Raw genomic sequence first — 72,089 nt, forward strand, 5'->3', positions numbered from 1 at the left:
AAAACTTTCTAAAACCTTTTTTTTTGGTTTTTTGTCTGTTTTTTTGTTTTTTTTGTTCTTTGTTTTTTTGTTTTTATATCATACACCACATTACAGCAGGTAACTTTTGAATTCAGTCGTTATCGATAGAAAAACAAAACATGTGGAGAATATGCTCTTTCAGCTTCTCTTGCACATGCCCCAAGAGTGTTGCTTCTAGTTGTCTCCTTTTTTTAAAGGGAATTGGGAAATCAAATCATGCTTTAAATCTTGTTTCTTACGTTTGTTATTATATATTAATTGAATTATAAACCAAGAAAAAACATTATGATAAACGAGGTTATATGGTACTTGCATTTTGTGTAATAATTGTATACTAGTCTCTGAGCACGCGTTCAAAGGCTTTTCTATTTTTTAAGTAAAGATTAATAATTTACATTTATTATAATTTGAGATTTCTATTTTTTCGAATCACAAAAAAAAAAAAAAAAAAAAATGCAGGGTGAGTTTTATAGATTTGAGGAGTTTTAAAACTAACAAAAGAGTGATTTTATTTTATAGGGAGTTAGAGGAGTAAAAGTAGGAATTTAAATTAACTTAAAAGTAGGAGTTTATTAAAAGTAGGAAAACATTTCAACGTAGAAGTAGGAATTTGTTATTTTTGTCAATTTACTATTTTAATCTCATTTTTAAGTTTTAGATAGGGGTATTTTTTACAATAAAAAAAGCAATAACTAACTTTCTTTTGTCAATTTACTGTTTTAAGGTGAGTTTTTGTGAGTTTTTAGGCAAAAATCAAAAGTGGGTTTAGTTGCCAAATAAGGGTGGGAATGTTTTGGGGATTTTTAAGTTATGAGAAATAAGTGATAGGGTGATGAGTGATGAGTTAACTATCACTCAGCAACCAAACAAGGACTAAGTGGTCTCCTCCAGATGAGGGTCTTTATAAAATTAACTTTGACGAGGCTATCTTGAGGACCAAGCTTGTGTTGGGTTGGGCGTGGTAATTAGGGATTTAGCGAGATTGATTATTGGTGCTTTCAATCAAAAGATCAGACTCCCTAGTTTAGTGGTGATGGTGGAGGCCCTAACTGCTAGCTAGCCATTTCCTTTGTTAGAGAGATTAGCATCCTTTGGGTTATGGTGGAAAGCAACTCCCTGCAAGTTATTAAGGCCATCAATAATACTAAACCTTCTAAGACTTCTTATGGGCATATCATCGATGGGATTAAACTGTTGTCTTCTTCTTTGCCTTGTTGTAGTTTTGTTCATGTTAGGCGCGAGAGTAATAAGTTAGCACATGCCCTAGCGCGTAGAGCAATTTTATCTGCTGATACTGATGTGTGGTTGGAAGATTTACCACGTGATTTGGATGATGTTTTTCAGTTTGAATTACTTTAATAAAATTTCCTTACTGGTTTCTCAAAAAACAATTGTGAGAGTGCTTTTTTTTTTAGCACACAGGCCCAAGGATCCTGGGCCAAATAGTTGTAGTTTGGTGGACTGGGCTTGGTTCACCGCAACTAAATGGGGGCTGATTACGAACCAAGTTGTGCGCAAGTCACATAAATCTCCTCAAGGTAAAAATGCGATTCCTCCTAAGCAATAAAATACCATTATAAGTGTTTTAGTATCATAAAATGACCCTTTACTCTTACAAAATAAGTAAAATAGATGTTCATAATATTCACAATGAGAAAGAGATTGAAATAGAATATTAAAGGCTTATTTTTTATCGTATAAACATTTTAAAGAATTCTTTCACTTGGTACCCCGAGCGTACTGTTGTGGGATCCCGGGACGTACTGTCATGGGATCCCGGGGCGTATTAGGCCTGTAAGAACCTAGAATCTCTGGTTCTCTGCACTATACAATCTTTCTCCATGCTTGTTATGCAATGGAGTTTTGTCCTTTCATTTTACCTCTATAGGTCTTACACAAGAAAAACTATACAGTGCACATATCTTCAAATAATTGTTAGTTTCTTAGATTAAGATATATATATTAATACATATATATAAATGAATTTCATGAGAATGATTCAGCCATGAGGATCCTGGCCCCAATTCTCACAGACTTAGTGCTTTTGCACAAGACTTGTGGGATTTGAAACTCAAGTCTGAGTGGCTTTGCTTGGGCAAAGGACTCAGCTTTTGGCTGAGTAAAAGGAAAAATTAACAAGCAAGAATATATGTATTGAGCAGCAAGAAGCAGTAAAGGAAGATAATATAATAAAGAAATATGCAAAGTATTTGTTAGAAATCCTCAAATCGATATGCGATATTTCATTATTTTTCTTAATTGTGGATTACAAATGTGCTCACTAAGACGTGATACAAGGTTCAAATAAGCTCAAAAATTACAAACTCCGATGGCTATCCAAGCCTCTAAGACTTGCAAAGTTTGAATTCTTTTGAATCCAAGTATGTGCTATAGTGGCTGTTTCTGGGATACCGGGAGACGTTCCTCTGTTTTTCTTAAATTTTACAGAGTTCTAATGACTCTGTTATGATATTCTTCCTACTGAAAAATCCCCCTCTTCAACATGGGTTTTCTCTTCCTTTTATAGTGTGTTTTCTAGCGCTCCAAGGTACTAGTGATTTTTCTCTTTTGCCCCTCAGAGCTCGTGCTGTGACAGTTGCTTAGGGGCTGGTCTCTTCCCTTTTTTCTCATGGTTTTCATCTTTTAATACTGTTTCTCTAAAAGTCACTTGCTGACTTTCCATTCCAGGGCGTCCTTGGGCAACTAGCCTTCAATCTCTCTTCTTTCAAGGTTTCTCACTTTTTAGACTCAGCTGTCGGTTGTATTTCCTTGCTGTCATTATTCCCAAATAGTTGGAATCTTTTACTGCTGAGTTGAAAGTTCCCTTCCAATTGCTTCTACTTATGATTTTCTCATTCTTGGTTCCTTATGGTACAGCTCCTTTATTCATGAATATTTGCTTTATACTTTCTGATTCTTTGCTGCACCACTGGGTACTTGAAAAGGACATCTTTGTTCTTCATTTCTTGTATTTCGTGGTACCTCTCTTGAATTGTCTCAATCCCACAGTAGTTGTGCTGCATTACCTAAGGATCCCGGGCCTCTGGCAGCCTCTGGGTATCCCGGCCCAGTTTTTTCACTGGATTTTGCTGGATTTTTTAATGACCTTTTTGCTGGAAATCTGAACATAAATAGGGCCTTAATGTTGATTCTTTTTGCTGCTTGAATTGGGCATTCTTTACTTTTCATGGAATGGGCTTTCTTGTGAAATTTTGGCCTTCAACAACAATTATTAAAAAATTTATAAAAATAAAAGTATATAATAATTTTTTCAAATGGGATTTGCTTATGTAAAAGAAATGTTGCATGCGATTACATAAATTAACAAATCTCATATTAGATGTTTTATAAATTGTTGATACCAATTTTGCGACACATTTTCTACAAACTCGATTCGATCAAGCTCGACTTTCTTGTGGGCTTAATTCATGTATTATATTATATTTTATTATTTTAAGCATGACCCAAGCCCATGCGACTTATTCGGGGAAATTGAGGAAGTGTGGTTTGGAAGGTATAGGTCAGTTTTTTTTGAACCTTTTGCATGAGCCCAAACCAAGCGTGCTACCAAGGGGGTAAGGGACACTTGTAGCACCTCAGGCTCATGAAAAAGGTCCTGTACCCGACATTTCCACCTCAAAAGAGCTTTTATACTTTGGCTGACTGTGGCCTTAAGTTTCTACCCTAACCCACTTTTACCTTTAAACACATAGTTGGCTCTTATTGGGCAACTCCAGCAGCTAGCCCTCACTTAGGTGAGTATTCCAATAAGCTGAAATGTCTGACCAAAGGTAGCCAATTAGAGCAAACCCCCTTTATTTCCCAAATCATGTTAAAGGCATGCCAAACTCTTCCCTAAACAAAAGCAACCCAAGCTAAGACACCAAATTAAAGTCATGGGGGATAAAAGCCCCTTCTACTACCAAAAAACCAATCATTAGCAACACCCCAAACTCAATATAAGACTCTTTCTTTAGCTCAAAATGATCCAACCACGTTTTCCCCACAGAGTTGAAACTTGAGAGCAAAAGCCCACTGAGACAGGAAACATTCTCACAATTCTGAACCTTAAAGGTGGAAATATGGGTATAAGGGAACCTTCCCTCTCTTCCTCACAACCTCTCTCAATTTCCTCATCTCACTGACTGTGGATCGAACTTTCAGATCTATTATGTTTTTATGATTTTTTTGCACTTTTGTTAAGCCCATTCAGCTAGCTAACATTCTCACAATTTTGAAGCATAGGGGAGGAAATATGGGTACAGGGGAACCTTCCCTCTCTTCCTCACAACCTCTCTCAATTTCCTCTTCTCACTGACTGTGGGTCGAATTTTCAAACTTGTTATGTTTTTATACTTTTTCTGCACTTTTGTTATTAGCATTTTGATTTTCTCTTGTCAAACCACCATTAGCCTTTTGTTCATAATACTTTTGGAATTTTAGGCTTGATTCTCCACAATAAACACTTCTAAAGAACCCAAGGAGAGATTTGGAGCATTCTCGCATTTTCAACCCTTGTCGCAAAAACATCCCCAAAATAAATCAAATGGGATTTGCTTATGTACAAGAAATGTTCCATACGATTATATAAATTAACAAATTTCATATTAGAGGTTTTATAAATAAATTAAAAAAAAAAATTGAAAAACATAAGGCATATTAATGACAAGTAGCTAGTATTATGGGTGCATTTCAGATATAAGGATTTAAAATCAAAAAATTTTTAAAGAACAAATGCTAGTTTAAATTGTTTCATATAAATTTAATAACAAATGATGATTTTCATGCATTTCCAGATTTTGTTATGACAAAGACTCTTGAAATATTATACATTTATTAACCTCTAAGCACGCGCGTACTCAAAGCCTCTTATATATATTTTTGGGTAAAGGTTAATAATTTGCATCTATTATAATTTAGAAATTTTTTTTTTCAAACAAATAAAAATGATAAATTTAGAGATAAATAATAACTGTAATTTCTTTTTTGAACATGAAAGAATTTTTTTTTTTAAAAAATTTTAGGAGTTCTCCTTTTGAATTCAAAATGAAATTTGTTATTTAACATTTATGACACTATTTCTAAATGAAGTTACCCTTCATTAATAAAGATATTTTTGAACCACATAATCAAAAGTCTAATTGAAAGAGGAGAATTCTCTTATATATAATATAGAATAGATAAATGAAAAAGTTCAAATCTATCATATCAATTTAATAACAAATGATGATTATCATGCATTTTCAGATTCTGTTATGATAAAGACTCTTGAGATATTATACATTTATAAATGAAAAAGTTCAAATCCATACCTTATTCGAATCTATTTAACCAAAAAAAAAAAAAAATTGAAATCTAAATCCCTACAAAATACTTTGTCTTCTAAAAAAAATGAAGCATGTTGTTTTCATTATAGCCACCACCACCCAAACACCCTCTTGTTGTCATTGATTATGAATGAATAAAATTTAAATAAAGTTCCTTAAGTGCTATGCTTGAAGTTATCCAATTGAATTCAACGATGTGATTACATTAACCAATGAACCGTTTAAAAATAAATTAGTCAATGTACAAATTCTTTTGTCAATAAAACAAGTTTAATCTAAATAATAAATAACAAGAACAAGAATTTAAAATAGGTTTAAGAATAATATCACATAACTACAAAAGTTGATTAGTGCCACTTGGAGCGAAGCTCAGTGTAAGATGATTCAAAGGCCAAACAAAACCTCAAAATTAGACTATAGCGCTTATCAAAGACAGGGGTAATTAGAGACCAAGGAGGTCCATACCTCCTCCTTCCCCACCCCCCCCCCCCCCGGCGGCCGACAGGAATTTATTTGTTTTTTTTTGGTTTAGTGTTATAATATTTAAATGTGATATATAAATAACTGTTTGTATTTTTTTTTTTAAGAAAGAGATGAGGTAACATAGAATAATGTTTAAAATTGAGATAAAGATAATGTCCTACATTTTACGCTGAATGGAGAAAATAAAGAAAAAAGACTAAAACTTAGGAATAGTAAATAACCCTTTTAACCAATTTGTGTTTTTTAATTTAAAAAAGATAGGGGTATTTTAGAGAGTTTAAGAATGTGTGTGAGGGTATTTTAGTATGCAAAATGTTGAAACCTAAACAGGAAATCATGTTATTAATAGTATAGATAATTATATATATTTGAAAGTTTAGATCACAAAATCTACTCCCCCTCCCAAAATTAAAAGCTAGTCATTTCGAATTGAAAACTAATCCAAAGAATTTAGAAAATAAAATGGTCACGGGGTCTATATGTGTTTAGCATTACAATTTGTTTGTTTGATGTTTGAGACCTAAAGTTAGAAGTTTGAGACTTTATGTTTAAAGTGGTGTCGCTTCTTGGTACAACCTAAAGGCACGATTGGTACACTGAATGAGGATTATAATAGGGATTGTAATATTTATTACTTAAAATAAATGTATTGTAATGAAATAACTAAATCTACTCATAAGTTTGGTTGTGAGTTGTAATATTAGAAGAAAATTTTAGATTTATTTTAGAAAATATCTTACTCATACAATTATATTTCCTTAAAAATAATATTTTTTAAAAAAAATTTGAGAGAGAGAGGGAAGTTATTTTTTATAATTTTTTATTTTTATAATTGTTACATATATGAAAATTTTATTTATTTAGAAATATATTAATTTTAGAAATTATTGCACCTAGTAAGGAATAGTTATTACGATCCTTTTAGAGATGAATAGTTATTCCTCATTTTGAAAAATAGCTATTTATAAGGAATGACCATTCCTTGTAATAAAAACATAACCAAACTAAAGAATAATTAAATCATATGAGTAACTATAATATTGCAGTGCCTATTGTAGTCTACCAAACATACCCTTAGTTTATTAAACTAGGACCAATAGGGACACTGGTCAAGCTAGGGTTGAATCTTCTACTAGTTGATCCCCACTTACTAACAAGACGCAATAGCTATCACTGACCTATAAGAGCTGGAGGCTAGTAACATTCTTCTTCTTCCCCAAGTTTCAGTTACAGTTGAAGGAAGTCATAACCAAACCATCCAAGCTTCAGCAAACCAGGTGTCAAAGTGCTAAAAATGTCTAATAATTGATTCATGAACCAAGCCCATGAATCCCAAAAGGAGAAATTTTGGGAAAAGTAGTTTGGAGTGTATGATGAACTGACTAGCAAAGTCTCTTGTTGTAGGTTCAAATGTTGACATCTGGCTTGGAGTGACATCTCCTACATAATGAAGCTCTAAACTTAGCTGCGATAACCAAGGTTTTGGCCCTAATGCTTGTCTTAACCTTATTGGCTGAGATCAATCCCCAAATCTTAGCATTTAATGATGGGGTTAGCTAAATTTCAGCTCCAACAGCCATTACCCAAAAAAGATAAAATACCCAAAAGCAATTCACACTATTTTTTCGCCAAATCCTAAGTTAGATGTTCTGAATTTCAGCTCCAGCTACCATTACCCAAAGGAGCAAAACATTCTAAAAGCAAATCACATAATTTTTGGCCAAATTCTAGGTTAGATATTTTAAAGAATCAAACCCAACATTTTTGAACTTTGCTAATCACTCCCTAAGCTTTACTATAAAAGGAAGCCACCATTAACTCATCCAACACTCACCAACTCCTCTTAAATTCTTTCTATTTTTAGCTTTTAGTTCATAAATAAGTTCATTTTAATTCCTAGATCAGCTTTCTTAGTCCATAAATAGCTTCTTTTAATCCATAAATATCCATATACACCTACCCACAAACATTCCTTTCAATTTTCTAGCAAATCTTAGCACTATAAATGTTCCATAAATAGGTATAAGCAGCCTCTCTCTCCACCATGGCCAAAAATAGCTAAGTTTTTTTACTATTTTATTCCCACATCAAGACATATTTAGCCATTTAGTCACGTAAAAAGTAGCCTCCACCACCTACTATACATTTTCCCATACACTCCATGGGTATGAGAACCTTGGTTAAGTTCTTGCCCTTTTTTCTTACAAGTATGAAACCTCTAGTTGTTTATTGTTTTACCATTGAAGGATATAATGTATTTGTCACAATGAAGTTCTTTCCTCTTGTTAGTATGGTAGTAGAAGAAAGCTCCCAAAACCTTTCTAATGAAGGAACTCATGAATTTTATGATGTAACATGGAAATTTTTCTTAAATTACTCAATAACTGATTGCTATCTATCATATTACATTGTTGGAAGTCTTATTTTGACTTATTTCGTTGTTGGACCACTTTCCTTTTGTGTACTTGTTTTAATGAGCCCACATTTATATTAACCAATTATTGTGAAAATATATTACGGGTTTTGTTGTTATTCTTGTTAAGGAGCAACCTATATCTCGAGTTAAGGATGAACTCATTACATGATATCGAAAGCTTTTTGACCATGTCCTGAAGTCCAACGTTGAGCCTCGGTTTTGGCCTCCCCAAATTATTAAAGGGAAAAGAATTTGCTCCCAACACTAATTAGCCATTGGTTATGGATTGGAAATGTGCTTCTTCTATTTTTACCTGCAGGCTTAATAGGCATCTTTGATTTAAAGCGAAATGGTGACTAGAATTATTCTTAATTGAGATTTAGAAATGTAGGTAATTTATTTATTTTATTTTTATTGGCTATCTTCAAGAGAAATGCACGTTCTGTTTGTTTCAATGTAAAATAATTTCAAATGTAAAATATTTTAAATGTAAAAAATTTTATTGAAAACATTTTCAAGTGTTTGGAATAACAAAACACATGAAAATGCAAACCATCACCAGCCACCCCCAAATGAGCAGAAGCCACCACCAACCACCCCCACCACTAAATGAGCATAAACCATTAAACCACCCCAAAAAACCAGATCTAGAAGAGAGAAAAAAGACAACCACCGCCATCACAACATCCCAGCCACCACTTAAAAATCTGACCATTAAACTATAAATCTGACCATAAACCTCCAACAATCCACAATATATGAACATTAAACCATTTTTTTTTTTTTTTAAATTTCCTCCACACGTTTTTCTTTCCAAAGGTGCAGTCATTGTTAGGCACACAATAAGAGTATATCTCAAAAAGAGAGCATTATATGCCACGTGTCTAACATGCAATTACTTAAGCAGAAGGTCCTCTAATGGTAGTCATGCCCCACTCGTTTTTAGTCCTAAATACAGTCAAAAATAGGGATGGCAATTTCTGCTCGACCCATGGGTACTCAGCCCAACCCATGGGTACTCAGTGCTCTCACCTCACCCTCAATAACTCTTTGTCCCATTTTCTCTTAAGCCACCCCACACAGTCTCACCCAGTTTGGCAGTCACCCTCACCCTCACCCTCACTCTCATTCACTCACCGACCCACCCTCACCTTCACTCTCATCACATGGTGGTTGCTATTTGCCAGGGAGAAGCACAAAGGTTAGATTGGAGAGAGATGTGTGAGGTTTAGGCCGTGATAGGTAGAGAGGCCCACCGCCAATCATCAAAGATCTTGGTGGTCTGAGATAGAGAGAGGCTGAGTAGGAGTCCGAGATCGAAGATAGAGCCTTGGTGGACCGGTGGACCGAGTTCTCCAATTTTTTTTTTTTTTTTGGGTTCATGTCCTCTCTCAGATTTGAGTTTGTGTTTGTGATTTTGTGAATCTATGTTTGTGAATCTGCATTTGAAAGGGAAACTCTTTTTTTTTTTTGTTTTGTTTTAAAGATTGTATGGCCATGGATGCCCTGAAGTGGCTGTCGGAGCCTGCGGGGCCCGACGGGACTTGACGGGGCGGGTTTGGCCATTTATTAAACGGGGCAGGTTCAAGTTTCAGGGTTAGGCCCGTAGGTCAGGTTCGGGCATAAAGAAATCCGACCCGTTGCCATTCCTAGTCAAAAAGTCTCTTAAAAGGTCTCTTATTAAATCTCTCTCTCTCTCTCCCTCTTTAGATCTAAACAAACACAAAAAAAAATCCAGTCTCTTGCAGATCTCTGTCACTCTCACAAAGTTTTCACATCAACCATTCAACAACCATTTACCATATGAAGTTTAACATCAAGTCATAGCATTAGTAGATGAAGTTTAGCATCAATGGCCAAATATTCTCTCAAGTGTGGTGAAGGAATTGCGTTCTGCGTGAAGCTTAATACTGGTACGAATTTGTCTTCCTTGGCAGTTGAGTGTGAGTGATGAGGAGTTGGTGATTGGCGGCATCGATGGAGCCTAAAGCTGGTTGGTGGTGCCGATTAGAGCTTGCTGGTGCCGATTAGAGCTTGGTGGTGGTGGGATAGAGGGATTGGAGGTGGCTGGGTAACCTGGGTTATGGAGATAAATCTGAGAGGGAGAGAGAGTGTGAGAGGGAGAAAGCGTGAAAGTTATCGGGCAAGAGGGAGAGAAAAAATGTAAAATATTTTACCAAAATTTCAAGTGTAAAATATTTTACACAAATTTGCCTAGGTTGATTTGGTTGATTGAAAATATTTTATTTTTGACCAAATATTTTATTGTAAAACAAACATTGTAAAATGTGAAAATAATTTCTTAAAAATATTTTATATCGAAACAAATGGAACATAATTGTTTATATGCAGTGTCTGTTTATTAAGTTGCTTATAATATATTATATATACACATATAGGGATTGCCGTGTGGCATTGTATTAAACAATAATACAATAATTGTGTAATGATATTGCTAAATTTTTAGCTATTGAAGGTGCTTTCGTAAGTCATTGAAAGTCTCAAACTTTTCCTTTGTTCACAATTAGGGTTGTTCGTGGAGTAAGTTATTATGTAATGATATTTTTATTGAAAGCCTCAAATTTTTTATATCAAGATACGTGCAGTAAAAAAATTCAAAACTTCGATTATGAAAACACATCCTTACAATTCAGGTGCAAAGAAAAGCAGTATTGAATTAGCCATGCAAGTTTTGCTCGTAAAATTAAAATTATGAATCATAACACGTAATATTTCTAAATGATACTCTCTTATTACCAATTACTATGAGTGCAAATTGAAAACCAATCAATAACACTATAGCTATACAATTCAAAAAACCAGGTTTCTTAGAGAAACAAAAAGTATAAGTAAAAGACATAAAAAGATCTGAAAGAAGTATGTTGTTCAAGTTTATATACAAGGATCTAGGGAAACAAAAATCGCAACGTGGCCAACAAGTCAACAACTATATCCAACAACTATATATATTTTAATAATTGGATAATCCTTTCACGCAAAAACTTGAAATATGATTTTCATTTCTTTGTGGGTGCATTTTGCACAGTTTATCTAGATACTCTGTAACCCACAGCATCCCAATGCATACATTACAAGAATTTAATGGGCAATAGTTGTTACAATTGCTTTTGGAAAAATAAGTTTTTTCAAAATTAAAATTGATAAAAATTAAAATCGATTATGGTGTAGGAGGATTAATTGAATTAGTAATATGACCAATTGAAATGTTAGCAAAAATGTTCTAAATACATAATTAGTAATTTTGCATATAAAAAATGAATCAATATATATATATATAATATAAAATTTAGTAATATTTAAATAAAAAAGATTCCACTTGAAATTATTGTCTTAGAGCTTAAACTGTATTGAGTAGATCCTGCTTCTCATTCTGTATATACCAAGGAGCTAGTTCTCATATAGTTAGTTATGTGGTATGAGAATTATTGTAGTTATTATTTTACCCCTTTCGATTACTTTTATATATTCAAATCTTTTCTCCCTAATTATAATTATCAAATTATAAAAAATAAATTTTTTTTCAAAAAAAAAAAAAAACAATTAAAAAGACAATCAAAAGTGTTAATTTACTCACATAAAAAACAATGAAAATGTTAACCGATAACTTAAGGGCATTGAATTAAAAAAATAATTTTAGAAATTTTTTATAAGAAAAAAATGTAATTATTATTATTTTTTACTTTTTTTTATATATTATTAAAATGATTCATTAACAAATATTCAAATGACACCAGTAAAAAAAAATATCCAAAGTTATCAAAAAAAAAAAAAGAATTCAAAATCCAAAAGTGTTAATTTGGCCCCATCACGTGAGTGACACATGAATTGGAGTCCGACCCATGTTGATGATCCGGATTGTATTGATATTCTCTCACTTCACTCATACAGAGAAACAGAAAAAATTTGAAGTCAGAGAGGCAGAGAGAGAAGAATAAGAGAACCACAAGAAGTTCCAAAAAAAATGGCGACGAAACTGCAGGTCTTTGAAGAATGCCACTTCCAAAAAATATAGCCAACCCCAGAAAGAAAAAAAAAAAAAACGAATGTACATAGGAAAATATATTCTTTACTTCTTGGTTGAAATACCTGGGCTGGGCAGCATTGTTTTTGGTTGGACATAGAACTTAATGGGTTCTCATTTTTTAATCTCTTGTATAGTATTTGATGAGGAAATTCTGTTTAGGTGACCAACATATTGAATAGACATGGTATGTGAGTTCTCTAACTATGATTTCCCAAGTTGTGGATTTTAACAATGGACAATGTTTGTGTCAAAATATGGTTATTTGATCTCACTTCTAATTTTCATAACATGGGTTAATGCCTATTTCTCATATTCTTTCTTTGTTTTGGGTTTTTTTTGTTTTCTAAGTCTGTTTGGATCTTCTGCATAGTTTTTGGAAAAGTATTGTTAATAATGTTAAGCAAAAAGTGACTTATGGAAGACTAACTTAACACTATGTTTTGCTTTTAAGTTCTAAAATTACCCGATCAATGCTATTTGAAAATTAAAATACCATTTCTTAACCTTTTTGCATTTATTTTATTTATGTGAATCAGGGATATTTACATCTAGTGAATGTTTCTGCTTATTTGAATTAAGAACCTTGGTGTCTCTGAATTTTATGACACTTTTACTTTTGTCCATAACAAATTGTGAAAATGCAGAAATAAAAAGCATCAGGTTGCTGGATTTACAAAAAGAAAAAAGGGTGATGACATTTACAGACATTTTGTATGCATGCTATTCTTCTAAAACTCCCATTGAAGTAGAAAATATTTGAAATATGTACATCCCCTGAACTCAAATTAATATATTGGGGCCAGTTGACAATAGTGCCAATTGTATAGGGATGTCCATATGGTTCTCATTTTTCAGTAGATTGATAATGTTATAAATAAAAAATGATCATAAATAATCTATGCTTGGTTATTTTTCAACTATAGGTTTGAACTTTTGCTATAAAATCTTGAATGAACTATATCTAAGTGTGTTAATACCCATTGAGATCTCTATCTGCATGGTTTCTTTGTCTGGAAATGTAAGCTAAAACATGAAATCCCTCTTGAGCTTCCATTTTATCAAATGTAAACATCGATGTATGTTGTGGCACACAACAATGCTAGCATTTGTATATGCATATCGCAAATTTCTATTATGTTACTTGTGTGTGTGTTCTATTCTTACCCTAAAAAAATGATGAGAAAATTTATATTTGTGTATCAGCTTTGATCTTAAGCATGTATAATATTGTAAATTTCAACTGCTGCAGGGCATGCCAAAGAACATTGTTATTGGCTCTCACGTTTGGGTTGGAGATCCAGAATTAGTTTGGATTGATGGACAAATAATAAATGTAAATGGAGAGGAAGCTGAGATTCAAACTAGTAACGGGAAGACGGTAAGTTGAGTTCATGAGATGTTAAATAATCTTCCCAAGCTAACAGGCATTCAATCTTACGATCGTCTAGTTCAGTTTTCTATGATTGCAATGTTCTTCCAATCTGTTATTCGCTGCGTTCAAGAATTTTTGAGATTTGAATTCCCTTTGCATTTTCAATTTTAGAGTGGTCATTTTCTGTTTTCAAATATTTCCTAAAAAAAAAGGGAACATAGAGTAAAGGAGGAATTAAAAATAGTAGAAAAGCCTCGTCACATTTCCAGTGAATAGGCTGTTCAGGAAAAATTTTCTTGCAAATATCTTCCTGCAATATGTTTATTTTATATGTCAAGAGAGTAGGCTATAGTATATGAGAAGGACCAGGCATGTCCTTATCTTCCTGGAATTGTGTGCTTTAAATTGTTTGCAAATTTCATGACCTTATGTGAAGGATCTTTCCTTGAAATGGCTTTTTAATTGGCATGTGATTGAATAAGAACAATAAACAAGGTCATGACAATGTGGAAATATTATGTAGTACTTATAACTATTTAGAAACATGTCATCGCCTGGTCTAATTTTCTGAAATCCAATTAGTTTAACAATGTTAGAAAGTTAAATTACTCTTTTCGTGCATATAGGACATCTAAAGGTTTTTCTTTCCATTTCTTTTTCTTTTTTTTAGTCGTAATCTGGATGAAGATTATTGGATACTAAGAATCTTGTGGTGTCTGAAACATCTCAGATATCTCATCGATAACCTTTAATCTAGAATTACAATTATTCAGACACTACAAGTCACTCTCTTCTTATAGAGGTAAATAATATTTGAGTTTTCATTTCTTTGAAAGTTTCACAGTTTTCCTTACTATTGAGGTATTTAGTTTGATCAATCCTGTTGTTGAGGGTTTAATAAATATGCTTGTAGCTGCATGATTTCTGACCTTCTAGCTATTTAAGAGTTATTATTATTATTATTATTATATTAATTTTGTGACTAAATTCAAAATTTTGAAACTTAAAGAGTAAGACACATATTTTTGTAACCTTTTCATTTCACAATAAGATTATAAGATTTCATAAGAAGACTGAAATGTGTTAAATTACTGGACTAATCATAAGGGAAATACCGTAACAATTCTATGCCCATGTTATTAGCTGGAAATACATGGACACTTCAAATGTATTCCTTAAATAATAAAGATCTCTATGATCTTAAATTTCTTACAAGACTTAGTGAGCCTAATCTTGTTAGTGAATGGAGAAGTTCTAGTTCATATAGTTTTCTTAGTTTTAATATATTCATTATTCTTCACGATTCTGTTCTTATAGGATTTTTATCATCCAATCCTTATTGTTTTTAGTGTCTTGCAGTAACTAATAAGGCTTTTTTTAAACTTATAGGAGTTTTTGAAAGGAAATATATTTATTTTCATAATTTTACTATTTATTTTTATTTGTTTGCACTACAAAGGGGACTCCTTGTGTTATGTTTTCATCCTGTTACCGTATTTGTGTTTTATTGATTTTGTAAGCTGACTTTTTTCTTTACATCTTGCTTTGATTTCAACCAGGTTGTTGCAAATTTGTCAAAATTACATCCCAAAGATATGGAAAATCCTGAAGGTGGAGTTGATGACATGATTAAGCTAGAAAATTTGCATGAGCCTGGAGTGCTGCATAATTTGGCAACTAGATTTAAGATCAATGAAATTTATGTAAGATTAACTCGGTTTCAGTTTTATTTCTTTTAATGTTCACTATTGTAAGAGAATTATAAAATGCAGATTTGGGTGGCTCTGTTATAATACTTTTGACATAATGGCAGACTTATACTGGAAACATTCTTATTGCTATCAATCCATTCCAAAGACTCTCACACTTGTATGATGCTTCCATGATGAAACGTTACAAAGGAGCGCCATTTGGAGAACTCAGCCCTCATGTTTTTACAATTGCTGATGTTGCGTATAGGTAAACTTTTGTTTATTTTACATTCTACATTGTCTACTTAAAAGATAATGCAGTTTGTCTTCTGAACTGCTTAAATTTGAATCAGGGAAATGATTAATGAGGGGAAAAGCAACTCTATTCTGGTTAGTGGTGAAAGTGGGGCTGGTAAGACAGAAACCACCAAACTGCTTATGCGTTACCTTGCCTATTTAGGTGGCCATACTGCAGCAGAAGGACGGACTGTTGAACGACAAGTTTTAGAAGTAAGCTGGATGATCTAACCCTACCTTATAGTAGCTGAGGTTGAGAATATATATATATATATATATATATATTTGGCATCAAGAGTTAAGTAGATGCCTTTACACATGGCATTCAAAGTCAGAAGTCTGAAAACACATGGGCTGTATGAATAGGACAAACATGCCCATAAAAGCCAAAGACAATATGGTGTAGGTGTATTGAAGATTTTGGTCAATTTGAATCTAAAATATTTTCTGATTGGAATCAATGAAAGAAAGTATGCAAGAGGTATAATTGGTGATAAAATACCGATTGAACCAAAAGTTTAAGCTATTAGAAAATGATGAATTTAATCATTCAACCAATTTTCTACCAATTGGAATTTGATCGATTAGAAACCTTAACCTTAATTGAATAAAGTTAGGAAATCTTTCATTTAAATGGATGTTAAGTTACTTATGATATTAATTCGTGATTCAAGAGTATCTTAGAATGTCTGAAGATGGTGTAGCAGTGAAAAATTTTGTTCTGCTGAGTCTTCCAATATAAATCTTAAGCAAATTCTACATTCAATGTTTGCATTCTATAGTAGAACGCTAAGGGTTTCACTCTATAATATTTGATGACTTGTATTCCTTTGAAAGCTGTAACAATTATAAGCTTATCTTTCTGTGATAATATATATTTTTTATCATGAATACCTCTGGTGTACTAGAGTGGCACTAATTTAATACCTTGTTTTAAAAGATAAAAAGCTTATTCTTTTGTGATCATTACTTAGTTTTGGGTGTGGCTCCAGTAAGTAAAGGTTAAATGTATTCAAAAATTTAGAACCAGACCTATATGGCTACAAATAGCATCTTCAACTGCTAGGACCATATAATACATTCTCAGAATTCCTATTATGACCATATTGTGGGATGAAAGACAACTGCGCAAAATAATTTGCTGGTCGCAAACACTGCATGCCTTTGCAGAAACAGCTACTAGTATGCTTGTGACATTGGACAAAACCAAAACGATGCAACAACAAATTAAACAACAGAAAAATAAAACTTATCAAAAAATAAACAACAAAAAAATAAAGGATAGACAATCTAGGAGTTATCACCAAGTAGGAGAGAACCTTTAGGAATTAGCACCTAGGTTGGTTGGAGTCGGCACCAAACCATTTGGAAGAATTCCAAGATAAATTTTGTTATCAACCAAACTGTTACAATAATATGTGTATAATTGATTAAGAAAACTTAATTCTAAATGACTTGGCAAATCCCAATTCTTGAATTACAAAAATACTCTTGACTCTAGGAAATTAAATAAAAACACTAATAAATGTAATTAGCTTCTAATACCTAAAATAAAATACAATTAACTCCAAAATTAAATAAGAATAAATTAAAATAAATATTTCTTTGTGCTTCCCACATCAGCTTGTACAACAGATTTGTACAGTGCAAGGCATCTGCATGTACTTGAAAATATGATCTGTATGGTGGAGGAGAATAGAGTAGTAAATTAGGCACAAGGATTGAGTAGAAGAAGTCATCTACTTGGAAATCTTTTTAAATAAGATATTCAGCAGCATAAAGGAAAAGGGTTGAACAGGAGTCACTTGAATTCCACAATTTGATTATTCGATCTCAGCTGGTTTGCATTTTTTCTAAGTTTTTGCCATGATTTATCTTGTTCTGGATAGATCACCCACAAAGGCTCTTGAAGTGAAGTTATACACCTTGCTCAAAGGACACAATATTAATGTTTTCTTAATCAACAATATTTGAAGTCAAGTCCTACATGGCTACACCTTTGTCAGCAGAATCAAGGCCTAGTGGCCACAGTACGATTAACGTTCTGGGAGCTTGGACAATGGACATGGCATTATATAACACTATTCTTAGTTCAATCCTGTAAGCTGGACTAGGAGATAAATAAAACTTTTAGAATCTGCCTCAAAAGAATAAAATTATTTAAAAATATGACTTATTCTCAGAAAATTCTTTTGTTGTGTATTGAATTCCTATACCATTTTCAGTCTCTATATCATGAAAAGCAATCTCAAGGCATTCTGGAGCATATTAGAGCAGTTAGCCTATGTTCAAACTATTCATGGACTTTCTTTCTTCATCTATTTAAGATGAAATTTATAATCCAACTTGCAGTGTATAATTTCCTCCTTAATATGCATGTTGAGATCTGAAGTCTTGCGTGGGTTTTCTCTATAAAATAAATTTATGTTTATTGTATCTCTTTTTTAATTAGGTTTTTAATAAATTTTAACTTGGACCTTTCTGAAGCTTTTGTACAAACTAATATGTTGCAGTCAAACCCTGTTCTGGAAGCATTTGGCAATGCAAAAACTGTTAAAAATAACAATTCCAGGTGAGAAATTTATACTAATTTTTAGATTGTGCATGTTTTTATGTGTCAATAGTTATAAATATATATATATATATATATTTTAATATGTCATTGATGAACCTTACTTTACATTTTGACTTATTTGCTGTGACAAAAACACCCTGCTTCTATCTCTCCATACATACATGCGCACGCATATGTACACACACACACTCTTAACACATACACATACACACATGTATGCATAAAGGGATAAAGGGATCCAATGTATTTTGATATATCATAAACTATCCTAAGTTCATATGGACAATTTTAGCAATGAATTTGTTTCTATGAGCATTGTATGGTTTTGACATTGTAGTCTGTATTTGCCAGTTAGGTTGCAGCATATTTCCTAATGGAAATAGGAATAGCAAAAGTATTTAGATTGTGTCTCATTTCCTTTTGTTCACATAAAACATTTCCCATGGTAACACCACATGTTATGACAAGATAAACCATCTCTTGCTTGTTTATATCACATAATATAAGACAACGTGATTTCCATAACATGTTGGCAGTCTGTACCTACTGATGTTCTCTACACAGTCGTTTCGGAAAATTTGTCGAGATTCAATTTGATAAGAAAGGAAGAATATCAGGGGCAGCCATTAGAACTTATCTTCTAGAAAGATCTCGTGTTTGCCAAATTTCAGATCCTGAGCGCAACTATCATTGTTTTTACCTTCTTTGTGCAGCTCCTCCTGAGGTAGGTGTCTTAGCTTATTTTTCTACTATTTTTGTTGTTAAATGACCTATTCCCTCAAAAGCTTAAACTGTTAGTAAATGATGAATTTATCCACTTAACCATAATTCTAACACTCCCCATCACTTGTGGGTCTAAACTCCCCGTTAATAAGTGGGACCTAACATGTGAGATTTTTAACATTTTTAATAGGATGTAGACTGGAGACAGGAATTGAACTTAAAACTAATACCATGTTAAATTACTAATTCTCCCAAAAGCTTAAACTGTTAGGAAATGATCACTTAACCTTAATTCTAACATTTGTTATGCTAAAATACATTTCTGGTCCTTGAAATCATACTTATGTTCAATTTTCATCCTAAGTTAAAAAGTTTCAATTTTGGTCTTGGAAAATTTACAAGTTAGAGTTATTGTCCTTCCATCCATCAACCATTAATGCCACATCAAATTATTACATTACTGCATCATCCCCTCTTCAACTACTTGTGTAGTTCAAGTAAAGTATTAGAAAAGATACAACATAGCTATGATACCATGTGAGAATACAAAGAAGAAAATAGAATAATGTAAAAAGAAAGAGAATGCATGGAATTAGCGTGGTATGGAAGCCCTTGATGGCTAATCGTTATTATCAAACTTTTTGTATTACACTTGTTATACCACCAATTGTCCCCAAAACTTAAACAATTAGGAAATGGTAAATTTAATCATTTAATCATAATTCTAACACTTTCCCTCATGTGTGGGCCTAAACTCCCCCATAATAATTAGGCCCAACATGTGGGGTTTTTAACATTTTAACTCAGGATCTCTTGTTCTGATACCATGTTAAACTATAGCTTATCTCAGAAGTTTAAGTTGTTAGGAAATGATGAATTTTTTAACCGTAATTTTAACAACAACTAATCCATAGTTAGGTATTTATAGTAGACTAAATCTTAGAGTAACTACATATTAGACCAGGGTTACGAGACTTGCAATTTAAGTAGAATTAGGAAATCTTTGCTTGAACTCCAGGTAGGATTGGATAATAGACTTAACCCTTGACTGGGTTTGGGTTTGATATCTTTAACCTCTCCCCCCACCCCCCCCCCCCCCCCTTCTCTCAAACTTAGGGTGTAAGCTTGAAGGCAACTTGAATTTTGGAGAAAAGTAAGACCTTAAGGAAATCATGACTAAATTGGATGTCTAGTGTGCTAGGCTGGACCAAATGAAGTGCAGAGGAAAGGAAAGAATGAAGGCCAGATGTGTGTAATGATTTAGGCTTGAAATACTTTGCTAGAAGTTGATGGAGACGTGTGATCAGAAAGAAAGCCAATAAAGGCTACTAATAAGAGGCATGGTTTGAGTAACTTGGCTTGAAGATGATAAAGACGTCTGACCAAAAAGAAAGCTAATATAGGAGGCTATTGATTTGTGTGGCCTGTAATACTTAACCAAGATGATTGAGGACACTTGATTAAAAGGATTTTCGAAAATTAAGTATATAAGAAAAATGCATGTGCCCATTGAATGTAGCTTGAATCACTAAGACTGCCTTGTTAGAAAATATCAAACACATCTATCCCCAAGCCCATATCAGTCTGGCAGCCCAAACCAAAACAAATCCACCCTTTTTCTTTTCCAACCGGCGAGACCCAAAACCCAGGGATCTCTTTGCCTTCGGTCTCGGCGAGTTCTGAGCAAGGTACTAAAAGCTGCAATGTAGTGGTTGCTGAGCCGAAGCATCCTCAAGCTGATCTTTGTAGCTCTTCGATGCTAGCCCAGTTGATGAAGCCAATGATGCCGATATTGAGTTTCTTGGCTTTGACGGGGCCGATTACTGAGTCCTTCAGCTCCAATGAGGCCGATGAATTAGCAACCACCTCCAATGGTGAATATAACTTGCAGCGAGACATCCGATTGATACTTCAGGAGCATTCTAGCAATATTACCAAGAAATGGGGGAATTCAGAGCAGTGGTTGCTTGAATTGCGAGATGGTAGGAGAGTGGTGGTTCCAATTAAGATTTCTCTGTCACCAGGTGAAGTCATAAAGGTTTTGGAAGAGCAAAATCAATTGGCCTTGGTTCTGTTGAAGTCTTCAAACTCTTTGGAGGTGTCATTAGCTCAGTTTGATGTGGATGAACTACTTATGGAGGATTGGGTTTCAAACACCTCTTTGGAGGCTGTTGAGCTACCTAATGAAGGGGGTTTTGTCGCCTCTAGCTGTGGAACCACTGGCCTTTTCTCTACCCTTGGCCATGGAAGGACAGGAAGTTGTGGGTGTGGAGAGTCCAATGAGGAAAAAATCTTACTCTGAGTGGTTCCAAAGTAGATTCAATGGGTTTGATAACTTCCTGGGCATGTCCTTAAAAGGTTTGGAAAATCAAGCGACCAATTTTTTGTTAGTTGTTAAGGCTGAATTACATCGTAGGGCTGCTTTGGAAGAAAAAGCATGTGACCCGAAGAGTTTTGGGGTGAAAGGTATCAGAGAGTTGAAGGGTCTATCCAGTTCGATTAATTATGGTTCTACTTCAACTAGGCGCAGTGGTATTAATAGGGAGCGGGCTCTCTCTGTGTCTAAATGAATCTGAAAATGCTTTCTTGGAATGTCAGAGGATTGAATGTGGTTGAGAAGAGGCTTCAGATTCGTAATTTGCTACGTACCTGGAGGCCTGATATTGTATGTTTGCAGGAGACTAAACTCGAAAGGATTACTAGAGGAATTGTTCGAAGTATATGGAGTTGTCCATAATTAGATTGGTTGTACCTGGGTTCTGAAGGTGCTTTTGGAGGTATTGTTCAGATGTGGGATCGAAAGGTGGTGGAAAAAGTGGAGGAAGCAGTGCGGCATTTTTCTGTTTCATGCAAATTTAAAAATGTTGGTGATCAATTTGAGTGGGCTTTTATAGGTGTATATGGGCCAAATTTGAACTAGAGGCGTAGGAAAATGTGGGAGGAGCTGACAGGGTTGATTAGTTGGTGGGATTTGCCATGGTGTTTAGGAGGTGACTTCAATATAATCCGCTTCTCATCGGAAAGATTAGGGGCTGCAAATTGTACTTGGGCTATGTATGGATTTTTTGATTTTATCTCTCTCCATGGGCTAATGGATATACCTATGGAAGGGGGCCTTTATACTTGGTCCAATACTTCCTCCGCTTCTAGAATAGATCGGTTTCTTTTCTCTCCACTCTTGGCGGATCACTTCACTCTGTTTTCCCAAAAAAGGCTGTTCGGAATACTTTCAGACCACTTTCCAATTCTGTTGGAGGGGGGGAGTCATCGGAGAGGTAGAACTTCTTTTCGTTTTGAAAATATATGGTTGAGGGTGGAGAATTTTGCTGATAAAGTGAAGGCTTGGTGGGCATCTTATTTGTTCCAAGGAAATCCTAGTTTTATACTAGCTAAGAAGTTGGCAGCTTTGAAGTTGGATCTAAAAAAGTGGAACGAAGCGGAGTTTGGCAATATCACTTTTAAGAAACAGCAACTCTAGAACAAATTGAATGATTTGGATGTTAGAGAGGAGACTCATCCTTTAACAGCTGAGGAAAAGTTAGAACAAGTTAATCTCCGTACCGATATTGAAAAGCTCACTCTTTTAGAAGAGATTAGTTGGAGGCAGAAGTCTAGGGTGCTACACTTAAGGGAGGGGGACGCAAATACCAAATTTTTCCATGGAATGACTAATTTCAATAGAAGAAATAACGGTATTGAGAGCCTTATGGTTGATGGAATCTTGTCTTCTGATCAAGGTATGATTGCTGATTATATTACTCAATTCTTTATGAATTTATACTCTGAGTAGCAAGTTGATCAACCATTTCCAGAAGTCTTGGTATTTCCAAGGATATCCAGTGATAATGCAGATTGGCTAGATAGAACTTTTGAGGAGGAAAATTTTTTTGAGGTCATACCGAATTTTAATGGTGATAAATCACTTGGACCAAATGAGTTTCCAATGGCTTTCTTCCAAGCTTGCTAGGGAATTCTCAAACCTGATCTTATGGCTGTATTTCATTATTTTTTTGCTAAAGGTCAGTTTGAGAAGAGTTTGAATGCAACATTCATCACGCTTATCCCTCAAGCAATTGAAGTCAAGGATTTTCGCCCCATTAGTCTTGTTGGGGGTTTTATAAAATCATTGCTAAGGTCTTAGCCACCAGACTTCGCACGGTCATAGAAGATATAATTTCAGCTTCACAGAATGCTTTTGTGAGGAATAGGTAGATTCTTGACCCTGTATTTATTGCCAATGAATGTCTTGATAGTAGATTGAAAACTGGTTTGCCAGCGTTACTTTGCAAATTAGATGTTGAGAAGGCTTTTGATCATGTAAACTGGGGATTTCTTATGTAGTTACTAGAACGGGGTGAGTTCTCTGCTTAATGGTGGTGGTGGATTTTCTTTTGTATATCTATGGTTCGCTTCTCTATTTTGATAAATGGCTCTCCCTGTGAGTTTTTTTAGAGTTCCAGGGGGTTGAGAGAAGGTGACCCATTGTCCCCTTTGCTGTTTGTCTTGGTTATAGAAGCCCTTGGGAAAATGTTGGATAAAGCTGACCATGATGGTCACATGTCAGGCTTTGGTGTGGGTCATTTAGAGGGAAGATCTTTGGCGGTGTCTCATCTCTTTGCGGATGACACTTTAATTTTTTGTGATGCTGATTTGGATCAGGTTTTGTTTCTCCATTTGATCCTCATTTGGTTTAAGGTGGTCTCTGGTCTAAAGATAAATTTGGGCAAGTCAGAGCTGGTTCTTGTTGGTATGGTGCATAATTTTGACTTATTGTTGAATGTCCTTAGCTGTAAACAAGGTACTCTTCCAATGAAATATTTGAGTCTTCCTTTGAGATCTAAATTCAAGGATAAGACAATATGGAATCCAATTCTGGAGAAGATAGAACAGAGATTAGCAGGATGGAAACGTTTGTACTTATCCAAGGGAGGTAGAGTCACTTTTTAATAAAGCTTTGCTTGGGAAGTGGCTATGAAGATTTGGGATGGAGAGGGCTGCCCTTTGGAGGCAAGTGATAGAGGTGAAATATGGCTGTGAATGGGGTGGCTGGTGTACTAGGCCTGTTAATGGTCCATATGGTGTTGGCTTGTGGAAAAATATTAGTCGGGGATGGCCTTCTTTTTCTTGCCACATTCTATATGATATTGGGTATGGGTCTAGGGTGAAATTTTGGCAAGACCATTGGTGTGATGAGACATCTCTTGCAGTCAGCTATCCTAAATTGTTTAGATTTTGTTGAGACAAGGAGGTTAGTGTGGTTGAGCTTATGAAGTTTGATAATGGATTCCTGTTTTGGGATGTAAGTTTCTTTAGGGATGTGCATGCTCGGGAATTAGAGACACTGGCCGGTTTCATGGATACCATATATGGTGCTTCGGTGAAAGGGTTTGGTAAGGATAGGATGTGCTAGAAACCTAATAGAGAGAAGGGCTTCATGGTTAAGGATTATTATAGTCTCTTAGTGGGCTCTAATGACTATTGCTTTCCTTGGAAAAGTATTTGGAAACTGAAGATTCCTTCTCGAGTAGCTTTCTTTGTTTGGATTGTTGCTTTAGGGAAGTGCTTAACGATTGACAATTTATGAAAAATGAAGGTTTGGATATTGGATTGGTGCTGAATGTGCAAGTGTGATGGTGAATTGGTTGATCATCTTTTTCTTCATTGTCCGGTTGCAATGGATCTATGGGCTATGGTGTTCAGTTTGTTTGGAGTGAGCTGGGTTATGTCGCAATCTGTAGTGGGGCTTCTAGCATGCTGGCAAGGCAAATTTGGTCGTTATTGAAATGAGTATATATGGTTGATTGTTCCCCTTTGCTTATTGTGGTGTCTTTGGAGGGAGAGAAATAGTTGGTACTTTGAAGATAAGGAGAGATCTATATCAGACTTGAAGCTATTTTTCTTTAGAACTTTAATGGATTGGTTGGCTACTTTGCGGAACCAATCATTTTTATCTTTTCTTGATTTCCTAGATTCTTGTAATTTTTGTTCTTGATTGTTTGACCCCTTGTACACTCCCTGTGTACTAGGGTGTTCCCCTTTTTGATATCAATAAACTTATTACTTAAAAAAAAAATGGTAGGGAGTAGATTGGGGTGACCTGTAGAGTGACTAGCAGCAACAGTGAGAGAAGGATCTTGAATTTTGCTATTGGAGATATGGATTATTGAAGGTCACAAAAGTTTGGCTTTGATAATTAATGGAGATAGGGGTCTAGGTCTAGTACCATATTAGAAAAGATAAAACATATGTTTGACGCCGAAAATGAAATAATGTAGAGAGTGAAAGCGGAAGCAAGATAAAGAAAGAGAACGCACAAAGTTAATGTGGTTTAGCTTGACGGCCTAGTTTATAGCAGAAAGCCCTTGATGGCTACATCTTTACCATCAAGCTATGTGTATTACTCTGAACCCATAGTAGGATATTTATAGTAGGCTAAATCCATTAAACCTAGGTTACAAAACTTGCACTCCAAGTAGAATTAGGATTTCTTTGCTTGCACTCCAGGTAAAATTAGGCAAAAAACTTGGTCCTTGACTTGGATTGGGCATATAATTGACATCAAGGCTGATGGATGGAAAGACAATACTGCTACCTTTTAAAATATTTTGGGAATGAAATTGAAATTTTTAAATGTGTGGGATGAAAATTGAACCTCGGCCTACTTTTAAGGACCAAAATTGGATTCAGCCTTTGTCATTTTCTCTGCTCCCTTGATTAAGATTTCATAAAAGTTAAATCATTTGAGTTAATAGATTCTAATTCTTACCAGGAGAAAGAGAGATACAAGTTGGGAAACCCTAAATCACTTCACTATCTTAATCAATCAAATTGCTATGAACTGGTTGGTGTAAGTGATGCTCATGATTATCTCACCACTAAGAGAGCCATGGATATTGTTGGAATAAGTCAAAAAGAGCAGGTAGTGCTTTTGCTGTGGATCTAATCAATTGTTATCTGCATATGTTAAACGTATAAATGCAGTAAAACCAGGAATAACATCTCTTTTTCTCAGGATGCAATTTTCAGAGTTGTGGCAGCAATTCTTCATCTTGGCAACATTGATTTTGCTAAGGGGGAAGAAAGTGATTCATCAATTTTAAAAGATGAAGAATCCAAATTCCGTCTTAAAATGACTGCAGATCTTCTCATGTGTGACTGAAGTTTTCCTATTATCATCGTACAATATTTCTTTCTCTTTTGCATGTGATTTATTTGTTGATCTTGTACTTTTCTTAGGTGTGATCCTCATGCATTGGAAGATACATTGTGTAAGCGTGTAATGATTACCCCAGAAGAAATTATAAAGAGAAGTCTTGATCCTCATGGTGCAGCAGTTAGTCGGGATGGTTTAGCAAAGACAATATATTCTCGCTTGTTTGATTGGTAAGATGCTGGCTTTGGATCATAGTTTTCAGGTTATGTAATACCTGGATACTCTCTTATATCTGTGAAGAAGACTCATTTACTGGTGCATGAATTTTATGGCTTCCAGGTTGGTGGATAAAATCAATCTCTCAATTGGGCAAGATCCATCCTCAAAATGTCTGATAGGGATCCTTGACATTTATGGTTTTGAAAGCTTTAAAACTAATAGGTGATCATTGATTAACTAGTTACATTACTGCATATTTGTGTCTATGAGAGTACATTTGCATAGAAGATCAGTTAATTCAATTGCTCCTGAGCTTACACTTCTCGCCTACCAAAGGGTGGTTTGGATTACTGACTTCCTGAATTGACGTTGTTTGGAGTGCCCACAGAGGCCACTGGAATTGGTGATTGGTACATTGATTAATGAATTACAAATGAAAATCGGACATTTGAATGGCATAGATAAAATCACTTACAGATCTTGAGCTTGGAATCTAAAGAAAACATTATCCTGATTTAACTTTTTATATTCATTTTTGACAGTTTTGAGCAGTTTTGCATCAATTTTACAAATGAAAAGCTGCAACAACATTCCAACCAGGTATGAGGTTAGTCATATTTGACAACTTTACAGTTTACTGATTTTCCTCAACATACAATCTAAATATGATGATGTCTTTCAGCATGTGTTCAAGATGGAGCAAGAGGAATACACAAAGGAGGAAATTGATTGGAGCTACATAGAATTTGTTGATAATCAAGATGTCTTAGATCTTATCGAAAAGGTTTCCTTACCCTTTTTCTTGTAGTTTGATAGCTATCTACTCATTTAGGCAATTATCTAAAGTTATCTTAATTAATTGTATTGAACACCCCAAGACAAGGAAAATGCCTATGTGCATGAGCACGAATTCTATAGAGGCTATGACTGCCCAACTTAAAATTACTCAAGGGGAACTTGCTCTAATGTGGCATTCTGCCATGTAGGAGTGCAGTGCTAATACCACTTGGCTGCCATGGAGACCAAAAATTTATTGTGTTCAAAATAAAAAGTACAAATTTATACTTATATTTTGTTACCATTTGTAACAAAAATAGGTATTTTATAATCACACAATAATCCTGATTCACTTTTCCACTTCATCCACCTTTCTTTTATCCTATGATTCTATTTCTTTTCAATCTCTCCATTTTTATGAATTATTGATCCAAGATATCCAAAACTCACGTTCTTTGGTATCTCTTGACTATTAAGTCTTATAGGCCCATCATCTTTATTTCTACTTTTACTAAACTTACATTTCATTTACTCTATTTTAGTCTGACTTAACTGAAAACCTTTAGATTCTAAAGCACCTGCCAAATTTTATAACTTGACATTAGTTCCACACCTAGTTTCATCCACTAAAACTATATCATCTGCAAAAAGTGTAGACCAAGTGACTTCCTCTTGAATTTATTAGTGAGCTCATCTATTACTAGTGCAAAGAGATATGGGCTTAATTTTGATCATTGACGCAAACCTATATTGATAGGGAACTCACTTTCAATGCCTCCCCTTGCTTTCAGTCACACTAGTTCATGCATATCCTTAGAGTCCAGTTGCATTAGCTTTTAGAAAATGTGCATTTTGAAAAAAAAAAGGCAATTTTAAAAGTTGCATTTTGAAGATGTGTTTTTTTTTTTTTTTTTAAACACAATTAAGGGTTGGCAAAATCTTTGAAAAGTGCTGCTATGAAAGTGTGAAAATTTAATTTTCTAGCTATCTTAAAAAAGCCTTCAATGAGCTGCAATTTAAAAAGCACTATTGCCCTAGTTTTAAAGAGAGTTTTTTTTTTTTTTTTTTTTTTTTTTTTTTTTTTTTCTGAAAAATGCAAGGCCAAATTCTTTTTCTTTTTTGCATTTTCATTTAAAATATCTCTCTCTCTCTCTCTGTTTTTTCTTCATAAAAGTGCAAAATGGATCTTTAATTAATATATTTTAGAGGAACTTTTTTACTGTCTGTAATGAAGAAAACAAATGAAATCAGAGTCTGTTACTTGTAGTATAATATAATGGGGAATAGAGAGTCTCATCATGTCTTTCCAATGTCATATCCAACGGAAACATTGAGGCAACAATTAAATAAAAAACTTAACATAGATCCTATTTATCATCATATCTTATTATAGTTTATTTCCAGGTTGTTCATTTAGCAGTTCAGATATGAGTATTTGATTTTCTGAATTAGCTATCATTCACCTATCTTTAATGCATAGCCTTTTTGCAGAAACCAGGTGGCATCATTGCTTTGCTGGATGAAGCTTGGTATGTTAAACATTTTTTTTTATTCTTGCTTTGCTATAGTACGTTTGAATGTGTATATTAGGCCAATCAATGGCATTTGTTCAATATCACGATCAATCAGATGCTGTAGCTATCTGATCCATAAATTAACTTCTTTGTCTAGTTTTGAGCACCATATAAAGACAGTCTATAATTTTGAAATTCAGCAAGCAAGGTAGTCATGAGGAGGACACAATAATCCAACATCAAGCTTGGTGGAAATGCATCCCATGAATTTGATAATATCAAGTTTTAAGGCAGTCTATGTGCTCTTTATTTGGAGGGCTTAATTTTATTTTTATAAATTTCTTATTTGTTTAATATTTCTGTTTACAGTATGTTTCCAAAGTCAAATCATGAAACCTTTTCACAAAAGCTTTACCAGGCATTCAAAGATCATAGACGCTTCATCAAGCCAAAACTGACGCGCTCAGATTTTACCATTGTTCATTATGCAGGAGAGGTAAGTTTGATTATCTATTCTGCTGTTTTATTTAATTTTTTGTGTGTGGGCTGCTGTTGAAGTATCTTCACTTTATGAACTTCTTTTCAGGTTCAGTATCAGTCGGATCAATTTTTAGACAAAAACAAAGACTATGTTGTTGCTGAACATCAAAATTTGTTGAGTTCTTCCAGTTGTTCGTTTGTAGCAGGCCTTTTCCCTTCTCTTTCTGATGAGGGAGCCAAATCATCCAAGTTCTCATCCATTGGTTCTCGTTTTAAGGTATCGTCTTTTCTATCATCTTCTTTACAACTCTAGTGATTTTACCTCAAGTGAGTTACAGTAATTGGAAGGAAAACTATTTTTCAAGTTCTGCAATATATTATCAACAACTCATGTTCTGATCTAATTGGTGCAGCTACAGTTGCAACAGTTGATGGATACACTAAATTCCACAGAGCCCCACTACATTAGATGTGTGAAGCCAAATAATTTTTTAAAACCTGCAATATTTGAGAATATCAATGTCTTGCAACAACTACGTTCGGGTGTAAGTAAAATCTGGAGTTGTGTTGTGCTATTATTTATTAATGTTTGTGCATGTTATACTCATTTTTATGTGTGTAGGGTGTTCTAGAAGCGGTCAGAATCAAATGCGCTGGATACCCTATTCACAGGACCTTTGATGATTTTCTAAATCGATTTGGTAGCCTTGCACCAGAGGTTTTTGAAGGGAAGTAAGTATCACCTTAGCTCTAAACTAAATAAAAATTCTGTCATTATATTTTTTCTTCACTGGCCTATCTGCAAGTTCTTTCTTGTCTTTTTCTTCAACAAATAAAATTACTTATAAAAACAAAATTCAAGTTCTTTCTCATGTTTGCTGATCTTACATTGTAAAATTATCTTTTCTGAAACTATGCATTTGTTAGCAGCTATGAAGAAGAGGTAGCATGCAAAAAGATTCTGGAGAAGATGGGGCTTACAGATTATCAGGTAATACCAGAACCCTTTACGGGTTGAAGAAAGACTTGCTGTCTGGTAACCCATAAAATTAAAATCATAATACTTTGAGTGCTCTGGATATACTTACGGCCAAACTTGGTGGACACTTGTGGTTTTTTAATTTCAAGGGAACTTCAAATTTACTATTGATGTATTATTCAACTAGCTATAAATTGCACATAATCTTATTAACTGATATATTGGTTTACATCCTTTGTGCAAGATGTCATTGTATAGGCAATTGACCCATAAATGGTTTTCCAGATAGGTAAAACAAAGGTTTTCCTAAGAGCTGGTCAGATGGCCGAGTTAGATGCACGGAGAGCAAGCATACTTGGCATCTCAGCCAAGGTCATCCAAAAACATATTAGAACCCATATTACTCGTAAAATGTTTGTTAAAAAGCGGAAGGCTTCTATTCATATACAATCCTTTTGGAGAGGTAAGTCCATCAAATGCCCATTTCTTGGAAATTTACTTGTTAAATTAACAATTAATGATTGTCCTAAAAGCTTAAGTTATTGAGATATAGTAAATTTAATCATTTAACCACATATTTCTAACACTTCCCCTCACATGTGGGCTCAAACTCCCTTTTAATAGGTGAGGCCCAACAGGTAGGATTTTAAATAGAAGATAGAGTGATGGAGATAATGATCGAACTTAGGACCTCCTGCTCTGATACCATGTTAAATTACCGATTGTCCTAAAAACTTAAGCTATTGGGATATGGTAAATTTAATCATTTAATCTCATACTTCTAATAGTACCATCATGTTTAGAATGCATTATTTATAGGGTCATGTTAACAGGTGTCCTTAGGGTAATTGTTAATAAACCATTTTAGGAAAATTTTGATATTACTTTTATGGGAAATATAAAAAGTTATAAAAAGTTTCTAAAAATTTATTCTAAATCAATGCCTTAGGGCATCTGTTAACTTTTTCCTTGTTTATATACCTGGAACTTATTGGCTGATGCTTGTACCATATGACTATGGATCATCATTTTATGCAGTTTTTCTATTGGCTGCATATAGATTTTCTATCTTATTGTTATAATTTACAGGGGAACTGGCTCGCAAATTATATAAGCTCATGAAAAGAGAGATAGCTACTGTCATAATTCAGAGAGATTTGCGTAGACACCTGACTAGAAAAGCCTACATCAGAATTAAATTATCTACAGTGGTCTTGCAGACAGGTTTACGGTCAATGGTTGCTCGTATTGAATTTAGATACAGAGAGCGCACAAAGGCTGCAATTGTCATTCAGGTATTATACATTGTTGTTTTGTAATGCATAGTATAAATAGTTTGTTGCTTTTCATGTTCTCAAGGAATGATAAAAACATTTGCAGGCCAATTGGCGCTGCCATAGAGCTTTCTCAGACTATAAGAAGCTTAAGAAAGCATCAATCATTTTGCAGTTCAGATGGAAAGTAAGAATTGCCAACAGAGAACTTAGTAAACAAAAGATGGTAAATATCACCATTCTTCTATCGTTCTGTTCTTAAAATATTAAGTAATTCTTTTTCAAAGTTCAACATCCTTCTAAACTTTGAGTACACTGCAACTTTTGCATACCGTTTCATTGTAGCTAATGCCTTTTCTACCTTCTATACTGGTACCTAATCTTGTTTCTAATACTGAGCTGTCTCCCTTTCCAGGATTATATGCGTCAATTAACATTATGAGGGCTATCTGTTTCTTCTCCCTGTAAACACATGATAATGAAAATAAACTATGATAGTAGAACCCATTCAATAGTGTTCCATTTCAATGCATTCAAAATATCTTTATGAACCTTCCATCCTCTCTCTCTCTCTCTTTATGTGTGTGTCCAGATGTCCATGTCTATTATTGGTACTTGAAAATGTTAATAGTTCAGAGAAATTCAAATATTTTCACCTCTAGCTTCTCACTTTTTAGTAATTATGATTTTTTATTTATTCTTTTATACATGGTTAACTTCTCTCAGAGAATTGTATTAAGGACTAAGAACATGACATAATTGTGTTAGTATTGAAACTGAGTGGTGCAAATCCTGCTATTATATCTACTACAAAATCAGAAACACAATTCTAAGTCAATGAAAAAACTACATTGCTTGTCAATGAATGTAAATTATCATGTTGTCCAGGAAGCAATCAAAGCGGCTTCCCCAGTAATCAGAGAACCCTCACATTCTGACATAGATGCTGAAAAGATTGAGACTCTCACCATGGAAGTGGAAAATTTGAAGGTAATACTTATTAAGCCTATATTTCTTCAAATGTTTCAGGCTCCCAGAATTCTCCATTTTCCTTTTGTTTTCCCTCCATGACAAGAAAATGTTACATCGATTTTTATATTTTGCATCTTTGGCATCTGACAATGTTAATGCTATGACCCAAAAGATGTTCACGCTGATATAATAAGTTTTTTTTTTTTTTTTTTTCCTTATGAAGAGTAAGGCTAGAGATCATTTTAAAGTTATCAGCCAATATATCTAAAGGCAGTCCCATAATTTTACAAGTGTTAATAGAATATGTAAATGGAGAAGCCAACCACTCTAGAGTTTTTCTCTCACAATCTTTTCACATTCTCTCCCTGGTCATCAACACAACATGGTTCAAACATTGTTTGTCTATGAGGTCTAAGGTTCAAGTCTTGGTGACTCCCTTTCCAGTAATTTCTTTATTTCTGCACGTGCAGTGTCTGCAACTGGGTATACGATATAAGCGGGGCCTACACATGAGGGGAAAGTTAATAGCAGTGTGTATGTGAGGTTGATATACACTGTTATCCCAACAGTTTTAACTTTTAATTGAATCCCCTAACACCCTCAGCAATTGGATTCCCCCCCCCCCCCCCCCCCCACCATAAATCTTGTTAGTTTTGGTTTAAGACAACTCAATTCACAAAAAAATTTAGAGTATATCTCAGTTACGGCTTGCAGATTAGCAAATATTGCCAATCTGAGATCAAACTGGAGCTGAATGAATTTGTTCATGACTTGAGTTCAAGTGTTTTACATTTTGACATGGCCAAACTTCAGCTATTAAATAGTTGGTTTGGCTCAGCTGAACTTGTTTGCACCTGAGTTAGAGGTTTGAGTATCTAGCTTTTCTTTTTTTCACGATCTAAGTTACTCCTATATCAGTGTTGTCTGCATATTATTTTTAAAGTCACTGCAGGATTGATGGTTTCATGTGACCCAAAGTAAAAAACTGCCCTTAGCCCCACCATATGATGTGGGTCATCAACTTGTGAACTTGTGTGCCTCTAGTTGGCTCATGTTTCCATAAAATATCCATCCTCTTCTTTTCTTCCTGATCATGCCATGTCACTTGACCTCTCCTCATCTTACATACTCTCTTCAAGTTATCAAGACTGGATTGATGTACGGTTTCTTTCTACATCAACTTGCTATGCATCCATTTTCATGTTCTTAATAACATCATTCTTCTACACACTACATCAACAGTGAGGGTTTGTTGATTTTATATCCACTACATTGATCATCTTCCAATTGGAAGCACATGTACAATGTACCTCATCCATGAAACATAACAAAGAACATTACTATTGATAGAAGAAGTTGGGGAAGAATGTGTCCTTGTTTAACTTGTTTTGTTTGTTGGCGCATCTTGTTGATACTAATGTTCAGATTTTCTGGTCTAGGCATTCAGACTTCCTTTGTTAATCAAACTTTTATGTGGCTTTACATTACACAGGCCTTGCTGTGGGCAGAAAAACAAAGAGCTGATGAGTGTGAAAGGAAATATGCAGAAGCCCAGATAACAAATGAAGAAAGACGTAAAAAATTAGAAGAAACTGAAAGATTAGTTCATCAACTTCAGGACTCCTTCAACAGGTAGTATTAGTATGATGCTCCATAAGAAAGATATCTTCTCACAGTTCTTGATTAGCAAATTGTTTTATGGAAAATGTTCGGTGTAGAATTTGAAATGGTGCTTCCTCAAGAGAATTAAATCAAATCTAGCAATAAGTTAGGTCAACCATGCTTGCATATGACCAAATTCATTGCTAAATTTTGTGGAAGCAATTCTTACTACATAACTGTGCTTCTAAAAAGATAGTTTGGCAGGTGCATATTTTCTCCTTTTTTTTCTTGGTGGGGAGGGGGTGGCTAGGGAGAAAGAGGCATTGGAGGCCAGTCGGGCCAACTGACTACATAATTGGGAGGTAGCTCTCTCTCCTCCCTTCAGTCCTCCCAGGGAAGATGAAATCCAATTAAAGCCTACTGGTTTTATGAGTGAATGTTATGTTAAAGAAACTGTCATAATAATGTGGTGAGAGCTGAAATATGGTGTAGAAAGAATGGTTTAGAAGAAATTTCCAGGAATAAAACAAGATTACTGCCAGTAGAAGAAAATAGGATTGAAATTAAAACACTAAAATATCGATCTCCAGGCTCAATGGGCTCAAAGAGTCAAAACATATTTAAATCTGAAATTTTATAGATTATATAAAGAAAAGGCAGCCTACAATGACTCAAAAAGGGTATATTATAACCTTTAGCAACCCTTTTTTTTGGTAGAACCTTTAGGAACCCTAGGATCCTATCCCTTCATCTTTCACATAGAAATTAAATCCTAAACATCTAACTTCATTAAAAGTCACGTGCTAGTCACATGACCTCTTAAAATACTAAAGACATAATAATTAACTTAAACATTAGTAACATAGACAAGAGCTTTGTGATTCATTGACATTGCTTAGTTCTTCCCATGTGTAGAACCTAGATTCAAATGTCCTCTCCCCACTTCCAAGCCACAAAAAAAAAAAAAAAAAAAAAAAACATAGAGAAATAAAATACAATGTACTAATGTCCCTTTTCATTTTGTCCTTTGGGCTTAAATTCTCCTACGTCACAAATTTATTGAAGATCTTGAAAATTTCAGTCCTTGGGAGATTAACAAGTGGGAAGTTAACCACTTGGAAGATCTTGAAAATTTCTTCTTGCTGTATCTGTTATTTTTTCAAGTATATATTGTTCATAATCGTGAACATGACGTACTTTTTATTCACTAAAACTTTTGTTACCTATAAAAAAAAGGGTGTTCATGCAGAACAATGAATGCTCTGATAACTAAATGGATGCCACACTATTTTCCAAAAGGGATTTTTCTGGAAATGAAATAGGGAAAATAGAATAAAACTAGGAATAAGCTTGTAGTATTGCTTGGAATCAGCACCAAGTGAGGATAGAGAACTAATCAGCACCAAACCATTGGCATAATAGCAAAAAAGTTTTTATTCATTCATTGTCAACTTGTCTCTGTTGAAGTATATATTGCACTTATATAAACTATTATGATTAAACTCTAATCCTAATTGACTTGGACCAAAGACAAATTATTGTATCAGGAAAATAAACTTGACTCAAGGATATTAAATAAAATACTAATAACCTATTAGCATAGCTAATTAGACCTAAAATAAAATCCAATGGACAGAAAAAATATAATCAATATCTAAAATTTAAATACAAATTAATCAAAATAAAATTGTTTACGTACTCCCCACATTGGCATAGTACTTGACCTTATGGCAATCATTTTCCTCGTCTACTTTTTCTTTACTTTTGATGCTGGTCTTCTGAGTGGCAAATGAATGAAGTAAATGATGGTACATTTTAGTTTGATGACAGGGAAACATATTATTTGTGTCTAGATCTAAGAGCTTGCTACCTACTTAAGTGTGAAATACAAGGAAATTTTCCAAGAGATGAATGAGGAATGCAAAAGATACTTGAAGCATTAAAAGAAATATTAAAGTGTTTTAAATTATTTAAGTCAAGATCTTAGGAATTTGAAATAGAAAGAAATTTAGGAGAGATTGAAGAGGAATGCAATAGACATTTGAAAAAAAATAATTAAAAAGTTTACTTATAAAAAAACAAACATTAACAAAAAGAAAGAATTTTAATTTTTAATAATTTTAAAATTGTATTGAAGAAAAGAAGCTACCTTATGCATACAGGATGTATATGTAATATAACAAAAAGAATAGGAGTTACATTTAGAAAGAAAGAAAGTCAATGAAATCTAAAATGTTGTAAAAATAAAACACAAGGCCACTCAAACGTCCTAACAAGAGATTACTTAATTTGGACACCCAATACTTCTATGCCTTCAAAAGTACAATGATTCATCTCTCTCCACAGTATCCAAATAAATTTCAAACAAATGTGGAGTGTTTACCAAACCAATTAACACTTAGCAAGTCGACAACACTCTTCGGAATCACCAAATGGACACCAAACATAGAGAAGACAAAAGGCTGTAGATAATGTGCATCATCACAATGCAACAACAGGTCGCTCACAGTATCCCCACTTCTCCTACATATAAGGCACCAATTGACCATGTTATAGCCTCATCTTCATAAGATTATCATTTGTATGATCTTTTCTAATGGTTTTGTCCATACAAATAATGCAATCCTTTTTGTTGCTTTAGCACACCGAATGCTCTTTCAAGGGAAAAACACAACAGTTGAGACTTGCAAAACCTCATAGTATGGGTGAACATTAAATCTCCCATTGCCATTCAGACTCAACCTCAATCTTTTAGGGCCCACTCCACTTGGCATGTTGGAATACAAAATCTCAATCAATGGACCCACTGACTCTAACTACCAATCATTGACATGTCTACTAAGTCTGATATTCCATACACGCATCCTCCTGTGACCCTCTAGGTTGGATCAACTGAAGCATCTTTGTCAGCTGGAGTTGCAAACAACTTTTGGTATGCTATCTTTAAAGTTTGACTGCCACACCATTTGTCATGCCAAAATCTCATGTGGTTGCCATCTCCAACCTCAAATCTACATGGTCCGCAAATCTCTCCCAACTTTCCTAAAGAATTTAAATGCAATAATGAATTAAAACATTAAAGAGAGAGAGGGGGGCTGGGCAAATAAGGAAATAAGCATGTTCCTGATGCAAACATCTCTTCTACATCATTTATGTATTTGCATTTTTTACAAGTTATGACAACTTTTGTAACCTTTCACAGGTCATTTGACTAATACTAAATCTAATTTAGTGTGTCTCAGGATGACAAATTCTATGTCAAATCAAGTCTCAGAGCTGAAAATGATATTGTCTACATCAAATTTGAGTTCAATTTCTGGAAACTTTACTGGAGAGGATCAGATTGAATTCATTTCAAGTGACTCAGATTCATCATCATCTAGCTCTGATTTCACTTTTCCAGCTCCAGCTCCAACTTCGCCAACCTTTCCTTCTGTCAAGCCAAGTCCATTCCAGCTGATAATTCAGGATATTTCAGCAGCAGAATTATCAGGTCATTTCTAGTTTCTTAGTGCAATTTGATTTGCCCATTATACATATTATTTCAGCAAATACTTTTCATTATCTTAATTGTGCAGCAATTAAACTAAGTTATTGAAAGGAGTGAACCAAACACAAAGATTCTTGTGCATATATATTTTTGATAGGGTGATTTCTTAGCATAGAATAAACCTTCTTTATGACCACGATTCATTTTCATATACTGTCATATTTAACAACAAAACTTCCTGTTTAATTTTAGAATTCTTAATTTCTCCCTTGTTACTCCTGGAAACTAAGGTATTGAAAGGAGTGAACCAAAACCAAAGATTCTTGTGCATATATATTTTTGATAGGGTGATTTCTTAGCATAGAATAAATCTTCTTTATGACCGCGATTCATTTTCATATACTGTCATATTTAACAACAAAAATTCCTGTTTAATTTTAGAATTCTTAATTTCTCCCTTGTTACTCCTGGAAGCAAAGTAATGGGGAGGCCTGTATTTTCTGTACTGCAACCATACACATGATGGACCAGCTTGTTGACTACTGGGTTTATTGCAAACGAGAAAGTACTGACTTTGTCTGAAAGTTATCACTTATTGGAGCAAAATTCCCTTTGAAATACTTTCCCTCACGTCTCCTCCTCTGATGCTACCCTCACATCTCAATTTCTCCTTGCTTCTTAAATGACATTATTATGTTCTACATTTATTTGCTACTTTCGTAAAAACAGGATGTTCCCATGTAACCACATGACATTTCTTTCTCTTGGATTGTTGCACTGTGCAGGATTTGAAAGTGAGAGGGCATTTGATGATTTCTTCTGATGGAACTTCTTTCTAATCAATCTAGCTTAGGTATTAGTTCCATAGAATGTGGACCTTTTGGAATTCTAGAATAGGCATACAATTTAAAGAAGATCGTAGATGGACATAGAAGTTTCTCTAGGATGCTTTAGAACCAATTAGTCAGGTAATCTTAACAAAATCATCTTTGTAATTGTAGATTAATAATGCTAGTACACTGACATTCATTCTAATTTTACCTCACTCTAACAACGGTCCAAAAGTGCAACAAAAAAAAAATGTACATTAAACACTCAAAGCTATAGCATAGTTTATTCTTTGCTGCTTTTGTTTTTACTTTTTTTGGTGATCAAATATGAAATTGTGAGGGGATCTGCATGGTGCTCTTCATCAACTCAATAGATCATTTATAGATGTAGAGGCCTCAAAATCAACTGTAGAGAAACAGCAGGAGAACTATCACCTTCTAATCTATGTACGGCAAAGCAACAAGGCTTCACAAGAGGACATCGGTCTTATTGCAATATGTGCTACATTGGAGATAAACTCAAGCAATCATCGTGTACCGGGAAGATTACGAGTGACACCAAATTTATATGTAAAATTCTCTATTCATTTCTATTGGGCCCTTTTTTCAATTTTTTCCATTTTGGAAGAACTTTTAAAGTTGATATTTTTATTTTTGGTTACTATACTGTGGATGAAGGGGATATTAACCATTTTGGGCTTCTTTCATTAGCTCTGGACAGTATAGTTACCGAGAGCTACCTTACTGTGTGTCACAGGCCAGAATTCCACCCAAAATTTTCTGCCTTGTGATGACATTAACACAATGATTTGGAGATTATAAAAGAAATGTAAAGGAAGGGGGATTTTTTTTTTTGGGGGGGGGGGGGGGTGGTGTGGAGGAATAGAAAGAAATTAAATATTTGTCTCTTGTTTGGATGTTTGGATGGAAAATAATAGAATGTAACCTGATTTGGGAGTTGAATGGAAAGAAATGGAATGAATACTTTTATTGTTGGGTTGTGTGGAGCGTAGTTTGTGTTTAATCCAGATTATGACTCGACTTGATATACAAGTGTACGATTTTTAATTGGAGATTTTCTGAGACTTAGTCCACGAAGCGGAGACTTGGGCCAATATATAAGTGTTATGGTTTTTAATGGGAGATTTTTAGCCTGTTTTTTAGTCCATTGTGAATCCGTTACTTCAGATTAGAGTTTGTTGTGTTGTTTTAGAGAGAAAATTTGTAGTATCGCATCTTGTATATTTTTCTTGAAAATAGTGAAATCATTGCAATTATGTGGATGTAAGCAAATCGCTGAACTATTTAATTTCTTGTGTTGTGTGATTGCCTCTATGTATATTATTTATTTATTTATTTAATGTTTTTTGCATCTCATAAATCTGGAAATTGGTGAAGATTCTTAACATTTATAATGTCGTTTCTTTATTAAAAATGAAGTTAAGAGTTTTGTAGTTCAACTGACATTTCATAGTGTTTCTAATGATGACATCTAGTGGTCTAGGGTTCAAATTTCTCGTCTCATTATTACTATCGAATTATCAAAAATAAATAAAATTAAAATTAAGGATACAGGCATTTAAGTAATAAAGTTATATTGTAGATGTTAACTGTTGGTAACTACCACATCATGTTGCTAGCACCTATTTGACACGTGACATGTTCCAACCCATCGCAGGCTTTACCCATCAATCTGCCACTGTATACTTTTAGTAGTTGTACATGAGATTTTCGTCTTCCAAGTTTCATTTCGAGAACGATCTTAGTAGGCTATCGATTTAAAATATAACTAGCAATATCAGCTATTTTTGTCCAAAAAGTAATTGAAATTCATTTTCCTTTCAAAATGTTTCGTGCCACTTCAACGATTACTATGATTCTTGCTTTCTTCTGTTTCTGTTAAAAAAATTAAAAAAAAGGCAATTCTATAAGGTTGAATAAAAATTCAATTAATTTTTCTTATATTGATATAATTGCTATTCTTAGTGTGTGACTAGATGATTTTTGTAGACTAAATAGTCAAAAGAAGGGACGGCCCATATTATGAATTAGTAACCAACTCATCGATTTGTGTCATGCTATAAGCTGTCTTTGTATGCCTTGCTTTTTTCAATAATCTTTAAAAGGTTGATAAATAAATTCTTCATTCGCAGTCTATCCTAAGAGTCTTTTTTGGTTTGCCACTTCAGTTATTTTTGCAAGTGCTTTAAACGAGAGAAAAGTAGTAAATGCATTTGATTTTTGTTTAAGAAAATAGACTTTACATCATTTGAGTATAGTCATCAACAAATAATAATAAATAGAAATAGTCATCAACAAATAATAATAAATAGAAACAAAAAAAAAATGTTATTAAAGTAGACTTACAGCTACCACGTGTTTAAATTTTGATGGCAAGCTTTTCGAGATCTTTTCCACAGTTTTTTGATAATTTATAGCATCTCCATGGCTTTTGATTTAATTGAATTTTGCTAAAGCTTTGTAGAAGAATTCTTAAAACAGTTTCATTGTTCTTCATTTGCAGATTATCAAATTCTCTCCAAAAACTTTTTAGTTTAATAGAGATTAGTTTATCATGGCCACTAAATTTCTTTTTCATTATATCTCATTCTTCTTTAAATTTAGTTGCACTCAAAACTCGAGGAAATATACTTTTTCTTGGCCCTTGTTGGATGAAGAGCCGAGCCTTTTTATCTCTTTGCTGATTTTGCTTGTATTCCTTCTGCTTTGATACTGTCCAATGAAGTTGAGAAGGCTTCTAAATTTGAAGGTTCTTCCTAACCTTCTTTAATTAAATCCCACAAATCTTGTGAGATGAAAAGTATCTTCATTTTATATGCCCCAATATCATAGCTCTCACCAATGATGATGGAAACCATATTAATACAAAATTTGTTGGGTGCAAGGTTCTGAAATAAAGGTAGGAAAATAAATTTATTTATTTCTTTTATATATTTTTGGTGGTGGAGGAGCACACTGGTGGGAAGGATATAGAGTTTTTTATATAATAATTTATTATTATTATTATTATTTTTTAGATTCCTTTTAATTCGTCGTATTGCACCTTCCTTACATAAATAAACATTACAAATATTTATAGATATACTAAAATCAAATATAATGCTTTTCAAATCTAAATATAATATCTAAAAACTAAAGGGCTGTTGATGGCCATTTTTGACAAATGGCCCAACAGCAAAAGAAGCCTAACAATATAGAAAAGGTGGGAAAGGGAAAATAATAAGGGAATAAGAAAGCAAGCCCAGCAGGCTGAAATGGCAAGATTAATGGCCAGCAGGCCTACAAGAATAAAAAAAGGTAAATGGGAGTAAATGGGCTGAGAAAGCCCAATGAATGAAATAGTAAGCCCATGGGAATAATAAGAGGTAAATGGGAAGTAAATGGGCCAGGGAAGCCCAGGAAATAAATTAGTAAACTCATGGGTTGGTTTAAAGGCCAATTAGCCAAAAAAAAATAATAAGAGGTAAGGATGTTGTAATTGGGCAAGGAAGCCTAAAGGATCTAGCAAAAAGCCCATGGGAGTAAAAGAGGAAAAGAAGAAGTAAATGGGTTAAGGAAGCTCGAGGAATAAAATAATGAAATGGGCTGGCATAGCAAAAATGTTGGCCAATAAAGCCCAAAAGAGGTAAAGATATGGAAAGTGGGCCAACGAAACCCTGAGCAAAAGATTGATAAAGAAGTGGGCTGACATGGCAGGAGCATCAGCCTGTAAGCCCATGGGGTAATAAGAAATAAAAAGGGAGGTAAAGCTATCGCAGGCACGATGAAGTGATATGGCAGGATCAACAGCCAAGAGGCCCACAGACACAGGAAAGAAAGAACATAGGCTCGGCAAGAAGATGAGGGCCTTCACCCAAGCAATGCTCAATCCAAGGAAAGGATGAAAGGCAGGGGACATGAGCCCAAAAGCCCACACATCCTTCACGCCACAAGAGATAAAACACCAACCAGAACATACAGTAGAATCAAACAAACATGAAGGCAACAGAAATGGTGTGAAGGCTAGAAAGAAATGAACTCAGATAGAGTGGAGCATGAACTCAGACAGAGTGGAGCATGCACAAAGGGCCAAGGCACCACCTACTTGTACCTAGCCAATACATGGGAGGTGGGTCACAGGTTAAGGTATTCAAAGGGTGTGGTCTAGCGGTGAGGAGAAAGAGGGGGTCTATTTTGGGGTTCTCGCTTAAACTTCTCTGGGGAGAGATGTCTTGCTGGGGTGGCATCTCACCCAAAAGAAGTAAATATGGGTTGGGACCACTTGATGCATGCCATAGAGGTAGATAATGGAGAGGCTTGATCCTTATCCAAATGAGAGTAGTGAAAAACAAAAGAGAGGTAAGAAACAAGACAAGCAATTTTGTCTGGGAATGGGGAGTGGTGCAACCAACACGTTTAGAGTAATGGTAGTGGTTGAGTAGCCGATAGGCCAGTGGGCAGTTTCAGAAGGACACCCATAAGGAGCTAAAAGCAGTTAATGGGTAAAAATCGTAAATCTCACCATGGAAAATAGTATAAAAAATGGTAGCTGTGAATAATAAATGGAGGGGGAGAAAAATGAAAGAAGAGAGGTATAAGGAAAAAAAAGAAAGAAATGAAAAAAGGAAATACAAAAATCAGAAAAGCATAAGAGATAGGAATAGAGGCATGCATCAATAGACTACCTATTTCTCTCTATCTTGATAGACCCACTCTCTGAGAGATTGAGGATTGAAGGTTAAACCATTTAGGTCTTTTTTCCAAAGTGCGTAACTTCTATAGTAGAAGCCTTCTTTGAGGTTAGTCACGTTGGGGATCAGTTCCCTTCTTGGATTTCCATCTGCTGAGAAGTTAAGCTTACTTTTATGGCAAGCAAGTTTTTCTTTTATGCTTGCTGAGTGAATAGTTTACAGTTATTAAACTATCTACTGTAGTGTTATTTTACTGTTGTATTATCCTACTGTAACTTTATCAAGCCATTTCCCCTTATTTAAGAGTTAATGTTATTTGTTGTATTGTATTCCTACTATAACATTTGTAACAACTATTTCTACTGTGGGCACGCCGTATACTCAATACCTCTGCCAGGACACGACGGCCTAGCTTGTGCACAAATTGGCCTAAAGTGAGTTTCATTTAGGCTAGTCCCAACTCTCTTACCTTGGAACTACAGGCCACAGTGCAGCAAGAGAGACCCAAGCACAACAACATAAAAGGCCCACCACATTTAAATTGACAACTTCACTGGGAAGTTGGGAAAAGGACAGGGAAAGCTAATAGATCCCTCGTAAGTTATGCTCCTAAGATCAAAAACAATGCGAAATATGAGTGTTGTGCCATCGCAGGTAGAATCAAGGCCAGCCATGCCGCACCAGCCTAATCAAGCAGAGGGTGCTAATGAAACGAGGGCTGGGCCATAGTAGCAACAAAGCAACCCTGTTGACAATACTAACTTCTTCATTGAAGTATTACAATCTGTACAACATTCTCAATAGCAGCTAATGGAGGAAATGCACTAGTTGAAGGCGAACTAGACTAAGGAAAAGGGGAGCAAACATGACTTGAGCACGTGGTAGACAAGGAAGAAACCTCTGTAGGTGGTAGCCAGCAGAACACAGAGCAACGTTTTGTCACGATGGCTGACGTTGTGGCATAGTTAGAGCAAGAAAGGGCCAAGGTGTCCAAGGACAGATTTTATGCACGGAGACCTCCATACCCACTGAGGATACTCAGCAAGCCGTATCCCCAGAGATATGAGCCTCGAACCTTTGCATAGTATGATGGTAGAAGGGGAAGCACTGTTGAGCACATGAGTAAGTTTATTGACACCCTTGGTCCCTACGCAGCAGACGAGGACCTTTGCCTCCGAGAGTTCTCAAAGTCTTTATGTGACCTGGTATACACCTGGCACACTAGCTTGAAGCCAAGATCAATCCCAACGTGGGATGACATGGTAGACATGTTCTGCACCAAGTATTTCCATGGAGAAGAAACAGTAACACTCGTAACTCTGCAAGGTACTAAGCAGAAAAGCGATGAAGACCTGTTGGAGTACATCAAAAGGTTCAAGGACGTAGCCCTTGATTGCTATGACCATTGTGAAGAGAAGACGTTGGTGGAAATGTACATGGGCAATATGATCATGGAATATAGAGTTGTCCTGGAAAACTTGGAAATTTCACAGTTTGCATAGCTATTGCAAAAGGCTAGGAAGACCGCCCAATCAGTTAGGCCTAGCTCTGACAAGCCCAAAGAGCGAAGATCCACACCGCAGGCCATGACAGTGTCCACTGGCAAAAAGAAAAGGAAGTCAAATGGAAGGTAGTACGAGAGCCCTCCGCCAATACCATGCACACCAATGGAGCTGGATGTGCTCCTGGAAAAATGGATTGCAGATGGAGTTTTCAAACCTAATCAAGTCCAAAAAGAGCCCACTGAAGAAGAATGGAGGGACTTGTGTTTCTGCCTTTTGCATAAATATGTGTAGCATGCCATCGCAGAATGCTAGGCACTTTGCAGACTAGTGCACTGTAGAATTAGAGAAGAAACCCTTAAGTTGTCCCAACTAGAAGTACAAAGAAACCCACTCCCCAATCATAAAGGGAAAAGGGTAGCAGCAGTTGTCATTTGTGCAAACTCAAGAGAGGATGAAGAAGAAAAGCCGACTCTGCCTGCTGCAGCCATTACTACCTTACAGAAGAGGTCCCAGTTCAAGAACTTGTTTGACTAACTAGAGCTCACAACAAACAGATGAAGGATGGCTACAGAGGCTTTGGTAAGCATCGCCTCAAGAGCAAGAGCAGAATGACTTGCTACAGAAGCTAGAGCTGACAAAGCTTTCCTGCAAGACACTAATGAGATTACTTTCAGCGATGAAGACATGGAGGTGGGATACTCAGACCATAGAAGAGCCCTCTATTTAGCAGCCTTTATAAACCAAATTCCCATTAAGAGAGCCCTGGTTGATACGGGCACTTTAGTGAATCTCATCCCACTCAACATGCTGCAAGCAGTAGGAATTCTAGAGAGCAAGATTCAAGGATGCCCAATGGAAGTAACAGGGTTTGGAGGAAGAGGTGAGTATATCGCAGGTCACATATAGTTATGGCTAAAGGTGAGCCTAATAGCCTCCTTAGCTCGTTCTTATGTGGTAAAAACAAAAGTTTCCTATCATGTATTGTTGGGAAGGCCATGGCTACACAAGCATTGCCTAACCCCATCCACCTATCACCAGTTTGTGAAAGGGAGGTTGAATGGTAGGATGATACGGATAGCAGCAAACCCATCCCCATTCAAGCAGGCAGAGGCCCATTTGGTTGAGACCATGTTCTATGACGAATGGGCCGCCTTCTGGAGAGACTTTAGTATCTAAGTTGCAAGGCACCTTTGTCCCCAAATGGGAGGACATCTAGGACGACCTAGAGCCTGACTTGAGAGAGTTGTTGATGTGGAAGAGGAAAAGGAAAGAAGTGCCAATTCTGAAGCTAGATAGTACGCCACAATGTGTCAGGGTCTAAACACCTGACGACAGGATAGTATATAAACTATGAAGGTGCACAGGGCTCACCTACAGTATGCAAGGGGGTCTCGAAGGAGAGCCACAGCATAAGACCCTAGTATGCTATGTGGCCTAAGATGGTTCGGGGGAAGAAAGTGACACGAAAAAAGAAAGGGAGATTGTGGCAAAAAAAGACACGTAAGTAAGGGTAGAAGAAAAGCTAGAAGAAATTGACTTGGTTTCCGACCCACAAAAACTGAGACCAATCTCAATAAGCTCAAAGTTGTCGTAAGAAGAAAAGGCAGAATTGATCCTGCTATTAAAAGAATTTAGAGATGTTTTTGCATGAGACTACAGCGAGATGCCTAGGCTAGACCCAAGGTTAGTGGTACACACACTCAATGTGAATCTTGAGGCCAAGCCAGTGGGTCAGCCTGCTAGGATGTTTCACACCGAAATAGAGAAGTAGATAGTGAAGTAAATGCAAAAATTGCTAGAGGCCAAATTCATCAAACTGATCCAACACCCATGGTGGCTGTCTAACATTGTACCCATGAAAAAGAAAAATGGGCAGATATGGTGCTGTGTCGATTTCAAAAATCTTAATCAGGTTTGTCCCAAAGACAAGTTGCCATTGCCTAACATGGACTTGCTGATAGATTCTACCGCAGAGAATGCCATGTTTTCCTTTATGGACAGATTCAATGGGTACAATCAAATTCGGATGGCATCGAAGGATGTAGAGAAAACTACTTTCAGAATGCCTATCGGGAATTTCTACTACACAGTGATGCCCTTTGGGCTAAAAAATGAAAATGAAACTTATCAGCGTACAATAACTACCAGATTTCATGACATGATGCACCAAGAACTGGAGGACTATATGGACAAATAGTGGTGAAATCGAGAAAGCAAGAAGATCATGTCAAGGTGTTAAGAAAGGTATTCAAAAGGTGCAGACTCTTCAAGCTAAGAATGAACCCGTTGATATGCGGCTTTGGAGTGTCTGCTAGGAAATTTCTGTGATTTCTGGTCCTCAGCAGAGGGATAGATGTAAATCCAGCCAAGGCAGTGGCAACAGCGACCATGAAGCCACCAACCACAGTCAAGGAGTTCAAAAGCTTCCTAGGCAAAGTCTCCTACATTAGGAGGTTTATCCTTGGTTTAGCATCAATCACTTCAACTTTTACGAAGTTACTAAAGAAAGGACAAGGCTTTAAGTAGGGGGAAACACAGTAGATAGCTTTTCGGAAGCTATAGCAAATTATGATGAACCTCCCCACGGTGCAAGACCCAGTCCACAGGAAACCGTTACTGCTTTACCTAGCCTCAAGCCTGTCTGCCATTGGAGCTTTGATAGCCCAGGAGGACAGAGGCGACATTGAATAGCCAGTCTACTACATAAATTGTGCCCTGAAGGATGTAGAGACTCGTTATCCCAGAGCAAAAAGGGTATGCTTGGTAATTGTCTATGCGTCGCAAAGACTACGCCATTACTTCCTAGCTTACAAGGTACATTTAATGACGAAATCCCATGCGATCAAAGCTTTTCTCCAACAACCTATTCTGTTCGGCAGAATATCTCAATGGCTATTATAGCTATCACAGTATGACTTGAAGGTGGGAACACCCAAGGCGGTGAAAAGCAAGGCCATAGCAAACATGTTGGCTCAATTTCCAAGAGAAGAGGAATTCCCGCTAGATGATAAGGTACCAAGAGAAGTGACTACAGCAAGAGGAATTCCTGCTAGATGATAAGGTACCAAGAGAAGTGACTACAGCAAAAGTGGCTGAAGAACAGTTGACCATGAAGTTTGATGGTTCCTCCACAACACACTCAGGAGGTGTAGGAGTGGTCCTCTATCATAATGGTGAAGAGACCGTCACACTCTTATTTAAGTTGGAATTTTCGTGTTCAAACAATATAGCGGAATACGAGGCCTCCCTAACGGGGTTGGCAATGACCTTCAAAATGGGGATCAAACACTTAAAGGTGGTGGGCGACTCCAATTTGGTAGTCTATCAGGCCAAGGGAAGCTTTTCTTTAAAGGAACCAAGCCTAGCCCGTACAGGACACTGGCCCAAGGTTGGAGGAAAAGTTTTGCACATTTGAAATAGAGCATATTCAGAGGAACTAGAATTGATATGTGGATGCATTGGCATTCTCCGCGATAGAATCTATCAGCAAGTCCATAATTGAAATACCAAAGTTGAGATTAACAAGCGGAGGGAATCCATAATTGAAATACTGTAGGAAAGGTTTCCGGAGAAGCAAGGATGTGAGGAGGATTGGAGGGCTCCCTTCAGTGAAGCTTGTTAAAGGAAGAAGACGTGGAAGAATTGAAGACAAAGGATTATGTCCTAATGAAAAGGGAGTTGTATCGCAAAATGCCAGGAGGAATTCTGTCAAAATATGTGGGTCACAAAGAGGTCCAAAGAAAGCTAAAGGAAGTGCATAATAGAACTTGTGGGTTTTGCGGCGAGATCAACCTATACCAAAGGTTGCAGAGAGCGGGTTTCTATTGGCCAAGTATGCGTAAGGATGCAAACTTGACCCAAACCCAATGCGAAGCTTGCCATCTAGCTATAAACAGGGAGGAGAGCTATGCCATGTTTACCATGGAGGATTCGAGAAGCTCGTTCATAGAATACTTGACAGAAGGCGTCTTGCCACAGAAGCATGGAAAATGTTATAAACTCAGGAAGCTAGTAGCCCGCTACTTCCTACACAAGGGAATTCTTTTTAAGAAGGGATATGATGGGGACCTACTACGGTGTTTGGGTCTAGAAGAAACTGGTGAAATGTTAAAGGAAGTGCACGAAGGAGAATGTAGAGAGCATCAGGGAAAGAAGAAGTTGTATCGGTGTATACTGTATATGAGCTACTACTGGCCCACTATGAAGAAGGATGCCGTAGAATTTGTGTAAAAGTGCCATAGTTGCCAAGTGCAGGCCAATTTGATCCATACTCACCCACAAAGCTTGCATAGCATGGTCACACCATGGCCCTTCCACACTTAGAGGCTTGATTTGGTAGAACTAGTCAATCCACCTTCCCACGGGTACATATGAATCCTTGTGGTTACAGAATACTTCATCAAGTGGGCGAAGGCCATACCACTCTGTAAGGCCACCGGAGGAGCTGTGGCAAATTTCATCAAAGAAAATATAATTTTCCAATTTGGGATACCCCACAGAATCATAAGCGACAATGGTAACCCCTTTGTCAATAGAGAAGTGAGGAAGATGTTAAAGTTCTATTAGGTGAAGCATCACCAGTCATCGTCTTATTACCTGCAAGGGAATGGGCAGGCAGAAGTAACAAACAAAACCCTCATTAAGATCATCAGCAAAATGAGCCAAGAGTACAGCAAGGGTTGGGCAACACATCTACCAAACGCACTTTGGGCTTACTAAAGCTCGCCCAAATCTGCCATAGGATTCTCTCCCTTCTCCTTAGTATATGGGACAAAAGTGGTAAGCCTAGCGGAAGTAATGATAACATCTTTGAGGGTTATGCAGACACGAAAGAAAGAAAAAGAGAAGGAAGTCTTTACGGCAGAAAGGTGCGAGGACCTGGAAGGGTTGAATGAAAAGAGGGAGTAAGCTCAAGAGCGTAGCCGCAGATTTAGACAAAGGATGACCGAGGCTTATGGTAGGACAATTAAAGAAAGAATGTTCATGAAAGGACAGCTCATGTTGAAGACAGCAGAATATGTTAGCCAAGGTATGACAGGACCATCTAAATTCCCACCAAAATGGGAAGGACCATTCGTGGTAAGGGAAGCACATGTAAGTGGGTACTATCGTTTAGCCTAGATGGATGGAAAAGATTTAATGAACCCCATTAATGGCAAGTGGCTGAAACGCTATTATGCATATGAAATATTATGTAATCATTCATTTCCTTCTTCTTCTTTTTTTCCCCCTCCAAGTGACCACCCTTGCAAAAGATAATGTCACAAGAAAGCACTGTAGCATGTTTTGCTTGTAATTCATGATTAAAATCAAGAGCAGAAAGTAATGAAGATCATGAAGTATTAGCAAAATACACTGTATCATAAAGCATAATAGTAGTTGTAGTCGATGTAGAATAATAGATTACAAACCCAAAATATATAAATCATATTAGACTTATCAAAATAAGTGCTAGAGAAATAAAGTGTGCTGTGTAGAGAAAAAGGGGAAAGAAGTAAACATGGGGGAAGGGAATAAAACTACATAATGGATAAAAGTCCAATCAAAGGCCTGAAATAAGAGTTTGATCCTCAAAGTGGCTGGAGCCAGTAGCACCAGAAAGAAGACGCTCATGATGTGCCTCTAAGTCTGCCACCTCCTTCTTCAAGCTCTTAATGCGAGCATCAATGGCGTCCACAGCAGGCTGGATCTTCTTCATAAAGAAAGTCCGAGCAAATCCAATGCTGATCAACTCTTGAACTGCTGTCCTCCACTACAAGATCCGCACCGCAGAAACTGTATTGAAGAAGTTATGCTCAATGTCATTCATCACACTCCCCAACAGCTTAAGGAAGTGTTCCCTCGCAAAATGACCAAGAAGAAATCCCTGCATGAAATCTTCGCAGTTGATATAAATTGCCTCCTAAATGAGTGATACACTCCTCAGGTACCTAGAAGCCATGAAAATCAACATAAGGGGATCCAGTACCCTAGAAGTCCGACAGGTCAAGGTTATTGGTCTCAGCTTGGTCAAATAGGGTAAAGAAAGCAGCGGCCTCACTCACAGGATCAAGAATGGTGGTAGAACTGCTACCAACCTCAAATCAAGAGGTTGGAGCCACCTTAACAGGAGACGGACTTGAAAGAGAACACGAAGTACAACATAAGCCCGTAAAGAATAAACGAAGGGAAGAAATGAATGCAACGATGAAGATTTAATTAAAGAAAATACGAAGGTAAGGAAATTATTAGGACCCACAGGAGTGGGGGCTGTGAGTACTACAAAAGCAGGGATTGTAGGCATCATGGGGTTTACTACAGCTTTGGGTCCCTCAGGTATGTCCGTGATTGCAAGGCAGAATAACATATGAAGTAAATAAAGAGATACGCTAAGAAATAATAGGAAGCGAAGAAAAAAAGGCCAAGTAGAAGTAAAGGACACATACCCATAGCCTCAACCTCCTGCTCATCACCATCACTGTCCTTGTCAGAATCAAAAACCCGTGTCTTCATGACGGGTTCATCCTTAGAGTCCTCAAGGACTTCCTCAAACCCCTCATCTGAAGACAAGTCCGCATTAGGCCCTTGATTGGCAAAATTGGGAATAAAAGATAGGGTAACCACTAGGGAAGAACCATCCTTCACGGTCTGGGAGAGGGCAATGAAAGGATCGCTGGCAGATATAACAAGAGGAGTAGCAGGAGAGGTGCTCTCAGTCTAGGACGCCCTCGCAGGAGTAACTCCCTTTTGAGGTGTGGGGATCTTGGTAGAAATAGGGGCAGACTCCTCAGTAACAACCCTCTCAGCCTAGGTACTCACCTCAGTGAAAATGGGCTCAAATGGAGGGACTAAAGCCTCGACAGGAGCTCCATGTGCAGCAGCAGTAGAAGCAGAAACCATGGCCTTAGCCACGACATCTGCCTCGCCAAAGAAGCCCTCCATAGGAGCACCAGCAGAAGTAGGAGGCTCTTCACTCGTAGAGTGATAAACAGAGAGGGGCTCGGGATCAACATAAAGGAGGAGTATTAAAATAGAGAAGGAGATAAACAAACATGCAAAAAAAAAAAAAAAAAAGAGAGAGAGAGAAAGTATATGGTAATATGTGATAGTGATGGAAAATGAAAATGCATGTACAAAAAAGGTAAAAGAAAGGAACGCATCTCAAATTCAAGCTTATCAAGCAATATAGGGCGGGTGGCTGAAGTATCCTCCTTGTGTTTAGACTACCAATGAAGAAGAGAAAGAAAAAAAAAATTGTGTACAGAGTTAGCCGTAGGAGAGCCCAATAAATAACTAAAATAAAGAAGGAATTAAATTTAGAGATAACATACTCTCCTCTTGGCAGTGGCAGATGTGAATGGTGGAGATGTCTTCCTTTTACTGCCATGGGTCTTGCTGGATGGAAGAGCATCCGTGCATGGTCTTAGAGCGGAAGGCTTAGGCTTGCTTGCAGTAGAACGCCTACTAGAATGGGTACGAGCAAAAGAAGGAGGAGAGCTCTTGAGAACTATGCTATCAATAGGGAGAAGGCCTCCCTTATATGGAACAAGATCAGAATAAGTCATGGAAGAGTCATCACCTTTCTTGGTAGACTTAAGCTTGGCGGTCTGAGACACCGAGCCCTTCTTCACAAATGCAAGAAGGTTCACCACCTTTACCTTCTTCTCCCAACCCGGAGGAAACTCACCAGTATACAAGTATCATCCCTTCTCCTTCTCTTGCCATTCAAATATAGTAGACCTACTCTGCTTCCTAGCATATGCCATCACAAACTTGGTGGGAAGCAACAATCGAGAGTTGGTAGAAATAATAGCTTGAAGACCCTGAGGAGGGATAAGGGAAAACCCACGACCATCTAACAACTCCTGGCCAAAAGATATCATCATGGCCTGCCAATACCCGTGCATCTAAGCAGTAAAAAGGCCCTCTCGCTAAGAACTCGGAATAATGACTGCTGTGAAGTGCCTGCTCCAAAACTCGAAGGCACTAGGGCACAAGAAAGGCCGGACAGAAGTAGTGGACTCTAGGATAGTAGTGAAGTCATTGGGTATGTCCTGATCAAGTCCAAATTGCCTCTTCACTCTGTTGGCAGAATAATGAACATAGCAAATACCCTCATCAGTCAGATAAGGCAACCACCCAGCATTAGTGGCTGCTAAGTATATAATCCCCCTTCCATCAAAAGCAGTCAACATGGTAGTGGTCCCAATAGTGGCCATAAAAGGGTCCATAGCCAAATCAGCACAAGTGAATCCACTACTTAAATATCTATAAGCTCTCCAAGAAAAGCCAACTCCCTTATCAAAGAACTTTACAATAGGGTTCCCAAACGGCTTCAACCCAACCTAGTGATAAGCCAACGGAAAATCAGAAGTAAAACGGCCACAGAAATCAGTAATCACCTTTGAACAAGACTGGTATTTATCCTTGGCAAAGTAGACTGACTTGCACTTAGCCAAATGCCTAGCACAAAGCTCCCACAGCAGGTGCTGTAATATGGTACTGTGGGCAGAGGTAGTAACTATATGGCAGGAACCTGCCTGCCTCTCATCACTTTGCAGAATATCCAGTTGTACATACAAATGACCCAAAAACATAAGGGCCAATGGCAGACTCACTCCAGCAGAAATCTTTATGGCTAACCGAAAGTAAAGGGGTTTTACAACATAATGGGATGTGAACTAAAGATGAACTTACAAAGCCAAAACGTGACAAAGGCGGCATGGCAGATGGCGGTGGAAGCCTTGGAGAAAGCACCAACCCAGTGAGACAACTTTGCGTTCCCACTTATCCCTTTCTTCAACTCGACCTCCATGACCTCCTCCTCGGTGGAAAGCTCAATATCATTTGGGTCCGTATCACTGAGAATAGGTAGCAATAGTTGATTCGCCATATCCTCTAAGGTCACAGTGATCTTGTCGCAAGAAATAAGGAAGGTATGGGTGGCGCTACACCATCGACAGACTAAATGGCGAAGGTTGAACAAATCCCGATAGTCGGACAAACACCGGGAAGAAACGATGGCCTTCAACACGCTAGCCTGTTGTAATGCCGCCATAAAACCCATGTCGGACAACTCTGTGTCCACCTATTCTTTCCAACTCAAAGACGTACTCGACCCAAATTCGAAGAGAATGGGCATCAGTAGTGAAGTTCCTTGGTGGACGTCAAGGTCAGGAATGGAGGAAGCCAAAGGAGTCCAAGAAACTTCGATGTCGCGACGACAGATGGAAAGCCACACATGGCTCGACGGAGGAGGCAAGTAATCACCAGGTACTATAGGGAAATGGATGTGGGTATCATACCATTGGTCAATTAGAGGAGGGTGCTCACTACCAGGTTCGTGATCCCCTTCCTCCTCCTTGAAAGGGTCTGATTCGGAATGGGGAGCCTCGTCGCCCATGGTTTCAGCAGGCGAATCGTCGGTGGCAACCTTTTTCCCTTTACGGCTAGAAGAACTATCACCTTTCGCTGGTGACATTGTAGATGGATTGAACGGAGAAGATAATGGGTAACGAGGTTTTGGGAAGATGAGACGGTGAAGGAAAAGGAAAAGAAAAGGTTATGAGAGAATGATGAGAAAAAGAAAAATGAAGAGACTAAGGACAATAAAAGTGACGTGAAAGAAAGCAACGGGTTGGCCATCAAAAGAAGCATCATATTAATGAAGCTTAGGCTGTGTTCCAGAATAACTACTAAACTAGAAAATTCGAAGAGACAAATCTATTTATGGCAGGAAAGGAAACAAGGTGGGGCCTACTGTTTAAAAAAACCCGCGAAAATTATTACGTAAGTATTCGCATATGAATTGCAGGAACAATCCATATGCTCAGGGGCCTAAATGTTGATGACCACTTTTGACAAAGGGCCCAACAGCAAAAGAAACCCAACAATATAGAAAAGGTGGGAAAGGGAAAATAGTAAGGCAATAAGGAAGCAAGCCCAGTAGGATGAAATGACAGGATTGATAGCCAGCAGGCCCACAAGAATAAAAAGAGGTAAAAAGGGAGTAAATGGGCCGAGGAAGCCCAAGGAATGAAGTAGTAAGCCAATAGGAATAATAAGAGGTAAAAAAGAAGTAAACCAGCCACGGAAGTCTAGGAAATAAATTAGTAAACTCATTGGGTTAAGTTTAAAGGCCAATAAGCCCAAAAAGTAATAAGAGGTAAGGATGTGGTAATTAGGCTGAGGAAGCCCAAAGGATCTAGCAAAAAGCCTATGGGAGTAAAAAAGGTACAGAAGAAATAAATGGGCCAAGGAAGCCCAAGGAATGAAATAATTAAATGGGTTGGCACAACAGGAATGTTGGCTAATAAATGAAGTAGTAAGCCAATGGGAATAATAAGAGGTAAAAAAGAAGTAAACCAGCCAGGGAAGTCCAGGAAATAAATTAGTAAACTCATTGGGTTAAGTTTAAAGGCCAATAAGTCCAAAAAGTAATAAGAGGTAAGGATGTGGTAATTAGGCCGAGGAAGCCCAGAGGATCTAGCAAAAAGCCTATGGGAGTAAAAAAGGTACAGAAGAAGTAAATGGGCCAAGGAAGCCCAAGGAATGAAATAATTAAATGGGTTGGCATAGTAGAAATGTTGGCTAATAAATGAAGTAGTAAGCCAATGGGAATAATAAGAGGTAAAAAAGAAGTAAGCCAGCCAGGGAAGTCTAGGAAATAAATTAGTAAACTCATTGGGTTAAGTTTAAAGGCCAATAAGCCCAAAAAGTAATAAGAGGTAAGGATGTGGTAATTAGGCCGAGGAAGCCCAGAGGATCTAGCAAAAAGCCTGTGGGAGTAAAAAAGGTACAGAAGAAGTAAATGGGCCAAGGAAGCCCAAGGAATGAAATAATTAAATGGGTTGGCACAGCAGGAATGTTGGCTAATAAATGAAGTAGTAAGCCAACGGGAATAATAAGAGGTAAAAAAGAAGTAAACTAGCCAGGGAAGTCCAGGAAATAAATTAGTAAACTCATTGGGTTAAGTTTAAAGGCCAATAAGCCCAAAAAGTAATAAGAGGTAAGGATGTGGTAATTAGGCCGAGGAAGCCCAGAGGATCTAGCAAAAAGCCTATGGGAGTAAAAAAGGTACAGAAGAAGTAAATGGGCCAAGGAAGCCCAAGGAATGAAATAATTAAATGGGTTGGCATAGCAGAAATGTTGGCTAATAAATGAAGTAGTAAGCCAATGGGAATAATAAGAGGTAAAAAAGAAGTAAACCAGCCAGGGAAGTCCAGGAAATAAATTAGTAAACTCATTGGGTTAAGTTTAAAGGCCAATAAGCCCAAAAAGTAATAAGAGGTAAGGATGTGGTAATTAGGCTGAGGAAGCCCAGAGGATCTAGCAAAAAGCCTATAGGAGTAAAAAAGGTACAAAAGAAGTAAATGGGCCAAGGAAGCCCAAGGAATGAAATAATTAAATGGGTTGGCACAGCAGGAATGTTGGCCAATAAAGCTCAAAAGAGGTAAAGATATGGAAAGTGGGTCAATGAAACCCTGAGCAAAAGATTGATAAAGAAGTGGGCTGGCACGGCAGGAGCATCAGCCCATAAGCCCATGGGGTAACAAGAAATAAAAAGAGAGGTAAAGTTATAGCAGGCACGATGAAGTGATATGGTAGGATCAACAAGCAAGAGGCCTACTGACACAGGAAAGAAAGAACATGGGCTCGGCAAGAAGATGAGGGCCTTCACCCAAGCAATGCCTAGTCTAAGGAAATGATGAAAGGTAGGGGACATGAGCCCAAAAGCCTACACATCCTTCACGCCACAAGAGATAAAACACCAACCAGAATGTACAACAGAATCAAACAAACACAAAGGTAACAGAAATGGTGTGAAGGCTAGAAAGAAACGAACTTAGACGGAGTGAAGCATGCACAAAGGGCCTAGGCACCACTTACTTGAACTCAGTCAATACATGGGAGGTGGGTCACGGGTCAATGTATTTAGAGGGTGTGGTCTGGCGATGGGGAGAAAGAGGGGGTCTATTTTGGGGTTCTCGCTGTAAACACTCAATTTTGCACCCATGATTTAATCAAGGAGAATGACTTGAATGATCATCCATGTACCCCAAAAATCATGATTGCACTACATACATCAATTTGTTCTTGTATTACATGCATCAATTTGTCTTTGCATTACATGCATTAATTCATTCATTGCATATCATAAAAATGATCTTGAGATTCTAACGATCATAATGGTGTGTTCGGTTTCCAAATCAGACCATTGGATCAAAAGATATTGCAAGATCAAGTTGCATGGTCAACATGCATTGTGTCTAGGTAGAGTTGACCACACATGATCAATTTAAATTAATTCTGATTGGTTAAGCGATTAAAATTAATTAAATAATTTTGTGACTGGTTGATAATTAGTGTTTAAAATAGGAATGCATGCATAGGAATAAAAGGGGTGATTGCATAACAATAAAATTGTGGATAATCTGAACTTTATCAAGATTTATTTTTGGGTATTTATCTACAAGATAATTGTTCCTAAAAAAGCCTAAATTATCCAGAAAAGAGATAAAAATAAATAAAAATAAAAAAAAAAACAAAAAAAAAAACCATAGACTAAGGATGAAAACACATCTAGGTGCGAGGACTGGGTCAAAAAACCTTAGAAAGAGAGTCCAAAACACACCCGAACACGGAAGAACGTTCAGTGTCCAAGAGCCCATTCGGCACTTTTGGAGTGCCGAACGGCACTTTAAAATGGCCGAATTTCCTCCTTTTGGGCTTTGGCCCAACGTCCTTCGGGTGATGATAAGGCATACCATTTTCGATCTTTTCGCAAAAGGATGAGTCCTGATTCGCGTTCTACACATCAGAGCTATTTTTTTAGAGTCTTCTAGCCTCTATAAATAGAGGCTGAGAGGCATACGTTTTGAGGCTCTCAAATTGCTGATATTTGTTGATCCTGTCTGATATTTGCTACTAAAATTAGGGTTTTTAGGTTTCAAAGATAATTGAATAAATTTCTTTGAACCCTAAAACATCTTCTCAAGAACAAGGAGTGCTCATGCAAGAGGTTGTTTTCAATCACCCTATTCTTTTTTATGCTTCTTGTTTATAATGATGCATATATATATATATATTTTTATAACATAAGTTATTAATCATTATTTTGTTAAAGCATGATCTTGTTTTTTTTTTTTTTTTTTTTTTAATTTTATAATTTTCATGATCTCTTTCTTAATTCCAATAATTTGCATATGATCAATGCTTTTTCTTAAACAAAAACAGATCTGCATCTTTCTTAAATGCAGATCTAAATTTTTCTTAAATAAAAAAAGATATGCATCTTTCTTAGATGCAGATCTGAATTTTTCTTAAACAAAAACGAATCTACATCTTTCTTAGATGTAGATCTGATTTTTTTTTTTCTCAATCAAAAACAAATTTGCATCTTTCTTAGATGTAGATCTGAATTTTTCTCAAACAAAAAATGGATCTGCATCTTCATTAGATGTAGATCTGAATTTTTCTCAAATCAAAAATTGATTTGTATCTTTCTTAGCTACAAATCTGATTTTTTTTTTTTTTTAACATATGCAGATTTTGAAATAAAGAAAAAGATTAAACATGATTGTGTTTGTGGTTGTTTATTTAATGCATGTTGCATAAATTTATATTATGAGTGAAACTCGCTTCTTAAAAAATATTTTTCACTTTTTTTAAAACATATAAAAATAGATCTAGTTTTTCTGTCATCAAAAAACCTTTTTTTTTTTTAGTTCTTAAAAAACAGATCTGATATTTTTCAAATCAAAAGACTTTGTTTTATGTAATAAACACATATTTGAATTTTTATCTCCAAAAACCATTTTTCCTACATATTAAAAACAGATATGATTTTTTTAAACCAATCAATTTTTTTTTTCATCACCCAAAACCGATTTGAATTTTTTTTTTTTTAAAAGAAGAGGATTTATTCATAAATAAATTTGCGTGATTTAGTTTTGTTTCACATATTCAACATATCAATCATAGCATACATAAAGGGTACATAGGTCACAAGAGTCTAGAAAACCAGACTCTATCTGGGCGGAATGGGTGCCTAACACCTTCCCATTCTATAACCTAGCCTCCGAATTAGGTCTTTGGATAAGTAGATCTAAGCCTTGTCTTCATTTTATTTTGGGTAGAATGTAACTGAGAAAAAAAGCCATGTAATTATTTGGTAGTTTGTAACTAGGACCCAAAGCTATGTAGTTTTTCAATTTTTTCAAATATGTAATTTTTTATTCAATCAATGAAGAGAACAATTCAGTCATGTATTTATTTTTTCTTATTTTTTTGTTTAAAAAAATAAGTGGCGACTTCACACCACTTACCCAAAAAGAAAGGTGCCCTAAAAAGCACTCTAAAAATCTCTCTTTTTTGAGAGGCAACTTTCAAGGTCTCTCACAATGGAGACTCCACTGGGGATGTCAAGGGCTAAGCTTCGTATTAGATTTAAGTGACCAAATATGTACCCTTGTTTTGCACGGTCTTGCATGATATAGTTGTTTGTTTGTTTATTTATGTTTGATGGGATGTTGTATAATATTTTTGTTGTATGATATTTTGTTGTTTGTATTGTTTGTTAAAATCTTTCCCTAACTGTCATAATGTGTGCCATCCAAACAACAACGTATGCATCCCTTTTCAACAATTTTGTGGTGGTAGTAACCATGGATCACTAGTCTTCATTAGATTCGGGTACCTAATGGGGAACTCACCAACTCATAGTCCAAAGTCACTGGATCATTTCCTGTTGACTGTAATGGACAAACCATGCCATTCGGACCAATGCAATGTTCATTACATTACAAGTTGGGAGGTGTAACATCCTAGCTATGGGAAATAATGAAACAACAAACCCTCCCTACAACATAATGACTTAGAACCTACCCTTAGGTCGGTCCTGGTTAAAATTGCATTGCATGTTGTGTGTGTTTGTTTTGGTTGATTGATGGATGTGGATGTGACCTTAGTTTTGATTAACCCGACCAAGTTTGTCATTAGGGGAGAATCTAGTCAAGATCTGAAGGAAGGCTACAAAGACAACCTAAGCTCGACACTCCGATCACAATACTGAAGCCTTCAAGCATAGAAGAGTGACCTCCAAGATAGTTTAAGCCACAAGAAGTTTGAAGCTCCTAGCAATATGGCAGAAGAGGGAGAACACCCAAATACAAAAGAACCCATGAACACCCAAGAGCTACTTAACACCATGGTAGCTAGTCAAATTTAGCTGAGGGAAGACATAAACTGTATGATGCAACAGTTTCAGAATTCGAAGAGTAATCAAGAGGAGGACAAAACTGATCATGATCCACTAGCCGTAGAGAGTGAGAAGAAGATCAATGAAAGGATGAATAAAATGGAGGAGATGATTAGAAGAGCCCGTAAGATGGAAGAACTTATGGACTATGATTCTCTCTCCCTGTTCCCTAATGCAAGGTTGCCACCCAAGTTCAAGATGCCAACCCAAGACAAATTTGATGGGACTACTAGCTGCCCAAAGTCCCATCTAAAGATGTATATGAAGGCTATGCAGCCCTTAGGCGTGACCGAGGAAGTACTTCCTCAGATGTTCCAAAACACACTGATCGGAGCCGCTCTTAGGTGGTTCCTTAATCTGGATGATGCAAGAGTAAGAAGTTGGGAGGACATTTGCCGAGAGTTTCACAAGCAATACAAGTAAAATATAGAAGTGGACATCACAAGGAGAGACCTTGAGACTACCAAGCAAGAGCCAAAAGAATCCTTTCCTACTTTCATTACCAAGTGGAGAGCCAAGGCCGCACAGATGATGAGTAGGCCGAGTGAGGAAGAACAATTAGTCATGATTGTAAAGAATTTATTGCCTGTATACCTCAAGTATTTGTTTGCACAATATTTTCCCAATTTTAAAGCTTTAATAACTGCTGAAACCCAAATTGAGGATGCTATAAACAATGGTACTATAAAGACTGATGACCTTCCAAGGTTTAGAAAGAATGTAGGATCTAATTCCAAGGCTGGAGAAATTTCCAACACCCATAAAAATGATCCTTATCAATTGATTGCACCTATTGCACCTGTGCAAGTACCACAAGGGCCTAGGCCTAAGAGGGAATTTCATGAGTTGTACATGGCCATGAGCCAAGTGTATGATAAGCTAAAAGCAAAAGGGTTACTGAAGCCCTTAGACCCAAGACCAATTCCAAACCCTTTGTCCTTAAGGTTTAATGTGAATAAAAGATGTGCTTATCACCAAGACCCTAGTCATGAAACTAACCGTTGTTTCACCCTTCGTCATGCAATTCAAGACCTAATAGACAACAAAATGATTGCACTGCCTACAAGGCCTAGCATCACAAACAATCCCTTACCCAATCACAACTTTGGGAAAGGACCGAGGATTAATTGCTTGATGACCGAAGAAGAAAATAAGGAAGACCCATCCGACTTGATCTATGGCCTACCCGAATGCTTCATGATGACATGGGAAGAGTTAATGGATAGGACATCTACTACCACCACAAGATATCACATATGGAATGAAATACCAGAACCCGAGATTTACCAAACATTCACAAATAGGGGGAGACACTTCAAATCCCAAGTAAACAACAAAACATCCACAAACGGGGGGAGACACTTCAAACCCCAAGAAAATGGCCAAACACCTACAAATGGGAGGAGACACTTCAAACCCCAAGACATTGATCCCAATGATCCAACTAAAATTGCCCACATCACAAGGGGGGAGACACTTCAAACCCCCACATTTAAAGACCGACAACCCAGTGAAAGCTTTGAATAGATCTACCCAACAAACACCTGCCAAAGAAGAAGAAGTTCTCAAGCAACTATAGAAGACACAAGCCAATATATCCTTATGGGGTTTACTCATGGCCTCATATAGATACCGATAAAACCTAGTAGACCTTCTCAACCAAATCCAAGTCCCTACAACCACAACCTCCCAAGATCTGAATGCTATGATTGGGTCATAAATAAGGAACTCACTATTTCCTTTTCTGACAAGGATCTTATCAAGAAAATGAAGCACCATAACAACCCGATGGTTTTGATATATGATGGAAATTCTTTAAATGTATGTCCTTTGAAGACTGCTAGCTGCGTAGGCCTCAATATTGAAGACTTTATGCCTACTGATTAACATGTAAGGGCATACGACAACAGTAGAAGAGAAGTCTTGGGAACTATAACATTAGAGCTTACCATTGGACCGATGGTCAAGAAGGTGGATTTTCAAGTCCTTAATATAGCCTTATGCTTCATGTGCTCCTTGGGCAACCATGGATCCATGACACAGAAGCCGTACCTTCCTTTCTATATATCAAAAGGTTCGGTTTCCACATGAAGGGGCTATTGTGACCATCTATGGAGATACTTTGACTGTGCCTAAGCCTATTTACGGTATTGATTATGAGAAAGAGCCGTTGACTTTAGATGGCTTTGAAATTGAGAGGTCTGGTTTAGAAAAGAGAGAAGAAGAAGTTGAGAAGATCCCAATAGACTTTGCTCCTTGTGGTAACAACAATGTGGTAGCAATGATGAGGAGAATGAACTTACCTTCCTGGGATGAATTTGGGGAGAGCTATGAAGAAGCCAACTATTCAAGACCTAGTAATTCATACTGCCACACCACCTTTTAGGCTAGGCTATAAGCCCACTAATGATGACTTGTTATAGATGGAAGTGCGAAAGATGGCTCGAGCCAAATCCAAAGCAAAAGGACTTCCTTGTCCTCCAGAACCTTTGAAACCCTATACTCCTACATTGAATGGGAAGTTCGTAAAAGCTGGAGAAAGTCAACATCATTGGGGATTCCCTGAACTGAGATTTGATCTTATAACAAAGACAATGATGCTTGGGTTCGAGATACTACTTGATTGCAACAAGGTTCTAGAATTGAAGAAGGAAGATACAACTTGGGTTCCTACTGATTGGGTTGATTACATGGACCCAGATGCTATGACTACACTCCTTGGAGATCATATTTGCAACATAGAAAAAGAGGAATATTGGGAGGCTTGCCAACATACATTGAAGAGTTCGTATAAACAAAGAGCCAATGATGGAGATAAGGAAGGGGGAACAACCCCTAGTGATGATGAAGATGGAAGTGAAGACAAGAGTGATAGTAGTAGTGACGACAGTGGCAATGATAGGGGACATGATGATGATGACACAACACCAATATTGACGACAACAATAGAAGTTATGATAGCCGGTACAATGGAGATGATTGGGGTGAACCCCCTAGTGATAGAGAAGACAGAGATGTAGATCTATTCTATGAAGAATATGATGATGATTTGGACTACTATGGTCAAGATATTGAAGATGAGGTTGAAGCTAACAGGTGGAGCGACACTGATAGTGATTAATACAGGCTGATAAATGTGTTAGAGAATGCAAGGGAGGAGAATGCACAAGCCAATCAAATGTATCATGATGAATATCCCTATGATCTTCTTTCAGATTAGAGTGATATCACTAATGTTAGTTCAAGGTCTAGCCCTAAGTATGACAAGCATGGAAGAGAGGTTCCGGAATTAGGGTCGTACTATGATTCAAAACCAAGTTCACCAACCCCACATATTGAAAAGGAGGATGACATAAATGCTAGGCTAGCCGCTCTAGACCAAAAACTGATGGTCCACAGTCTCAGAATCATGACACTTAAGAATGCTAAACGTAATGAGGAGAGAATGGAGAAAGTGAGTCAAAGAATCCCCCTCAACCCACCCACTTGGGTAACAGAGGCAAGCACGACCTATTTGATGAATGGATGGATAGCATAGAGCGCCTGGATGCTTTTGTGACCGTCAATCCTACAGACATGGAGGTTGAAGAAGAAGATACAGATTATAAGGATGTAGACCCTTGGTACTGATGCTGAAGGAAGAAGAAGCTTATTGGGAGCCACCTGCCATTGTGGAAGCCACGACTGAGTTGAAGAACTAGGCATGGGAGGGAGTCGCCCACCCCATGGAGGACTCTATAAGGAAGATCAAGACCATCAAGTCAGTCACTTTTGCTAAGAAGATCAAGACTACCACGCCAGTCACTCCTGCCAAGAACATTGTTTCCATTCCTACTGAGTCTATTTCTGCTAGTGTTTCTATTCCTGTTAAATCTGTTTGTGATAGTTTTCTAGTTGAGTTTATTGAGTCTGTAGAGTCTGTTAGAAACTCTTCCCTTCTTAATATGATTTCTGATTCTGCTTATTTGCTATCTTTGAATGTTTTTATTTTTGAAATTGGTAAAGAAACTCTTAATAATAAGGAATTAAAACATGGATACCTAGAACCTATAAAAGAAGAAACCCAAACCATTAACCTAGGAAATGATGATAAGCCCAAAATGATCCAAGTGGGCAATACCTTAACCACTTTAGAGAAGGATGCATTAGTGGCACTACTAACAGAGTTCAAGGATGTCTTTGCCTGGTCATATGAAGACATGCCTGGGATTAATGCAAAAATAGTACAACACTACATTCCAATAGATCCAACTATGAAGCCAGTCAAGCAGAAGTTGAGAAGAATAAAGCCAGAGTGGACTCTCAAGATCAAGGAAGAAGTAGAGAAATAGTACAATGCTGGATTCCTGAGAGTGGTCAACTATCCAGAGTGGTTAGCTAATGTGGTTCCGATACCAAAAAAGGATGGGAAGGTCAGAATGTGTGTAGATTTTCGAGATCTGAATAAGGCCAATCCAAAAGACGACTTTCCTTTGCCTCACATTGACGTGCTAGTATTGACAATACACCAGGTCATGCTTTGCTATTGTTTATGGATGGGTTTTCAAGATACAATCAAATATGGAGAAGACTTCCTTTATCACACCATGGGGGGACATACTGCTACAAGGTCATGCCATTTGGCCTTAAAAATGCTAGTGCTACTTACCAACGAGCAGCCACCACTTTGTTGCATGATTTGATCCACAAAGAAGTAGAAGTTTATGTTGATGACATGATAGTGAAGTCCAAAGACCATAAAGGGCACATACCGGCTTTAAGGAAGTTCTTTGAGAGAATCTGGTTCTACAAGTTACGGTTGAATCTAAAGAAATGTGCTTTCAGAGTCACATCCGGAAAACTGTTAGGGTTTATGGTAAGCCAAAAGGGAATAAAAGTTAATCTTGAGAAAATCAAGGCAATTGTAGAGATGAAGCCTCAAAGAACTGAAAAGGAGATCCGAGGATTTTTGGGGAGGATACAAAACATCAGTAGGTTCATAGCTCAACTCACCATGACATGTGAACCCATCTTCCGACTACTCAAGAAGGAGGTCCCAATAGTGTGGAATGAATAATGCCAAGAAGCCTTTGAGAAAATCAAGAACTATCTGACAAAGCCACCAATACTTGTCCCACCAGTTCCTGAAAAGCCATTGTTTTAGTATCTTACCACTACGGATATAGCAATGGGGGCTTTACTTGCTCAATACCTAGAGGAGACTAGAAAGGAGAATTCAATTTACTACATCAGCAAAAAGATGTTGCCTTATGAAGAGAAGTATTCACCATTAGAGAAGACATGTGTAGCACTTGTATGGGCAACCCGTAAACTCAGACATTATATGCTTGCTTACAAGGTTTTGTTGATTGCAAGAATGGATCCTTTGAAGTACTTAATGGAAAAACCTATGCAAGATGGGAAGACAGCTAAATGAGTTTTGCTTCTGTCAGAATTTGATATAAAGTATGTGACTCAGAAATCTGTGAAGGGGAGAGCAATTACCGATCACCTAGCCCATTGTTCACCAGAAGAAGCTGAAGAGATCCAATGAGACTTTTCGGATGAAGACATCATGGGGATTGAAGTAGAATCATGGAAGATGTATTTTGATGGAGCAACAAATCAAAACGGAAGTGGAATTGGAGTTCTCTTAATTCCTCCAAAAGAGGCACACATCCCATTTTCTGGCAAACTGAATTTCCCTGCCACCAACAACGCCACAGAATATGAAGCTTTCATTAGGGGCCTACAAGAAGCCTTAGGCCTAGGAGTGAAAGAGTTGGAAGTGTATGGAGACTCAGCCTTAATAATCTCTTAGATTCAGAATAAATAGAAGATCAAAGAAGAAAGGCTGATGCCTTATCATGAATGTCTTTAAAAATGGGCATCAAAATTCAACAAGATCCAATATCAATATGTGCCGAGGATGCCGAATCAAAATGCAAATGCTTTAGCAACCATGGCATCCATGATGGATGGACCAAAAGAAGATGAAGCTAAACCGATAGTGTTGGAACAAAAAGAAGGACCAGCTTACTATATGACAATAGAAGAAGATGATGAAAAGAGTGGGAAAGGTGAATGGTGTTCAAACATCCTACAATATCTCAAGGATGGGATATACCCGAAGTCTGCAGTTAAGAATGATCAATTAACCATCCGGAGGTTGTCTACTAATCACATAATTTGTGATGAAAGGCTTTATAGAAGATCATATGATGGAATTCATCTCCTTTATGTAACCGCCAAGGAAGCACAACAAATAATTGAAGAGGTTCATGAGTCAAGTTATGGGCCACATATGAATGCACACATGTTGTCAAGGAAGATAATGAGACAAGGCTAATACTAGACTACTATGGAAGCCGTCTGTGCGGCTCATGTTCGAAAATGCCATTAATGCCAAGTCCATGGAGATCTGAAACACATACCACCCATGCCACTACATACCATGACATCACCCTAGCCGTTCTCTACATGGGGAATAGACATTATTGGGAAGATTCACCCAACAGCAACCAATGGCCATGAATTCATACTCGTAGCCATTGATTACTTTATTAAGTGGGTAGAAGCTACTTCATACAAAGTCTTGAATTCAATGAAAGTCGCTCAGTCCATTCAGACCAATATCATCTGTAGATACGGGGTATCGCATGAAATCATCTTAGACAATGGATTGCACTTTAAAGGAGAAATGGAGAAGCTACTATGACAGTTCAACATTCAACACCACATGTCTTCACCTTACCGTCTTCAGATTAATGGAGCAATTGAGGCTACTAATAAAAACATAGGGCGAATCTTGAAGAAGAGCACAAAGAACTACAAAGATTGGCACCTACAATTGCCCTATGCACTCTAGGGGTACAAAACGTCAATTAGATCTTCCACAGGAGCAACTCCTTATTCATTGGTGTATGGGATGTAAGCAATCCTTCCCATTGAGATGGGTATCCGCTCACTAAGGACAGTCCTGGAAAGTGAAATTCATGAAGTAGATTGGTTGCAAAGCAGATACAAACAGTTGTGCATGCTAGATGAAAAAAGACTCAAAGCCTTGTATCATATTCAAGGTTACTAAAGGAGGCTTAGGAAAGCTTTTGACAAGAAAGTGAGAACCAGAGATTTGAAGTTGGGGGATTTATTGTTGAAGGAAATTTGAGCCCCGATTCAAGATACAAACGGGAAGTTCAAGCAAAATTGGGCAGGCCCATACATTATCAAACAGATATACTCTGGGGAGCAGTAAGGTTGATAGACTTAGATGCAAACCCTTTCACTAAGCCAACCAACATGGATCAACTGAAGAAATACCACGTTTGAGGTGATAATTTGAAAGCACCACATCTGAAGTGGTTGTAAATTATGATTTTTCCCTTCCTAGGTTTGATTAAAAAAAAAAAAAAAACAAAAAGAGATAGGTTGAAAACCCGAAAGGGCAATCTATGCAAAATGAGAGTTAGAAAAAAAAAAAGTGAGAGAGCCTGCTAGGTTGAAAACCCAAAAGGGCAACCTAGGCAAAAGTTAAGGCAAACAAACAAACAAAAAATCAATGAACTACGTGATGACTTGATCCTTCTATCAAGGGGGTACGTAGGCAACCATGCATTGGTTCGGTCACAATTTCCCAAAAACCCACCATTTGCCCATTAACCAAAATTTAGCCAAAAATTCAACCATTCCATTAAACTATGTCTCTAAACAAAATCCAGAAACCCAAACCTAAACCATTAAAAAAAAAAAAAAAAAAAAAAAAAAAAAAACCACAAGAAACCCAAACCCTAAGCCAAACCATAAAAACCAAATCCCAAAAGCCTACACCTTAAACATAACCCTTAACCATTAAATCCTAAATAATTCCAAGAAATAAGAGTTTTTACATCAACTTCTAAATAAACATGTTCAAAGCCAAAAAATAAGGTCTCTTTGTCTTTAGTCTTTTCTTTTTCTGTTGATCATTGATTTCCTCTGTGTTAAGAGCTTCATTATTCCTGTCCTTTCTTTTTGATTCATAGTTGTCTTCATTGGGTTTTTCCCGGTTGTCTTTGAGAAACTGTTCTCTCATAGCAATCCTCTCAGCCTCCTTATTAACAATCTTGTCTATCAACCAGTTAGAGTATTTTGTAGTCATCCTGTGAAAGTAAACCTTGACAAAAGATTGGTCCACTCATTCAGCCATCTCCAAACCCAATAGCATGTTCTTCACAGAAGTAGGATTAGTGTCCACAGGAGTGAAAGGTGTTCTTCTATGGCCACCAGGCATTCCTTGCTCATATTTGAATTGTCTTAAGAGTCTATCTCCCTTGTAGAAAGTTGCTCTCTGCAACCCAACAAGGAAGATGTGATCTGATCCTGGAGATCACAATAGAGGGAGTAGGCACTTCCACCAATAACAGTACCATTGAATGGAAGTACTAGATTTCTTGTCCAAGAATTTCACCTAGTCACTCTTAGTTTGGCATTCAGTTTTAAGTATAACCTTGCTAAGAAAATTGCTAGGCCCATAATTACCGGTTGTAGGCTTGGCAATCATGTCCAGTCGTTCCATTATCCATATCTGCAAAGTCAAAGGACTCCTTAAGAAGATCTGAGTTTCCCTACCATGAAATACAACATCTAGTCCTAAAAGAGTTTCTACCAAGATCAAAGAAACAGGGTTATCACCATCTTTAATTTGATTCACAACACTTATGGCTCAGGCATCCACAAAGCCGCATCTTCCAAAACAAAGCAAAAGTTTTCCCACCATGCATAAATCCAAACCGAAGTTTTTCTGCATATTGTCGGCCACTCCATAAGTGTGTTTGTCAATCAGCCGAGAGATAATGGCACAAATATTCACCATATGACCTTCAATCATACTATCAGTAATGGAAGTAAGAAGACCGAGAGCATCAGACAAAGATTCCTTATGCCTAGGATCACAAGAAACTGCTACAGATTTTCTGCTAGGATCATAGCCCAGGATAGTAGAGAATTCATTAATTTTCGGACAGAGTTCAGCAATATTAAATCAAAACACATGATCTTCGAGATCCCAGAATTTCACAGCAACACGAAGAAAATCCCTTTTGATTTTGACATTCCTCAGAGCCTTGATTCCCTTTAGTTTGTAGGCTGTAAAATTGGTTTTGGTACTGAAATCAAAACTACGAACCCATCTGTTGATATCATGAATTGTTGAATGCGAAAAATTATGATTGCTAGCCATGGATGACTTTTGCTTGTGATTATTGTGTTTTCCTAACCTTTATGCAGAGAATTGTCGCAAGAGAATTCATTTATATAAGTTGCATCCATTTGTAATCAGGTTTGAAATAGGTTCCAGAGAGTTTGTAGCTGACTAGGAGACTGTTTCATGATCACAAACAAAGTAAATTTTTTTCAAAAAACGAGAAAACACGAAACATGCATTGGAAAATCATAAGGAGCCAACCCACCATGGCGTGAGCGTCGTGGTGTGGCCCAGTGCCATTCAGCACTCTAAAAGTGCCGATCGGCAGTTTCAAAGTGCCGCAGAACACTCCAAAAGTGCCGAATGGCACTCCTCATGTGCCACGTGGCATGCAACCCCTCTATCATACACTCATGCAACTCCATGCAATTTCGCGCTCTCGGACATTTTTTTAAAGATCATTTAACATTCAAAAAGATTTTTTTTGGTCAAACTAAGGCATTCTAACGTGTCTAACTAACTTATTTTCAAAAATCATCACTTGCATCATTGTTTTCAAAAATTGATCAAATCAAGTTTTTTAAAGACTCATGAATGGCACTCTCAAAGTGCCGCACAACACTCCAAAAGTGCTGAATGGCACTCCTCATGTGCCACGTGGCATGCAACCCCTCTATCATACACTCATGCAACTCCATGCAATTTCGCGCTCTCGGACATTTTTTCAAAGATCATTTAACATTCAAAAAGATTTTTTTGGTCAAACTAAGGCATTCTAACGTGTCTAACTAACTTATTTTCAAAAATCATCACTTGCATCATTGTTTTCAAAAATTGATCAAATCAAGTTTTTTAAAGACTCATGAATTCATGTTCCAAACTAGAAGCATTTGCCCATGGCTCATTCATTTTCAAAAAAAAATTCATCATAACCAAGATTTCCAAAAATCATGAATTCATTTTAAACTAGGGGCATTCGACTCCGCCTCATTCAAGTAAGTGTAGATTCCATCGGAGCCAATCAAGATAGTTCAAATTAGTACTACAAGATCTCATCAGGTGAATTCTAAACTTGTCTCATTTAAAGTTTCTACATGATCCAAGGTGATTCAAAGGACAAAGAGCTGAACATGGAAAGTAATATAAGATTGACTAAGAAACACTTCCTTTTCTTTTGCAGGAAAAATAAAAATACAAGTCATACATCATTAGGACTCCGAGTCCGCCTGCGTGAGGATCTCCTTGATCCACCTCTAGAGGAGCCACCTTCAGTATTTCCTTCTTGACTTGCGAAAAAGCAAGGATCATACTGACGATTTTCAAGTTCGAGGCTCCTGATTCTTTCCTCTAAAGCTCTTCCGGTAATGTCAATAGTTTCCATTCGATATGCCTATAAAGTCAGCAAAATCAAATGTTAATTCCACTATCAAGCACAATTCAAGCCAAAGACACTCAGAAAGCAACATGGTATACCCAGCTCTCATCATTGAGCACATATTGGGAGGACTAAGTGCGAGCTAATGATTGCAAGCCTTCAATCATCCACATGCTTTCCTCAACAAGATCCACATCAAGCTAAAGCACAAATTTGCCAGATCAAGAGTCATCAGATTAAGAGCCACTCATCAAGCTAAGAAGAAATAAGGACAAAGAACTGAACATTTAAGAACATACCGGATCAGGCCAAGGAACATTTGGTATGTGCTCTGGCCTAGTCACAAGCATGGAACTATACGTTCCATTAGGATTCATCACATCATACTGCCATGCCAGAAAATGAGGATAAGTCTCCATGAAGGAACTAGAAGAACTACCAGCATGGTGGGGAAAGGGAATCTCTTCCTCTTCCTCTCCCCCTTCCTCTCCTTCAGAAGATGGAGGTTGAAAATACAACATGCAAGTATTGTTACCAAGCAGAAATATGAAAAGGAATTTGCAAGATCAAAAATTTAACTATAGAAGGGAAGAAAAGTACCATTCTACCAACCAAGCAACCTTGCAAATGAAGTCAAATGAGTTCAGAATAATTCCCTTCTACTCCTGCAACAATATAGCCGTTACGGGCCCGAGCAATCTCTTCATCAGCCAGAAAATCAGCCAACTGAACAGTGTGACAAGCAGGAGTTGGAATTGTGGTAGGAGGATACTCATTTTCAACTTGGGGCAACACCTGATTACCAAGATACCAATACCTTCGATGCCCACACTCAAATAACACTTGGCAGCCATTCAGTTCTAGAGCCTGCTCACGCTTTGCATACCCTTCACATCCAGCCCAGGGATTTAAATCCATCTGAAAAGTCACAAAGGAACTTAGAATGAGAAGAGACTGAATCATAGCCAAGTGCCAAAGATTCCAAAAGAAAAAGGAGGAAGAAATCACATCATCAACAATCAAATTATAAATCACCAAGCGCCAAATTTCCAAAGAACGCCTGGAAGGTGTAGACAAACAGTGTCTGGGCAACCAACGGAGAAATCTAGGAAAAATGCCAACAATTTCTTCTCGAATTTCAGGACCAACTCCAAAGTACTCGTACATCCAGACTTGAAAAATTCATAACACCATTACCACATAGCCAAAATAATTTTCCACAACCTACATATAGCCAAAATAAATCCTAAACCTCACTTGCCATACAAATGGAGCCCCACCCAAGCTTGAAAGGCTCTGCCTAGAGAGTTGGGTCATGAAATGCATCAGAGTAGCATAAGCCATACTGCTACAGTCATAATTCTGGATTTGTTCAATTTTTCTCAAGCTTCCCAAATAACGCAGATTCACAGTACTGCCTAAATCTAGACACAAGAAAGTCCTAATAAAAAGAAGCATGAACATACGAGTACCCTTTGCCACAGTCTTACATTGGGGAATATTATCACATAGCTAAGACAAAGGAATATTGTTACTCCTCATTCTAGAAGACACTACACCTAGAAGTTTCTTGAGTTCAATTGAAGTAAGGGAATCATTGACAAGAATTCTTTCACCACCCAACCTTAGACTAGTAATAACAGAGAAGTCATAAGGTGTCAACATTACTTCCCCAATGCCTGGAAAATGGAAGGTACAGATAGTGTCCCAAAAGCGCTCTGCTAAGGCAAGAAGTAACTGAAGATCTTTGTATTTATGTGTCTCATGATTTAACAAAGTTTCGAAGAAAGTGCCAAAGCCTGCTTCATTGATGATGTTTTTGATTCTAGGAGACAATGATGCCCATGCACTTTTCAACATTTGGAGACTGCCTCGACTTT

At 36.8% G+C, this 72,089-nt stretch overlaps 2 protein-coding genes across 2 annotated transcripts; one reads left to right on the plus strand and one right to left on the minus strand.

Annotated features, from left to right (window-relative positions):
- Positions 1 to 13,373: 13,373 nt before the first annotated feature.
- On the plus strand, positions 13,374 to 38,850 carry LOC126698362 (myosin-9). The gene is made up of 25 exons (XM_050395531.1): positions 13,374 to 13,670; positions 15,224 to 15,367; positions 15,478 to 15,623; positions 15,709 to 15,865; positions 18,166 to 18,224; positions 18,792 to 18,951; positions 25,720 to 25,869; positions 25,963 to 26,099; positions 26,187 to 26,333; positions 26,443 to 26,544; positions 26,865 to 26,922; positions 27,005 to 27,106; positions 28,591 to 28,628; positions 28,983 to 29,109; positions 29,200 to 29,370; positions 29,507 to 29,638; positions 29,716 to 29,825; positions 30,021 to 30,084; positions 30,358 to 30,535; positions 31,162 to 31,367; positions 31,453 to 31,572; positions 32,235 to 32,336; positions 33,811 to 33,950; positions 37,163 to 37,413; positions 38,196 to 38,850. Exons 1-25 carry the CDS (start codon positions 13,545 to 13,547, stop codon positions 38,231 to 38,233), a joined length of 3,165 nt encoding a protein of 1,054 aa, XP_050251488.1. The 5' UTR covers positions 13,374 to 13,544; the 3' UTR covers positions 38,234 to 38,850.
- Positions 38,851 to 52,346: 13,496 nt separating this feature from the next.
- LOC126701041 (uncharacterized) lies at positions 52,347 to 53,482 on the minus strand. Its single transcript, XM_050399187.1, has 3 exons — positions 53,113 to 53,482; positions 52,818 to 53,053; positions 52,347 to 52,760 (listed from the first exon to the last, which is right to left on the minus strand). The coding sequence occupies exons 1-3, from the start codon at positions 53,480 to 53,482 to the stop codon at positions 52,347 to 52,349; spliced, it is 1,020 nt and encodes a 339-aa protein (XP_050255144.1).
- Between the last annotated feature and the right edge of the window lie 18,607 nt (positions 53,483 to 72,089).

Source organism: Quercus robur, chromosome 9 (assembly GCF_932294415.1).
Source record: "Quercus robur chromosome 9, dhQueRobu3.1, whole genome shotgun sequence".
NCBI lineage: Eukaryota > Viridiplantae > Streptophyta > Magnoliopsida > Fagales > Fagaceae > Quercus > Quercus robur.

What these genes read in the sequence shown, in the direction of transcription:
- LOC126698362 (XM_050395531.1), top strand. Translation starts at nt 13,545, where the DNA reads ATGCCAAAGAACATTGTTATTGGCTCTCACGTTTGGGTTGGAGATCCA. An exon ending in GTTAAAAATAACAATTCCAG is followed by an intron (nt 18,225 to 18,791) that starts GTGAGAAATTTA and finishes TTCTCTACACAG; the next exon opens with TCGTTTCGGAAAATTTGTCG. An exon ending in CCAGAGGTTTTTGAAGGGAA is followed by an intron (nt 29,826 to 30,020) that starts GTAAGTATCACC and finishes TGCATTTGTTAG; the next exon opens with CAGCTATGAAGAAGAGGTAG.
- LOC126701041 (XM_050399187.1), bottom strand. Translation starts at nt 53,482, where the DNA reads ATGGGTTTTATGGCGGCATTACAACAGGCTAGCGTGTTGAAGGCCATC. An exon ending in CTTTGTCACGTTTTGGCTTT is followed by an intron (nt 53,054 to 53,112) that starts GTAAGTTCATCT and finishes ACTTTCGGTTAG; the next exon opens with CCATAAAGATTTCTGCTGGA. An exon ending in AATACCAGTCTTGTTCAAAG is followed by an intron (nt 52,761 to 52,817) that starts GTGATTACTGAT and finishes GCTTATCACTAG; the next exon opens with GTTGGGTTGAAGCCGTTTGG.